Source organism: Zingiber officinale, chromosome 4B, assembly GCF_018446385.1.
Source record: "Zingiber officinale cultivar Zhangliang chromosome 4B, Zo_v1.1, whole genome shotgun sequence".
Lineage (NCBI taxonomy): Eukaryota > Viridiplantae > Streptophyta > Magnoliopsida > Zingiberales > Zingiberaceae > Zingiber > Zingiber officinale.
Window position 1 is genome coordinate 97,739,627 of NC_055993.1, and position 69,949 is coordinate 97,809,575.

General features: G+C 39.9%; 6 protein-coding genes across 13 annotated transcripts; 5 read left to right on the forward strand and 1 right to left on the reverse strand.

The window, feature by feature from the left end:
• Positions 1-2,850: 2,850 nt before the first annotated feature.
• LOC121978433 lies at positions 2,851-17,360 on the forward strand. The gene is made up of 14 exons (XM_042530780.1): positions 2,851-3,005; positions 3,920-4,117; positions 5,987-6,186; positions 6,310-6,446; positions 7,351-7,447; positions 7,550-8,059; positions 8,178-8,515; positions 8,604-8,795; positions 9,682-9,786; positions 10,031-10,579; positions 15,656-15,800; positions 15,903-16,412; positions 16,531-16,868; positions 16,957-17,360. Exons 3-14 carry the CDS (start codon positions 6,030-6,032, stop codon positions 17,149-17,151), a joined length of 3,273 nt encoding a protein of 1,090 aa, XP_042386714.1. The 5' UTR covers positions 2,851-3,005; positions 3,920-4,117; positions 5,987-6,029; the 3' UTR covers positions 17,152-17,360.
• Positions 9,618-11,013, forward strand: LOC121975653 (PLASMODESMATA CALLOSE-BINDING PROTEIN 3-like). 4 transcript variants are annotated; one of them, XM_042527431.1, is made up of 5 exons: positions 9,618-9,984; positions 10,056-10,472; positions 10,549-10,579; positions 10,659-10,864; positions 10,943-11,013. In XM_042527431.1, the coding sequence occupies exons 1-4, from the start codon at positions 9,927-9,929 to the stop codon at positions 10,834-10,836; spliced, it is 684 nt and encodes a 227-aa protein (XP_042383365.1). In that variant the 5' UTR covers positions 9,618-9,926; the 3' UTR covers positions 10,837-10,864; positions 10,943-11,013. The 4 variants fall into 4 exon arrangements, with proteins under 4 accessions (XP_042383365.1, XP_042383364.1, XP_042383366.1 ...); XM_042527430.1 differs by having other exon boundaries at positions 10,962-11,013; XM_042527432.1 differs by having other exon boundaries at positions 10,969-11,013.
• A 612-nt stretch (positions 17,361-17,972) lies between the features above and the next one.
• Positions 17,973-19,366, forward strand: LOC121975654 (PLASMODESMATA CALLOSE-BINDING PROTEIN 3-like). Of its 4 annotated transcripts, none has more exons than XM_042527435.1 (5): positions 17,973-18,337; positions 18,409-18,825; positions 18,902-18,932; positions 19,012-19,217; positions 19,296-19,366. In XM_042527435.1, the coding sequence occupies exons 1-4, from the start codon at positions 18,280-18,282 to the stop codon at positions 19,187-19,189; spliced, it is 684 nt and encodes a 227-aa protein (XP_042383369.1). In that variant the 5' UTR covers positions 17,973-18,279; the 3' UTR covers positions 19,190-19,217; positions 19,296-19,366. The 4 variants fall into 4 exon arrangements, with proteins under 4 accessions (XP_042383369.1, XP_042383368.1, XP_042383370.1 ...); XM_042527434.1 differs by having other exon boundaries at positions 19,315-19,366; XM_042527436.1 differs by having other exon boundaries at positions 19,322-19,366.
• Positions 19,367-19,725: 359 nt separating this feature from the next.
• On the reverse strand, positions 19,726-29,231 carry LOC121975652 (GBF-interacting protein 1-like). 2 transcript variants are annotated; one of them, XM_042527427.1, is made up of 10 exons: positions 28,936-29,231; positions 27,765-27,808; positions 26,767-26,872; positions 24,760-25,140; positions 23,025-23,293; positions 22,694-22,954; positions 21,084-21,241; positions 20,401-20,874; positions 20,075-20,330; positions 19,726-19,859 (listed from the first exon to the last, which is right to left on the reverse strand). In XM_042527427.1, exons 1-5 carry the CDS (start codon positions 29,120-29,122, stop codon positions 23,211-23,213), a joined length of 801 nt encoding a protein of 266 aa, XP_042383361.1. In that variant the 5' UTR covers positions 29,123-29,231; the 3' UTR covers positions 19,726-19,859; positions 20,075-20,330; positions 20,401-20,874; positions 21,084-21,241; positions 22,694-22,954; positions 23,025-23,210. The 2 variants fall into 2 exon arrangements, with proteins under 2 accessions (XP_042383361.1, XP_042383360.1); XM_042527426.1 differs by lacking the exon at positions 19,726-19,859 and having other exon boundaries at positions 19,980-20,330.
• A 2,187-nt stretch (positions 29,232-31,418) lies between these two features.
• Positions 31,419-36,739, forward strand: LOC121975655 (aspartic proteinase oryzasin-1-like). Its single transcript, XM_042527437.1, has 14 exons — positions 31,419-31,547; positions 31,660-32,025; positions 32,133-32,193; positions 32,705-32,799; positions 32,902-33,014; positions 33,300-33,468; positions 33,569-33,608; positions 33,684-33,748; positions 35,188-35,301; positions 35,391-35,455; positions 35,542-35,698; positions 35,776-35,895; positions 36,226-36,308; positions 36,382-36,739. The coding sequence occupies exons 2-14, from the start codon at positions 31,663-31,665 to the stop codon at positions 36,464-36,466; spliced, it is 1,530 nt and encodes a 509-aa protein (XP_042383371.1). The 5' UTR covers positions 31,419-31,547; positions 31,660-31,662; the 3' UTR covers positions 36,467-36,739.
• Positions 36,740-37,085: 346 nt separating this feature from the next.
• Positions 37,086-41,252, forward strand: LOC121978434. Its single transcript, XM_042530781.1, has 7 exons — positions 37,086-37,510; positions 37,589-37,675; positions 37,753-37,899; positions 38,018-38,281; positions 38,356-38,475; positions 38,571-39,215; positions 39,433-41,252. Exons 1-7 carry the CDS (start codon positions 37,268-37,270, stop codon positions 41,002-41,004), a joined length of 3,078 nt encoding a protein of 1,025 aa, XP_042386715.1. The 5' UTR covers positions 37,086-37,267; the 3' UTR covers positions 41,005-41,252.
• The last annotated feature ends 28,697 nt before the right edge of the window (positions 41,253-69,949 follow it).

Genomic DNA, 69,949 nt, shown 5'->3' on the forward strand with positions numbered 1-69,949 from the left:
ATGATCATATTTTGAATAATCTATTTTTATACAAATGTGTTTGATTGGATAATAAAATTGCATTATCAATAATATATTGGTGAAAAATAAGTGTTACTATTAATGGGTAAAAGTGTTAGGTGAAAATTTTAATAAAAAGTGATGCATTTAATGGAAAAAGTGTTGCATTATTGGGTTAAAAAATTGTTGCTATTAATAGTTAAAAGTGTTGCAATTTTTTAAGAGTAACAAAAGAATAAGTGTTGCTGGTGAAAGAAAAAAGTGTTGCATATAAAGAAGCGTTGTCTTTGCTATATATCGTGACAGTTCAAAAAAGTATTGCATAAAATGGCAAAAGCGTTGTGTTATATCTAACATAACAGGACCTGATAAGATAGAATGAAAAGCGTTACCTTAGGTATAATGCAACATTTATATGGCTAAAAACAACACTTTAGGGGTGATGTCTTAGCCTCAATTTGTAGTAGTGATGGTTGCATTCTATCGGACGATTGGATGTTTCATGGATAACGAATATGTACCACCAAGAGAGAGGCTATGTGTCATTATGAGAGTGTCCCTAAATCATTTGAAAGAGCAGCTAAGTAAAGTGTAACAACTTTATTAGCATTGATTGTTCGGAGAGCGACTATGTAAGGTATAATAATCTTCTTAGTGACAATCGCTGAATATGATTGTTGTCATATAAACTATTTTCCCTTAAGTATAGATTGGATGTTCTGCTTAGTCTTTGTGACTTGATTCTTATATAGTCTATACAACTTAATTATTTAGTCTTTATGACTAACTAGTCTTAGTTACTTGATTCTGACCTAGTCTTAATGACTTACCTTGGACGAGTGGGAGATGTAGAAAATGGGAACATGGGCATGCTCACGTCACATTACCTTGCGACAAAATATCTCTTTTACCCCTAAGATAATTCCCATTATAAAAGGAGCATCCAAGGGTGAGAAGAGAGGTTTAAAACGTGAGAGATATTCGATACGTGAGATTCATTTTCACTGTGGAAGGAGAAACATCCAAGCAACAGGGATTTAGTTTGTGGATCTTACGAGAAGGTTCCTGCTGGTAATCTTCTTATTGACAGTAAGAATACCTCTTATCTTTCTTTGCCGCAATGAGGTATGCTTAATTTGTTTTGTACAATTCTATTATAATTCCTACACCCTGGTTATGGTGCAATGACAAAAAGTTCAAGCAATTTCCCAATCACCCACAGTTCGAATCTTAGTTATGACGCACTGCACAACATTTTTCTTTAGTGGAAAGAAAATTCTAGGATGTTGGCTACTGGGCGAGAAGCCGCTCATGCTTCTAGACTTGCCTAGTGGTCATTCTGTGGAGTCGGACGGTCTACCTCAGAACTAGTTGGGTTGAAGACCCAAACTCTTGAATTATCCAAAAAAAAAAAAAAAAGAGTCAAGGTTAATAGTGTCTAAAGCCCTTGGGATATGATGTGAAGGTAATAAGCATGACATGCTCCCTAAACAACTAGAGTTCGAATCTTACAAAGGGCATATTATACCTAGGAAGTTCGAAATACTTATGATGTTGGGTCATCCATTAGGACTCATCTATGCTTCCAAAATTATCCTACTAGTTAGTGGGAAATTTTTATAGGGCTGGGACAATCACCTCTAAGATTAGTCGGATCGTAAGAGTTGGATACTTAGATTATCAAAATAAAAAGTGATAAAAAAAATTACCTCATACCATGGCAAAACGGTAAGGTGCACAAGTAGTTTTCTAAGCACTCACGATTCATATCTCATCTAGGACACACACTCACAATTTGAATCTCAACTACAATGCATTGCATACCCACAATTTGAATCCCAGGTACAAAGAATTATAAGACATCTTCTAGTAAAATGAAAAATATGGGATGTTAACCACTGAGCGAGGAGTGGCTCGTGCTTTTGAATTTATCTGGTGGTTGTTGGTTTGTGGGATCAGGTCATTCATCTCCGGACTGGTTAAACTGAAGGTCCGTATATTTAGATTAATAATAATAATAATAATAATAATAATAATAATAATAATAAATCGTAAAAAGAAAATATTGGGATGTCTAGCTATCAATTTAGTTCTATCTAATGCTCTTTTATCACGTAAAACTGGGAAGATGATTAATTTTAATATATTTTAGTTGAGTACTACGAATGCTAAACTTTCCTTCGGTCAAATAGAACTTTTGGGATGAAATTATATATTCCAAATTAATCTCCAATGTTTATTTGCTAAATCAATTTAGTTTATTCATTTGGGATAATAATATAGCTTTACTTATTCATTTTGATTTTATTTATTATGTTAATAAAAACTTTATTAATAAATATCGTTCACTAAATATTATTGATGAACAACTCCTAATTTATATTCATGAATATTAATAATTAATACAATATATTCAAAATTATCTATTTAATTTAATAAATTATTAAAATTTATTTATTTATTGAATTATCATAAATAAATTTTTACCGCGTCAAACAACAAATTCACTCGAGATTCATTTACAGATGGGCAGCGAGTAGCACCGCATGGGCCCTCTGCATCTTCGAATTGGCTTCGACATTCGACGCGTGTCTACCGGGAGCGCGATCCCCAGAAATGGCCACTTGTCGTCGCGTCATCAGGCACTGCGCCACGGAACACCCACCCCGGATCGCGTGCGCGCGGCGGCGAGGCCTGGTTAGTCGGATTTCCAGCTCGCGCGCTCGCACGTGCCGAGCGACACGCTGCTGAGTCGGACCGCAGCAGTCCACGCGTCGCCGACGTAGCGGCTGGGTTGAACGGGCCATGCCGCATCCTGTCCGTCCATTGCTGGTCCCCGGATCGTATCGCCGACGTTCCATTTAGCGGAGGAGAGACGATCGTCTCCAGCCCCGCTTCTTCTTTTCACTCGCCTCTCAATTTCTCCTCTCCTCTCTCTCTCTCTCCGATTCCGGCCTCCTCGAGGGGTAGAGAGAGTGAGGGCGGGCGACGAGCTGGGAACTTTGGTGAGTGTTATCTCTCCCTGCCTCTTCTAATCTTTCTTTCTCGTTCCCCTCTTCCGGTGGCTCTAATTCATCCGCGGTATGCTTGTTTTTGCTGCTCCCAGATCCACTTTTTCGGAAGTTTAAGTTTCTGTATGGATTTATCTGGCGATTTGTTCTTCTGTAACATATCTGGCGGAATTTGACTCCGACTTGTGTAATGCTATCCTGGGCACTGTGTTATTGCAAGTGCGACCGCGTCAAACTCTCTTGATGTCTTCAGTCTTGTTGTAGAGAAATTAGCTTGATTTGCTGTGACTAAATTTTATGTCTTTCTTATATCAGTCTCCTGGGGATGTTCTTTCCCCCACTCTGTCGACCGGTTTTGGTGTCCAAATTGGGCTTTGGTTCTGCTTCTTGATATTAACTCTAATTTTTAGGGTTTAACCTAACTTTTAGATTGTTTTTCCTTTATTTTGTATGGCAATTTGTTATATTTTGGTTTCCGTAGTCAGTGATTAATTTCGTTAAAAAGTAATTCAGAACTTTGTACTGCGGTAGTGAATCCTTGTTATCTGATTTAACTTGTTGGAAGTTGTATTTAATATCTTGTTGTGGAAGCTAAGAACTAAACCATATAATTCTGAATAGTGAGCGTGCTCCCTTGAGTTACTACACTGATTGGGACACCAATATCAGCATTGCTTGTGTGCTTTTGAGATGCTTTTATCTTGTAAGCATGAGTTTTACAAAGCATACTTGCATATAATGGCAACTTGGAAACTACAAGATAACTCTTTTGTGTTTCAAGATATACACAAGATCTTTTTTTGTTTGAAAAACACATAGCTTTCCTTTTTTGTTTTAGCTACATGCAGATGTCATTGGTTTTATATTGATTAGTCTTCTTAACTAACACATTGTAGCCATGATTCCAGGTAAATATCCAGACCAAAAGGAAAGGTTTATTGAGAGGAGAGCAGCATGACACAAGGCGATCATCACATCTTTCTTCTTGTCTAAAGACGGATAACTTCCGACTGGCATTGATTTTTGTTGTATGTACAATTAGAATAACTGGAGCTCCTTCCTTTGGCATTTTAGCTGCCATGCCATTGTTCTGGGGTTAAATCAAGGTAAGCTAATCTTGATTTATTGGAAACATAGTCCTAGATCTTCATTATGTATAATTTTTCTGATTTTAGTGGTTGGCTGAGGTCATCTCTACTATTTTCCATGCAAGTTCATGTACGAGGATAAGACTTTTAAGTGTTATATAAATTTACAAACTATATTTAACTTTTTATTTCTTTGTTGCAACAAAGTTAATGTTAGAATTTTTTATTTCCTCATGTTATTAATTGATAAAATGTGTTCGTGTTTTTGAAAATGAAGAAAAAGGATGAATAAATGGTTAGTTCAACTATATTAAGAAGGATCAATTTGTCACAGGAAAGAAATTGCAAAAAAAAAAAAATGCAAATAGTCAGGAGGTCTCTTTTTAATTTCCTGCAGTATCAACCCAGAACAGAGATCTCTATTCAACGTTTTCTGCAGAATATGGCAAAGATGGACTAGCAATCGCAGGTAGTCAATTCAATGAGGAGGTTTAACTCTAGGCATCCAGCAGTAGGTCTGATGCCAGAGATGTAGGAAATCAGTAGGCTGAGGAAGTTTTGCATGAAAAAGGATCTCATTTCTTGCTTTCCAGATAACGAATATCCTGCGGGCCGGGGTATAAAAGTACTAGAAATCCATCAGATTTTTTCAGAAAATGATTCTAACCTGTCACTCCAGACATCAGCCGAGATTGGAAATTTCTGTGCAAGTGAAAGCAGGCTAACAATTGTGCCCACCCGCTCTTGGCAGTGTTGCAATGTAAAAATGGATGTGTTGAGGTCTCTTCATGTGTGGCTGCAGCAAAGATGCTCTGCACACAGTTTGGGATGGCACCTGTTGTTTAGCTTTTTCTGAAGCACAAAGAAGTGAGAATGTGGACATTGCATATGAATGCCAATGATATTGTAGAGAAAACTGATCTGGAAAAACTGTGCCCATCAGAGTAGGCTGAAAAAAATAGAGAACCATTCTGTGCCTCTCCAAAGCACTGATATGGAAAAGGCTCATCAGGAATCTGTGGTGTGGGCACAAATCCTAAAGCCTAGAAAACTCCATCAGAAGTCTATAAGAAAATCCTGATAGGAAACTGCTAAATACACAAGTTAGAAAACAGGCTACAGAAGGTTTGTTCGGTATGTATGCCACTGACCATGACAAAAGAAAACTTGGTTGGAATTCACCACAGTTTCTGTGATGCTTAGGACACAAAAATGTGTGCTTCGAAAATACAAGTGATGTGCCATCAAACTCCATGATATCTGGACTCCAATGGCCTCCTTTAGATAATGCTATGAAAGTACTTGCACTCATGTTCCTTCCTCTCCCAAATTTGTATCCCTGTTTCATCTGTTATGTCCTGAGCTCTTGCATCTCAGAGACCACTAAACGACTATTTATGAGATGCACATTTACCAAATATCAGATTCTTAGAGTCTTCTCTGGATCTTTATCTGTGCCATCCTTGATGATGCCTAACTGACACAGTATATCACAGAACTCTTCTTGGACATTATCTTGGTTTGGGATGGTTCACTTGGATCTAGCAAAATTAGCATATCTTCAACTGAAATCATGCTGCATTGTCCACATATAGTTGCTTTATTGACTCTGATTGAAAATTCAAAGATGAAAGTGGTTGCTTTTTTTTAGATCGTGTATAAAATTTCCTAATTGCGTAGCTTTATTTTTTGTTTCTTATCTTGTATTATCTTGCGTATAAAAACCATGAAATATATATAAGACCAGTTGGGTACATCTTCCATTGCAAATGTAACTTATCAATGTTCTATCCTGATTTAATTGTCGGTTAGTCTTATTCACATATTGACGTGCTCATGCATATTGTTTATCATTTTCCCTAATAAATCATGCCTTTCTGCTTGTAGTTTATGTTCATCAAGTTGAACTCGGGTAGACACTGTAGCTCAAATGCCAGGATTGAGCATGAAGAGAAAATCAAATGAGGGATGCCTAAGATTGCACAGTGTTCATGCTCGTCAAAGATTAACCAGGAGATCAGAAAAATTCTCTTCTCAGATCAATACAGAGGTGGAAATTTCTGATCAATGTCACCAAATTGATGATGGTGAGTTTTGTTACAATTGGCTTGGGAAGTCTTTTCTTCTTCCTTTTGTGTCTCCCTACTTTTCTTCTTCTCCCTTTTGAGTCTCCCTGCTCACACTTTAATTTGATTTCTTTAATGCTACAGGACAGTATTCAAAAGAAATTATTACCAGTGCTGCTGAGTCAGGTTCTCTGTCAAGGACAACAGAATCAGATGGAGCATCCACTCTATTTCTGAACTGGTCCTCATTATCACCTGATGTTTTGTCCATTGAAACATTGGTATCTATTTTCTTTTCCAAAACTATAATATGTATTGAACCCTTACGATAATCAGCTACACTTTTTTTTTCTCTAGCTCAAGCAATGCTTTGCTCTATCTGATTTTTTAGCTAACTGTCAACTTTATCATGTGAATTGCCACCTGCATAACCTTTTTCACCAGCATATATATTGCTGGCAACTTCTCTTTAATTTTTTTTTAATAAAAAAAGAAATCATACACAACCATAAGGGTGTTAGGTTCTTAGTTTATACTCTTGAGAAGGGTGCATGTGTTGATTGAGGGAAATGGGTAGTCTAGTTTCCATGATATTCTTAGAGCATAAATTAGTTGCCGACAGAGAAAATATGTTGGAATTGTCTACAGCAATCAGATATGCACAGAAACTCTTGTTATAATAAGTTTGACCAGAAATATATTCAAGGTTTCCCAAATGATTATGTAGTTAGTCGGTTCCAGTTAACTTATATGAAAATCTGATTTCCTCTTTGGTTTATGAAGAGTTAGTGACTGAAAAACACAAATTAAACTGTTTTTCAATGAAAATATGCACCTCCATTACCATCTTTGGCTTCTCTAAAATTTGTATGCAAATCAGAATAAAAGAATGAAAAGAAAATTGTAGATCACAAGGGAACAGGCAGGCTTCTCATAATCTGTCATCCAATGAAAACAAAACAATCTACAGCCAATAAGTTCTAATTTTCTGGTACTTATTTTATTCAGATAAAAGTTCAATAGCTATGAGAATTTAGAAAAAAAAGAAAATAAATAAATATCTAGATGTTTTTCAGTTCATATGCTGGTTAAGATACTGCTATAATGCTATTGTTGCTTGTTTATATGCTACTTTGAATTAGCTTATTGTTATTTTGTCTTGTTATTATTTACATACACATGCAGGGTTCACTAACAACATTCTTGACGTCTGAAGAGGAAACAATTTTTTCACCCAATTTTGAGGATGGTGATTCTCAGCTAGCTAATCATGGTGATGGAGGTTATAGACTCTTCTTCGTTTTTGGCTACTCCAAATGACTCTAGTTTTATGGATATTCAATTTCTTTGAGTTAGAGGACTAAGTTTTTTTTATCAATTGCAGTTAAAGATGGAACTTCTGAATTGCCTAATTTGGTTACTGATGAAGGGGATAATGGAATCACTGGCCTGACTGATTATGAAGCTTGCAGTTTGTTGGATATCTGCTTCTCAGATAGTGTTCCTTCTTTACCATTTCATAGTTGTATGGGATTTCCTGATGTTTCTTTCCATCATTGTGAACTCACTAACTCTGACATACTTATTGATGTGGCGGAGAAGTATGTGCTGCTGCCATTCCCTGAGAAGATAATGGAAACCAGTGGCATTCACAGCAATGAATCAATCGAAGAAATCATGTTGAACTCAGATGATGCATGCTTTTACATAGCAACTCATCAAGAATTCGACATGAATTGTCAATCTGGTGATTTGCGAGAAACCGAATGCTTCAATCCCCAGTTAGATTTCAGATTCTCGCATCATATTCAAGCAATTCCATCTGGTTGTCCTTTACTCCCCGAGATTGAAACACAGGAAAGGAAACCCATAACTCTTGTGCTTGATTTAGATGGTAGGTACTAAATTTTTTCCATCCTTCCTCAGATATTGTTACTATCCTCTGAGAATATTATCAAATCATGTGTCTGGTTTTCTCTTCATAATGTCTAAGACTGATCTATTATTTGCAGAAACTTTGGTACATTCTTCGCTAGAGCACTGCGATGATGTAGATTTCACTTTTTCAGTTTTCTTTAACATGAAGAAGCAAACTGTATATGTAAAGAGACGGCCTTTCCTGCAGATGTTCCTCGAGAGAGTGGCACAAATGTTTGAAATTGTTATTTTCACAGCTAGCCTAAGCATCTATGCTGCACAATTACTCGACATACTGGATCCAGAGCAAAGAATAATTTCTAGGCGCATCTATCGTGAATCTTGTATATTTTCAGATGGTTGCTATACAAAAGACCTAACTATCTTGGGGGTTGACCTAGCCAAAGTTGTCATCATAGACAATACTCCACAGGTAGATTTCCTTCTCTCTATCACAAGGACCCAAAATATAGCCTTCAAACAACCTTGAGTCTGACAGTTGTTTTGCTTTAAAATTTCAGGTTTTCCATTTGCAAGTTAATAATGGCATTCCAATTAAAAGTTGGTTTGACGATCCATCTGACCTCGCTTTGGTTCAATTGCTTCCTTTTCTCGAGTCCCTGGTTGATGCTGATGATGTTCGTCCAATCATCGCAAAGAAGTTTGGTAATAAACTGCCGCCTGCTTTTTTCTTGGGGACGCCATTATCTCCTTGAATTCATCATATCATCTTACTGGCTCTCTTTCTATAGAATGCCAATTTATCCAGATCGTTTTCTTTGCTTTTTTAGATTTGATCCTATTCTCAGGCTCAACTACAAACAAAATTGTATCTAATTCATTCCCTTGAGCTGTATATTCCATTCGGACGCCGTTGTAGACTTAGCATTTTGTGAAAGGAAATAAAAAGTGTTTGTTTATACCATTCACTTGTTCCTGCCATAATCATTACTTGCATTGCCGAACTTGTTTAATGTATCATGAATGCCAATAACCAATATCTAATGATTGCTAACTAGATTCCCCATTCTCTACCTCTGAAAAGTCCATGTCCAAGTCTATTTATCAGACACGCAATTAGATTTAGGATAAATAGTTGTTTTCTGAAACTACTTCCTATCAGTGCTATCCTGTGCTTTGTCCTACGGGATGATGACACAGTTGGTTCAGATAAGAGTGTGTTGTCAAAGACCTAAGATTGATTCCTAATGAATGTGAAATACTTTGTTGGTTGCCTCAACCTCTCTTTATATATACAACTATTGTTGGGCAAAGTCCTCTTTGACTTGCTTCCCTTCCAGACAACGGCAAGCTGCCTTAGAGGGGCCGTGAGTTGACGGTTTATCTTTTTATTGTCTATTATAACTTGCGATTTTAAAAACACTTTTTAGACAACGGCAGGCCGTCTTAGAGGGGCCCGTGAGTTGGTGGTTTTATCTTTTTATTTTATTGTCTATTATAACTTGTGATTTTAAAAACACTCTTTGGAAGCACTACCACAGATAGTCTCAAACAGAGACCAACTGAGAGTCAGTGAGAATCCAGAAAGGGAGCATCCAAACACCAGCTTTCACAACATGATTTAGTCTCATGCAACAGCAAAAGGACCACCATAAAGTAGAGGTTCCACCACCACCATCACCTCCCCCCGCTTTCCTCATCATCACAGCCATCACTGCTGTTCCAACACAAGACTGCAACACAGTGAATTCTCCAACATTTCCTTCCATTCTTCTCCACCTCTCAAGTTTCCTCTTATTCTCCTCAGCCTCGCCAAGGAACCTCTGATTCCTTTTCCGGCAGCTTAAGTGCTGATTGCCTGAGCCAAGATAATTAACAGGGTGATGGGCGCGAGGCGCATCCAGTGTTTGATCTTCCTGCTGGGATTCCTCTGCTGCTCCGGTTAGTCTTTTAGTTCGAGCTCCTCATTTTGTCACTTCTTAACCAGCAGCAAGCTCTGCAATCCATGGCAGCACTTGAAGAACACGCGTCGCTGCAGTCCGCAAACGCCATGCCTGAAATGGACGTCATCACGCCAATCGCCACAGTTCCAGTGGTCAACCCCACCGCCACCACGACCACCACCCCTGTCTACAATCCCTTTCCGACGATGACTCCGTACTCGACTCCAGCTTCCTCCTCGTCGTCGGGGCAAAGCTGGTGCGTGGCGAGCCAAACTGCATCCCAGGCCTCGTTGCAGGTCGCCCTGGATTACGCCTGCGGATATGGTGGTGCCGATTGCTCTTCCATTCAAAAAGGTGGCGGATGCTTCGACCCTGATACCATGCGCGACCACGCTTCCTATGCATTCAACGATTACTACCAGAGGAAACCCAACCCGACGAGCTGCGATTTCGCAGGAACTGCCATCATCACCAGCGTCGATCCCAGTAAGTTGCCCAAATACTCGCAACAAACAAGTTCTTCATCTCGCCGATTCTTTAATTATCTTTCTCAATCTGACAGGTACTTCGACATGCCATTATCAATCAACGAGGTAAGTTCAAGTCCGCCGCTTCGTATGCAATGACAGTTTAAGAAAAAGGAGTTGACTTTGCCGCTGTTTGCATTTACAGCACAAGCTCTTCTGTTCTCAACACAAGATATCCTTATGGATCAAACGTTTATGGATCATCTGTTCCTCCAACTACAAGTAGCTCCATCTCGATCTCAAACGGCAGATCATTACTTCACATCTCCCTGATCTTTATCACACTGTCACTCAACTCTTTTGCTGAGCAAGGAATTCAATAGAGTCGACCATGCAGAGGAAGTTTCGTAGGTTATAATTTACTTTTTTATTATGTTAAAATAAATACACCATCCTTTTGTCAGTTTTCCCCCTTCTTTGAATGAGCAGTATTGTGAATCTTCTTCAGTAACCAGGAAGCTGTACAAAGTTACCGACTGATAAAGTTTTCAGGAAGGAAAGAATATAATCTAGATTGCAAAAGATATGAAAGGTAAAGTTAAAATGCATCACATGAGGTTGTAGCCTCCTAAAAGAGCTTTTGTGAGAGACAATCTACTGACTAGCGGGGAAAAAAAAGGAGACAGTCAACTTTTCTAGTCTGCAGTGTGTGGCAGATGTGGCAAAAGGAATTGATTGAGCAAAAAACAAGAAGAAAACATTAGGAATGATCAAGACTAACTGATTTACAATGAGGTGAAGTTGAGTTACAAAGTTGATGTCTACGAGTCACTGCACGAGCGCTCTAAGAATTCGAAGAAAAAGCTAACCTAATCTTAGTGAAAGATAATCTTTCGCCCCTCTAATGTTATTCTTTCGACTACCTCGGCAACCTGAACCTGGTCCACGCGCAGAGCATCTTAGTGCTGATGGATGCCTTTGCTGGGCTGAAGGTGAAGGAGATCAAGAAATGTTCTCCATGTTCAGTTTTTACGCCACCAACTTCGTCACCGACTGAGAACAATGTTAAGTTGAGATTGTAAACTGATGTAAATTACTGAAACATCTGCCATTCTACTATTTTCAACTTTGATGTTATCTTATCCCATGTTGTATTAGAGTGAATCGTATATTTTACCTAATACTTGTACTTCTACCTTCTCCTTAAATATATTTTGTTTCCCATCCTTTAACTTCCACCACTTAATTATAGGAATTGTATATATTCTCTTTCTATGGATACTATGTTTGAGGCGTATATCCAACACTACTACCCTATGTTGGGTAGTTAAGCTTTCTCCAGGGATGACTTTGCAATCTTTATAAATCTTTCTATCCTTCTTCCTAACCATAAGAAAGTCAATTTGCGATTTATTATTCCCACTTTTGAATGTGACTAAATGTTCTTCTCTTTTCTTAAAAAAATATATTAACTAATATAAGGTCATATGCTATCGCAAAATCTAATATAATTTTCCTTTCCTCATTGTTCGTTCCAAACCCATAACTCCCATGTACTCTCTCATATTCTTCATTTTTCACTCCGACATACCCATTTAGATCACCTCCTATTAAAATCATTTCACTTCGTGAAATATTTTGTAATATTTCATAACCAGAGAGAACAACTTTTGTTAAATAAGAGTTCAATGTTGCACAGAAAAGCCATCTAACACATCACTAACCATTAGAACACGCGCTCCAACTCTAAAGACGCACAGCCCTCAGCCTCTTAGGCATATGTCTGGGATCAACCTACTTGAGCCCTCTAAAAAACTTTGAAAACTTAGGAGACGGCTTAGTAGCCTTGTTGCCAGATTTGGCTTGCTGGTTGCGATTGTGTGGTGGTCTGAGAACCATTGAGATTCAGTTCGGTAGGATTCTGTAAATGTTCTCTTTGCAAGCCTCCTTGGGAGAGGTACATGTTTGAGTACCCGAAACTGCGGAGCTGTGATGGCTGATAGAACCTGACGAAAGCTACTTTGCTGATTCTGACCTTGATAATCACGGAGAGTGCTTGGGGGAAGGGGTGGCGTCGTTCTTGAACCAGCTCCATAGATCCACATGGAGGGATCCTCATTTTGCTGACAAGAATTACGAGTTCAGAGGCTATAGGTTCAAAATTTTATAATTATAAGAGGATAGCAAAGGCATTATTGTTACCTGCTGAAGGGATAAGAAATGACTCGCTTCTCTGTACTGCTGGCTCAGAGCTTCATTAATCCCAATCATCGTGTTAGAAGCAGTTGTGTGGGTGAGGTTCAAGCCTCCAGGAATGCTAGATGAGCTTCCGAACCCTCCATAATGAGATATGGCAGAAGCCTGGGGCAAACTTGGTGTGGGTAAGTTGCTTTCGTATTGAAGTTGCGAATACTTCATGCCGGCATTATGTAAGACAGCAGATGGATGGAATGGGCTGACCACATACAATGTTTGTTGTATCAGAGGCAAGTATGGGTAGCTCTGTGGTTGAATGGGATAGCTTAACAGATTAGCAAAATGCCCTAATGGAATAGCTGGCTGAGAGTAATGCGGAACAGGAAGGGCCTGAGGGAATGCAGAGCTTGTAAGCAGGGTGGTTGTAGGCAAGGATACAGGAGCCGATTGAGGATTCAGAAACATTGTGGGTTTCAAGACCTGAACAAAGCACAGGCCGCTTGTGTTACCCATCACGGAATTACAACATCAAAACTTAGATATCATATTTGAAACAAATTAACAAAGTTCTGCCTCCATAATATTAATTACGTACATATACACATACATGTATATATGTGTGTGTTTCGTGGATTCACAGTGAAGCAACAAAAAGATAATAGAAATTCCAAGTGAAATATACTACCTCGGGCATGGAAGAGGATGATCCACCGATAGATGACACTGTAGTGCCATACCTCGTCGATACATGCTGGTTTGCAAGCAGGGGAGACAACGGGTGATCAACGTCTTGAAGATGTGGAAAGCTTGTTGCTAACATGTTGTTTTGTAGAGAATTGGCTTGCTGCAAAAACACTTCATTAGACTACAAATATTTCTAGCAGGTAAACTAAGATTATTCAAATGACAATGCATTGACCAACGGTGCTTTGAATAATGTCAATGGAAAAGTATCTGATCTGAAAAACTTGAAGTAGTTGACATACAAGCCAATTTGAAGAGCCCTAGAAATCAGAGTCAGTGTATAATATAGCTTGAATAACCTTTTAATCGCCTTGTCATCAAACAAGACTCCCATATAGAATAATATTTTACCACTTGAAACATCTCTAGCTTGACAAGTTAAGCAATTGCACAAAAGTGGCAGTACAGCTCCTAAATCATATAGATTATGAAATTCATATCATTCAACTCTAATATAAGGTTATCCAAGTCCATCTCTAATTTCAAGGCATGTCATCTAAAAATAGCTTACACCAGGCAAAAACATTCCTCCTCCATGCTGAACAAGATATAAAGGTGGTTTGGAGCTAGTTCTCTTGGCAAACATCTCCTCTTACCCTAATTCCAGTAGTAGCCCCTCCCAGAAACTTCAAAATTATTCACAAAACTAGAAAAAAAAATATTTCTAATTTTCTTTTTCAAGAACCCTAGACAATCAGTAAGTTGCATATACTCAAGCCAAATAGCTGGTAAAAAATTGCACACTTCTCCCCATTTTAGCATTTCTTCGATGAAAATAAAACATCTGAGAACAAGCATAGATTTACATTTCATGTTGTACTAGTCAATACAAAAGAACCAGTAATATAATTATGCCAACAAGCCTAGAATGCACGCTTGTGCACTAGATATAGGTGATACAGAGTTCAATAAGAGCTATATATAGCATATAATGGATGATACAATACTACAACAACAACAACAAAGTATTATCCACTAGGTGGGGTCGGCTACAATGGATGATACAATATAATACAAAATTTGAATACCAGTAATATAATTATAACATCAAGCGTTGTGTACATATATGTGATAAGCATAAACAAGAATAAGAAATTGTCAAAGCCCAACACTATAATCTTAATACAAGATTATATAAACAAATAAGTATTTTTAAGAGTTGAGAGCATGACTGACTTAAGAATCAAGATATTATGTCTATAGGAACATATAAACTATAAATTCACACAAATATATATCTACATGATGAGATTGGTGCTGACTTGTTTGATATGAGTTAATGTTCACGTGGTACTGTTTCAGACTTGGACCAAGACAGGTATCCAAACTGAGATTTAAAACCTTGCTCTTAAGAAATGACCATTTCAAATATTTGTTCAATATATATTGTCCTTGCAAAAGATTCTTCAAAACAATGTTTTTTTTGGAGAGGTTTACAGACAGAAAATTCAACCCATCTATTTCAACTAAAAAACAATAACAACAACAACAACAACAACCAAGCCTTTTCCCACTAGGTGGGGTCGGCTGTATGAATCCTTTTACGCCATTGAGCTCTATCTTCTATTATATCATCATCTATATTTAAATAAATTTTATCTTGTTTTATTGTTATTAACCAAGTCTTTTTTGGTCTTTACTCTGGTCGTTACATCCTCATACATATCCTTAATTAGTTCAATATATGTTACGCTAACACCTCTCTTTTCTAAAATTCTCCATATAATTTCTCTTGGGACTCTATCATAAGATTTTTCTAAGTCAATGAATATCATGTGTAGATTTTGTTTTTGCTCCCGATATTTTTCAATTAATTGTCTAAGGAGATGTATACCTTCTATTTCAACTAAACATTTAGAAAATATAAGCATAGTAAATCATCTTCACAATAAAAAGTAACTTAAGTGTAAAGCAAAACAAGGAGTATTTGCCCACCATTAGACTTGAAAAAGGTGAAAGATTTTGTATTTGTGAATTCCCATGCAGATAGGTGTGAGCTGTAGCATTTGTCTGTGTGGAGCTTGGCAACCCATAACTGGAAAAACAGGCAGGCTTCTCATAATCTGTCATCCAATGAAAACAAAACAATCTACAGCCAATAAGTTCTAATTTTCTGGTACTTATTTTATTCAGATAAAAGTTCAATAGCTATGAGAATTTAGAAAAAAAAGAAAATAAATAAATATCTAGATGTTTTTCAGTTCATATGCTGGTTAAGATACTGCTATAATGCTATTGTTGCTTGTTTATATGCTACTTTGAATTAGCTTATTGTTATTTTGTCTTGTTATTATTTACATACACATGCAGGGTTCACTAACAACATTCTTGACGTCTGAAGAGGAAACAATTTTTTCACCCAATTTTGAGGATGGTGATTCTCAGCTAGCTAATCATGGTGATGGAGGTTATAGACTCTTCTTCGTTTTTGGCTACTCCAAATGACTCTAGTTTTATGGATATTCAATTTCTTTGAGTTAGAGGACTAAGTTTTTTTTATCAATTGCAGTTAAAGATGGAACTTCTGAATTGCCTAATTTGGTTACTGATGAAGGGGATAATGGAATCACTGGCCTGACTGATTATGAAGCTTGCAGTTTGTTGGATATCTGCTTCTCAGATAGTGTTCCTTCTTTACCATTTCATAGTTGTATGGGATTTCCTGATGTTTCTTTCCATCATTGTGAACTCACTAACTCTGACATACTTATTGATGTGGCGGAGAAGTATGTGCTGCTGCCATTCCCTGAGAAGATAATGGAAACCAGTGGCATTCACAGCAATGAATCAATCGAAGAAATCATGTTGAACTCAGATGATGCATGCTTTTACATAGCAACTCATCAAGAATTCGACATGAATTGTCAATCTGGTGATTTGCGAGAAACCGAATGCTTCAATCCCCAGTTAGATTTCAGATTCTCGCATCATATTCAAGCAATTCCATCTGGTTGTCCTTTACTCCCCGAGATTGAAACACAGGAAAGGAAACCCATAACTCTTGTGCTTGATTTAGATGGTAGGTACTAAATTTTTTCCATCCTTCCTCAGATATTGTTACTATCCTCTGAGAATATTATCAAATCATGTGTCTGGTTTTCTCTTCATAATGTCTAAGACTGATCTATTATTTGCAGAAACTTTGGTACATTCTTCGCTAGAGCACTGCGATGATGTAGATTTCACTTTTTCAGTTTTCTTTAACATGAAGAAGCAAACTGTATATGTAAAGAGACGGCCTTTCCTGCAGATGTTCCTCGAGAGAGTGGCACAAATGTTTGAAATTGTTATTTTCACAGCTAGCCTAAGCATCTATGCTGCACAATTACTCGACATACTGGATCCAGAGCAAAGAATAATTTCTAGGCGCATCTATCGTGAATCTTGTATATTTTCAGATGGTTGCTATACAAAAGACCTAACTATCTTGGGGGTTGACCTAGCCAAAGTTGTCATCATAGACAATACTCCACAGGTAGATTTCCTTCTCTCTATCACAAGGACCCAAAATATAGCCTTCAAACAACCTTGAGTCTGACAGTTGTTTTGCTTTAAAATTTCAGGTTTTCCATTTGCAAGTTAATAATGGCATTCCAATTAAAAGTTGGTTTGACGATCCATCTGACCTCGCTTTGGTTCAATTGCTTCCTTTTCTCGAGTCCCTGGTTGATGCTGATGATGTTCGTCCAATCATCGCAAAGAAGTTTGGTAATAAACTGCCGCCTGCTTTTTTCTTGGGGACGCCATTATCTCCTTGAATTCATCATATCATCTTACTGGCTCTCTTTCTATAGAATGCCAATTTATCCAGATCGTTTTCTTTGCTTTTTTAGATTTGATCCTATTCTCAGGCTCAACTACAAACAAAATTGTATCTAATTCATTCCCTTGAGCTGTATATTCCATTCGGACGCCGTTGTAGACTTAGCATTTTGTGAAAGGAAATAAAAAGTGTTTGTTTATACCATTCACTTGTTCCTGCCATAATCATTACTTGCATTGCCGAACTTGTTTAATGTATCATGAATGCCAATAACCAATATCTAATGATTGCTAACTAGATTCCCCATTCTCTACCTCTGAAAAGTCCATGTCCAAGTCTATTTATCAGACACGCAATTAGATTTAGGATAAATAGTTGTTTTCTGAAACTACTTCCTATCAGTGCTATCCTGTGCTTTGTCCTACGGGATGATGACACAGTTGGTTCAGATAAGAGTGTGTTGTCAAAGACCTAAGATTGATTCCTAATGAATGTGAAATACTTTGTTGGTTGCCTCAACCTCTCTTTATATATACAACTATTGTTGGGCAAAGTCCTCTTTGACTTGCTTCCCTTCCAGACAACGGCAAGCTGCCTTAGAGGGGCCGTGAGTTGACGGTTTATCTTTTTATTGTCTATTATAACTTGCGATTTTAAAAACACTTTTTAGACAACGGCAGGCCGTCTTAGAGGGGCCCGTGAGTTGGTGGTTTTATCTTTTTATTTTATTGTCTATTATAACTTGTGATTTTAAAAACACTCTTTGGAAGCACTACCACAGATAGTCTCAAACAGAGACCAACTGAGAGTCAGTGAGAATCCAGAAAGGGAGCATCCAAACACCAGCTTTCACAACATGATTTAGTCTCATGCAACAGCAAAAGGACCACCATAAAGTAGAGGTTCCACCACCACCATCACCTCCCCCCGCTTTCCTCATCATCACAGCCATCACTGCTGTTCCAACACAAGACTGCAACACAGTGAATTCTCCAACATTTCCTTCCATTCTTCTCCACCTCTCAAGTTTCCTCTTATTCTCCTCAGCCTCGCCAAGGAACCTCTGATTCCTTTTCCGGCAGCTTAAGTGCTGATTGCCTGAGCCAAGATAATTAACAGGGTGATGGGCGCGAGGCGCATCCAGTGTTTGATCTTCCTGCTGGGATTCCTCTGCTGCTCCGGTTAGTCTTTTAGTTCGAGCTCCTCATTTTGTCACTTCTTAACCAGCAGCAAGCTCTGCAATCCATGGCAGCACTTGAAGAACACGCGTCGCTGCAGTCCGCAAACGCCATGCCTGAAATGGACGTCATCACGCCAATCGCCACAGTTCCAGTGGTCAACCCCACCGCCACCACGACCACCACCCCTGTCTACAATCCCTTTCCGACGATGACTCCGTACTCGACTCCAGCTTCCTCCTCGTCGTCGGGGCAAAGCTGGTGCGTGGCGAGCCAAACTGCATCCCAGGCCTCGTTGCAGGTCGCCCTGGATTACGCCTGCGGATATGGTGGTGCCGATTGCTCTTCCATTCAAAAAGGTGGCGGATGCTTCGACCCTGATACCATGCGCGACCACGCTTCCTATGCATTCAACGATTACTACCAGAGGAAACCCAACCCGACGAGCTGCGATTTCGCAGGAACTGCCATCATCACCAGCGTCGATCCCAGTAAGTTGCCCAAATACTCGCAACAAACAAGTTCTTCATCTCGCCGATTCTTTAATTATCTTTCTCAATCTGACAGGTACTTCGACATGCCATTATCAATCAACGAGGTAAGTTCAAGTCCGCCGCTTCGTATGCAATGACAGTTTAAGAAAAAGGAGTTGACTTTGCCGCTGTTTGCATTTACAGCACAAGCTCTTCTGTTCTCAACACAAGATATCCTTATGGATCAAACGTTTATGGATCATCTGTTCCTCCAACTACAAGTAGCTCCATCTCGATCTCAAACGGCAGATCATTACTTCACATCTCCCTGATCTTTATCACACTGTCACTCAACTCTTTTGCTGAGCAAGGAATTCAATAGAGTCGACCATGCAGAGGAAGTTTCGTAGGTTATAATTTACTTTTTTATTATGTTAAAATAAATACACCATCCTTTTGTCAGTTTTCCCCCTTCTTTGAATGAGCAGTATTGTGAATCTTCTTCAGTAACCAGGAAGCTGTACAAAGTTACCGACTGATAAAGTTTTCAGGAAGGAAAGAATATAATCTAGATTGCAAAAGATATGAAAGGTAAAGTTAAAATGCATCACATGAGGTTGTAGCCTCCTAAAAGAGCTTTTGTGAGAGACAATCTACTGACTAGCGGGGAAAAAAAAGGAGACAGTCAACTTTTCTAGTCTGCAGTGTGTGGCAGATGTGGCAAAAGGAATTGATTGAGCAAAAAACAAGAAGAAAACATTAGGAATGATCAAGACTAACTGATTTACAATGAGGTGAAGTTGAGTTACAAAGTTGATGTCTACGAGTCACTGCACGAGCGCTCTAAGAATTCGAAGAAAAAGCTAACCTAATCTTAGTGAAAGATAATCTTTCGCCCCTCTAATGTTATTCTTTCGACTACCTCGGCAACCTGAACCTGGTCCACGCGCAGAGCATCTTAGTGCTGATGGATGCCTTTGCTGGGCTGAAGGTGAAGGAGATCAAGAAATGTTCTCCATGTTCAGTTTTTACGCCACCAACTTCGTCACCGACTGAGAACAATGTTAAGTTGAGATTGTAAACTGATGTAAATTACTGAAACATCTGCCATTCTGTACAGTTTGCAGGGTTATGCAACTTTTGTTTATTTAATTTATTTTTAAATATTGAATGAACATAAAAAAAAAAAAACTTTATCAAAAGAGAACAGCTTTTGTTAAATAAGAGTTCAATGTTGCACAGAAAAGTCATCTAATACATCACTAACCATTAGAACACGCGCTCGAACTCTGAAAACGCACAGCCCTCGTCGGATACAAGAAGCGCCTCTTAGTCCTGAACGCTCAAACTGGCATATGTCTGGGATCAACCTACTTGAGCACTCTAAAGAACTTTGAAAACTTAGGAGACGGCTTAGTAGCCTTGTTGCCAGATTTGGCTTGCTGGTTGCGATTGTATGGTGGTCTGAGAACCATTGAGATTCAGTTCGGTAGGATTCTGTAAATGTTCTCTTTGCAAGCCTCCTTGGGAGAGCAAAGGCTATAGGTTAAAAATTTTATAATTATAAGAGGATAGCAAAGGCATTATTGTTACCTGCTGAAGGGATAAGAAATGACTCGCTTCTCTGTACTGCTGGCTCAGAGCTTCATTAATCCCAACCATCGTGTTAGAAGCAGTTGTGTGGGTGAGGTTCAAGCCTCCAGGAATGCTAGATGAGCTTCCGAACCCTCCATAATGAGATATGGCAGAAGCCTGGGGCAAGCTTGGTGTGGGTAAGTTGCTTTCGTATTGAAGTTGCGAATACTTCATGCCGGCATTATGTAAGACAGCAGATGGATGGAATGGGCTGACCACAGACAATGTTTGTGGCATCGGAGGCAAGTATGGGTAGCTCTGTGGTTGAATGGGATAGCTTAACAGATTAGCAAAATGCCCTAATGGAATAGCTGGCTGAGAGTAATGCGGAACAGGAAGGGCCTGAGGGAATGCAGAGCTTGTTAGCAGGGTGGTTGTAGGCAAGGATACAGGAGCCGATTGAGGATTCAGAAACATTGTGGGTTTCAAGACCTGCACAAAGCACAGGCCGCTTGTGTTACCCATCATGGAATTACAACATCAAAACTTAGATATCATATTTGAAACAAATTAACAAAGTTCTGCCTCCATACATATATTAACTACGTACATATACAAATACATGCATATGTGTGTGTGTTTCGTGGATTCACAGTGAAGCAACAAAAAAGATAATAGAAATTCCAAGTGAAATATACTACCTCGGGCATGGAAGAGGATGGTCCACCGATAGATGACACTGTAGTGCCATACCTCTCGATACATGCTAGTTTGCAAGCAGGGGAGACAAAGGGTGATCAACGTCTCGAAGATGTGGAAAGCTTGTTGCTAACATGTTGTTTTGTAGAGAATTGGCTTGCTGCAAAACCGCTTCATTAGACTACAAATATTTCTAGCAGGTAAACTAAGATTATTCAAATGACAATGCATTGACCAACGGTGCTTTGAATAATGTCAATGGAAAAGTATGTGATCTGAAAAACTTGAAATAGTTGACATACAAGCCAATTTGAAGAGCCCTAGAAATCAGAGTCAGTGTATAATATAGCTTGAATAACCTTTTAATCGCCTTGTCATCAAACAAGACTCCCATATAGAATAATATTTTACCACTTGAAACATCTCTAGCTTGACAAGTTAAGCAATTGCACAAAAGTGGCAGTACAGCTCCTAAATCATATAGATTATGAAATTCATATCATTCAACTCTAATAGAAGGTTATCCAAGTCCATCTCTAATTTCAAGGCATGTCATCTAAAAATAGATTACACCAGGCAAAAACATTCCTCCTCCATGCTGAACAAGATATAAAGGTGGTTTGGAGTTAGTTCTCTTGGCAAACATCTCCTCTTACCCTAATTCCAGTAGTAGCCCCTCCCAGAAACTTCAAAATTATTCACAAAACTAGAAAAAAAAAATATTTCTAATTTTCTTTTTCAAGAAGCCTAGACAATCAGTAAGTTGCTTGTACTCAAGCCAAATAGCTGGTAAAAAATTGCACACTTCTCCCCATTTTAGCATTTCTTCGATGAAAATAAAACATCTGAGAACAAGCATAGATTTACGTTTCATGTTGTACTAGTCAATACAAAAGAACCAGTAATATAATTATGCCATCAAGCCTAGAATGCACGCTTGTGCACTAGATATAGGTGATACAGAGTTCAATAAGAGCTATATATAGCATATAATGGATGATACAATACTACAACAACAACAACAAAGTATTATCCCACTAGTCGGCTATAATGGATGATACAATATAATACAAAATTTGAATACCAGTAATATAATTATAACATCAAGCGTTGTGTATATATATGTGATAAGCATAAACAAGAATAAGAAATTGTCAAAGCCCAACACTATAATCTTAATACAAAATTATATAAACAAATAAGTATTTTTAAGAGTTGAGAGCATGACTGACTTAAGAATCAAGATATTATGTCTATAGGAACATATAAACTATAAATTCACACAAATGTATATCTACATGATGAGATCTGTGCTGACTTGTTTGATATGAGTTAATGTTCATGTGGTACTGTTTCAGACTGGGACCGAGACAGGTATCCAAACTGAGATTTAAAACCTTGCTCTTAAGAAATGACCATTTCAAATATTTGTTCAATATGTATTGTCCTTGCAAAAGATTCTTCAAAACAATGATTTTTATTGGAGAGGTTTACAGACAGAAAATTCAACCCATCTATTTCAACTAAACATTTAGAAAATATAAGCATAGTAAATCATCTTCACAATAAAAAGTAACTTAAGTGTAAAGCAAAACAAGGAGTATTTGCCCACCATTAGACTTGAAAAAGGTGAAAGATTTTGTATTTGTGAATTCCCATGCAGATAGGTGTGAGCTGTAGCATTTGTCTGTGTGGAGCTTGGCAACCCATAACTGGAAACTGCAGAAAGTCATACTCATTTGTAGCATCCAATGAACCTTCACGTTGTGAAATTGAAGGCACGTCAACATTTTCTGAAGCAGTGCAAGTTACGGACGCTACATTCTCAGTGAGAGTAGGCTTGAACTACTCATTGTTGTGGTACTCATGATTTCTATCCAAAGACATGGTCACAAATTAAAATTAAAATAGGAAGAGTAATGGGACAAAAATATGAGTAGTACCTCGAATCTGACTCATCAATTTGATAATCATCATTTACAGCTGGGGCCACTTTCAAGTTGCTTTCTGGTGGCTTTGACGAAAAGGATCTGAAAAATGCACCAGCCCCAAAACTACCAAAACTTAGTTGGGAACAATCTGCATTTGTAACCCTGAGATGGTCAGGAATTATTAATGCAGGCCCAGCCTTAGTTTTTGTGTTCCCCTCCCCCATGTACACTTAATTGCCTTAGTGTTGCGGCAGTTGAAGAAATCTCCAAACCATCCTCAGCTGTAAAAGAAGTTTGACATGAAAAAGAATATGTAAAAGAGGTAAACAATTTTGCGCTAACTGCTGAAGAAATTCATAGCAACAGTAGAGATTCTCATAAAAACAGAAAGAAAACTAGATGATAGTGTTAAACATACAAGTGCATGTATCATGCATCAAGTCTGTTCTGCCTATCAGAAACAAAATTGCTTAAGAGATCTTCAATAAAATGAGTATTATTCTGTAAACTATATGTTTTCCCTAAACCCTGAATGATCATGTTAAACATACAAGTGCATGTATCATGCATCAAGTCTGTTCTGCCTATCAGAAACAAAATTGCTTAAGAGATCTTCAATAGAATGAGTATTATTCTGTAAACTATATGTTTTCTATTAGAATTAAATACAACTTCAGAATTTTGATGCACAGTGTCTAGATAAATAAATAAATAAAATCAGGAAATATCATAATAAAGATAGTAAAGAGATGAACATTTTTGATTGGATACCGAATCTAAAGACCATATGAAATGATTATATAGAAGCATGTGTAAAATGACTAGAGCAGATACAGAATTCAAAATTTCTACCACAGTAAAGTTTGTAGCTGCAGACCAATTTTTTGGTCCCAATGAATTGAGTTCTTCATCTTTCACCGCCATTATACTCCGCCTAACATTATAACATTACTCAATCAAAAGGTAATTTAAATACCTTTCACTGTCACTTTCCCTACTACTTTAATCATCTTGTGCAATATAGATCTATAAGTCCATTAGAAGTGCATGCCATGTTAACTATGTTTGTCTGGGTAAGCATTAATTGAAGTTGCAATAATTGTTCACAAGTTGTAAACTTTTTTGGTCCTTGTAACTCAAACACGTGTACATCAGTTCAAAGGAATTAATAAAATAGTCTCCTAGATCCATCTTGAATTGTTCTAGTTCTCTAAATCTTGTTATATGACTTAATTAACTATCTGCTCAAATTTAGGTCAATATCTATTCCTTCAAAGCAGAAGCAAGGTGGATTGTTAGCCTCTCGAAATTCATGACAGATCATCTACATTTCCAACCCCAATGAAATTTTTGTTTTATTAGATTTAGACTGGCACATTTGCCTTTTACTACATCCATGATGTGTTTTCTTTCTAGTAATATAGACATCAATGTATTTGGCCTCAAATAGTTGGCATTGCCAATGGATACCTGCACATCCTGTCTTTTGATTTCAAAACTTATTTGAATGGAAAGAAGTAGAAAAAACCTACTAATGAATGAAGAAGGTAGGATTCAAACCCAAGTTATAAACAGCCATTTTGAAAGTCCCAACCAAACTAAGTTAGTTTGCACCTTCAGCTACAATTTCTATAGTAATCACAATTTCTATCTGTAAAAGCAATAATAAATCTCATTCTCTTAACAAACATAAAACAGAAAAGATATATGACAGGAAAGAGAAGGATCCTAAGTGATTAACTTTTACCTTTATGGCAATTAAATTCAAGATCTACAGATTGGTAGGAATCCATACTCAATAATCTGTCATCGAAATAGGAAGCATCTTCAGACGTTTCAACATCTAACTGCCTTTCCGATGCAGATATGGGTCTGGATTCTATTGGCTGAGGTTTAACACTTGCTCTTCCATCATGGTCTTGGATATCTTCTGAACAAGGATCTATTTGCAAGTCCAAACAAACAACCATCAAATTAGGTGCTGCCAGTTCTGATGGGTTAGTATAAGCTGGTGAAGTTATCTCCATAGTGGTTAACACACTTTCTGCAGGTTGCTCTTGGACTAGGGACCACCCATAATAATTGGAAATGCGATGATGTTCAGCAGTTCCAATGCCATGGTTTTTATCTGAAAAATGATTAAATTCTTCAAAGGAGTGTCTACCTTTTCTTCTGATTCTGATGTTAGAGATGTAGCAAAGGATTGTTTTGCATCGTGGTTTGACATGTTTGTTATTACCGGATTGTGTGACCTGTAGGAATTTACACTTGCAACAGCAGGCACAGTAGGATGTTTCCCTTCAGGTCTGCCCCTCTTGACAATATCAGCCATGGAAACATGTCCTGGATTCCCCAACTAACTATTTTGAAAACTAGATGAAAATGCAAAGGTGTAGAAATTGCATCAGCAATTTTTGTTTTATGCATTGTATCTTTAATGGGAGCAAAACTGCTGCAAGAAAATAAAGTGGCCAATAAGATCACTGAAGACCCACAAAGCCAAATCTTTGCTTCAGTAACATTAGGGCAAGAATAAGATCCAGGAAATCAGATTCTCCAGTGTACACTTCTACAGTAAAATCACTTGGCTATCATTAACAGACTATACCTAATTGCTATTGTGGGACTCTGATAAATAGATTGGATGCAATAAATTACCCACTCAAACTGTCCAAAATCCACATATAGATGAAAAGCTAGCAGTCCAGTAAGTCCTGAGAAGCTGAGACATATTTGCCGCCAGGTGGAACTGAAGCCATCATCAAGAAGAAATCCAACGTATTTCAAAAGTTATGATTGGTTTAAAATTTCCAGCTCAAGAAAGATGAGCATGCCTCACAATTTATTTGCAAAGTTGGTCTAAATTAGGAACATATTAGATAATACAAATCAGCTAAACTGAACCACTTTGAAAAATCATGTTTTTTCAGGTTCATGTATTTAGAAATCGGGTTCCACTGGGTGGGTTTGAAGTTTTTATATAAAACCACCAAAAATTCCACACCCGATCTGAATTTATTGTGTATATCATATAATATGATAATATTGATATAATTTTAGACCAAAATATTAGTTAACAAATCTGTATGGTAACAAATATATGACACTAAATTTAACAGAATTGTGGCAGGTTAGCTTAGTAAAATTATGCTCACTTGTGTGTCAGCAGAGAAAATATAATAAAACAACAGAACAAGAATTTGGCACCAATGTCATTACAGTTCTTCCAAAAAAATGCTGTGTAACCAGAAAAAAAAATGATGGATTAAAAGATGTGAGAAAAACAAATCAGGGAAGAGAATCATCTTTAACAGCAACCAAGCTAAGCAAGTGTCTTCCAATTTTTTTTTTAAAGGAAAAAATAACAACATACTCTAGAAATAATAGGATCAATTTACTCCAATGTCATCAAAAAAGGAAAACTAGAATATTTTTTGAATAATAATAAAAAAAGAGATTCAGACCCTTATCTTGGTTAAATGAGTGGAAGTTTTTGCCTTGTTATGAAACGTGCTAATTTTATTCCTGAATATTAAGGAAGAAATCACCTCTCGACTGTTGGTCTTTTTGTAGGATTTATTATTGTTACCGATTCCACAACTGATGAGACAGGAGCAACAGTAATACCATTTTGTTTCTTGTGCATATGTTTACTTTTATCGACTTCATATTCTATAGAAACATGTGAAAGAGAAAAGGATAAATGCAAGAAAAAATAACATCATAAAAAAAGGGCAAAACTGTTAAATCATACCAGTCAAACTGGACTGATGACGGCCCCTATGATCACTACTACCCTTAGATCCATGACCTGAATTGGTGTTGACTGTTTGAGATCTAGATTTCGGAAACTCTCTGACCTAAAGAGTGAAATAGAATAACAAAAAAGAACAAATTAAGAATGAAGTTTTAGCTTCGGAGATCAAATGATAGTTTAGAAATAAGTTAGGAACAAGCACAAATCATAAAGTTACCATAGTAAACTGATAGCCTATCAAGAAGTAATTCTAAAAGCAATTGTGAATACTTTGCAAAGGAGCCAAGCACAATGCATAAGTATAGTCAACAGTCAATGGGACAATTAGCCAGTGAAACATGGACAAAGTGTGATCACCATCATCATTATCATCAAGCTATTTTTGCCCCAACTACTTGAGTTGGCTACATGATTTGATCTCTCCATTGAACTATATAGAAAGCCATATCATAAATAATATTCATTTTTCATACCATCTTAATAATATAATTTCTCTTTTTCTTTATCAGCTATTAGAGTTACGTCTAATTGCTCTTAGATAGTAGTATTGTTAATTTGATTTTCGTCTAATAATTTCATGCATCATCTTAGCATCCTCATTTCTATTACATTAACCTTTTGCACATATCATTTCCTCACTGTGCAATATTAGCCTAAATGGTACGCAATGAACATTCAGGATTTCAGAAGGCATTCACCATTTCAACCACTCACGTTTTATCCTGCTGATAATATGTAACCAATATATCATTATTTAATAAAATCTCTAAGATATTTAAAAAATTACAAAAAATATCATGTCCATCCAAGATATCTAAAACACAAAGAAAGAGTACTGGAATAAAATAATGACGGCAATATATCTAAAATCAGTTTGAAAACCTACAAGAAACATTAATTATTTAACGATGCTTGAAATAGAATGATCAATAGCAGGTCCAGACTAATACAACATGACATGTGATAATTAATTTTCAAACAAAATATAAGCCAACCTCCTTTTTCTTGTCACGCTTGCTTTTGACCTCCTGAAAAGTATCTGCAACACATATCAACACATATGGAAGCATATTTATGCAAAAGCTAAAATCAACAATAATTGAGCACATATGCATAAACATTTCATCAGACATGTATTGCTGAGCTAGCCATTGTCATTAGCAATACCAACCAACCAAAAACCAAGTCTTATCTCACTGGGTGGGACAAATAGAAAAAAAAATGCATGAGATTTTAGTCAAGAAGTGAAAGGTAACCTGTTGTGCTTACTCAATATGGTAACTCTCTGGCATATCTTTTTCAAATAATACTTTTCCCTGAAACCCAGTACTTCAATACTACGTATAACTCTTATGGAAGATACTGTTTAGTATAATTCTTATCACTGATACAGTTTAGTTTCTCTTATGGAAGATACTGTTTAGCAAGGAACCTTAACATGATGCAAAGTATTGTCACCATATAGCTGTGAAATAACTGAAAGCCAACTAAAATAATACAAGGTGATAAAATATAATCCAATGAGTTCAAAAGAATAGCTGAAACGCAGATGGAAGCACCTGTTGAGGAACTAGTTGAGGACCAAGTTAAGACAGTTGTAACAGCTTCATTACCAGAAAAACAAGGACCACAAAGGTCTGTAAGGAATCAAAGAAAATTAGATCTCAAGTGGAGTTTTGCAAATTTCCTTCCAGTACATAGCTTCCATGCGCAAGTTACTCTTTTCAATATTCTAAGCAAGGAGATAATATATTCCTAAGATAGAAAAATAGTTAACTTTTTTTTTTCTTTTTGAAAGCGGTAGGTCAAACGTATGTAGATAGCGCAACAGTTAGGGGAAGCATCACAACCGAACAGAAATTTCAGCCTGACTATTCCTAGTTCCAAGTAACGTCTTTCCTTTTCTTAAACTCTTGCCTTGACTAACAAGTACTAGTATAGCAAGTATAACAAAAAGCAGAAAAACAACCCATGTTACGCATTTTAATCATAATTAGCCGCAAGACTTGATTTTTTAGATCAAAGATGAAAAAACTACAAAAGTTGAGGACCATATCCGCGACCCTTTCATCCCAAAAACAACCACGCAGAATCCCCAATAAAATCACAGAATTAGTGAGAATCCATTCGCAATTAGAAGAATAAAGTGACAGCAAGCAAGGGCACCTTGGGATAGGAGGCATTGGACGGCCTCATTAGGGTCCATATTGCACTCACGCAACATGGCATAGATCTCCGGTTCGGAGCAGTTGACGATTTCCTTAAGACTCTGCACCAATTTCCTCGACCCCGACGGGATCGTCGCCGCCTGCCCGTTCACCCTACCCCCGGTTCCGTCTCCGGCAGCAGTCATCCTTTGTCCCCTTTGTCGGTGCGCTCTTCCTGGAGAAGAGGGAAAGCGAAAGTTCGAGGGGCGCGGCCGTGGACGTGAGTCTCTTATATCATCTCCTCTCCACCCACTTCCACAGCCAAAACCCTCCGTGTTAAATAAATAATTAATTTAATATATATTTTTCCCTTGCAAACTAAAATAAGATAATGCAGATTTGAGATATATCATTTTTCCAAATATTATTTACTAATGGACGTTTGGTATGAGCATGGAAATGTAAATCATTATATTGTGGAATGAGAATGAGTATGAGTATAGATATCACTCTTAAAAGTAATATTTGGTTAGTTGCATATTTTCTATCGAAATAAATCAATATTTTCTTTTTTACCCTTAAAGGAAAATAAGAGAAAAAAATTAAATGTAAAAGAAAGATGAATGTGAGAGAAAAATATGATGAAAGAGAATGATAAGAGAGAAAGTATGATCAAAGAGAAAGTGTGACGAAAAAAAATGAAGAGAGAGAAAGTATGATGAGAGAGAACGTGTGATGAAAAAGAATGAAGAGAGAGAAAGTGTGATAAGAGAAAATGAGAAAAAAGAGTGTAATAGAAGAGAGCATGATGAGAGAAGATGTGAGGTAAAATATGATGTGAGAGAAATTACAATGGGAGAGGATGAAGAGAGAGAAAATGTAATGAGGAAAAATTAGGAGAGAGAGTCTGCGATGAGAGCGATTGAGGAGAGAGAAAGTATGATGAGAAAGAAAGTGTGATGAGAAAAAAAGATAACAGTGAGTGTGATGGAAGATATTGAGAAGAGAGAAAGTATGATGAGAAAGAAAGTCTGTTGAGGAAAAAAAATGAGGGAGTGTGATAAGAGAGATCGAGGAGAGAGAAAGTATGATGAGAGAGAAAGTATGATTAAAAAAAAGGAAGAGAGTGTGATGGAAGAGATTGAGGAGAGAGAAAGTATGATGAGAAAGAAAGTGTAATGAGAAAAAAGAGGAAAGATAGTGTGATAGGAAGGATAAAGTGTGTGATAAAATGATGAGAGAGAAAATATGATGAGAGAGAACAAGGAGAGAGAAGTGATATGAAAGAAAAAATAAATAAATAAATTTTGATATTTGATATTAAGGGAGAAAATTTTAGTTTTAGGTCAAGGGTATTTTTTGAATAAGGGAATATTTTGATTGATGGAAATAGGGTAATGGTTCTTTGAAGGGGAGGTACATGGGAATGAGTTATTATCCAATTTCAAGGATTCATTTCCTTATTTGTATTCCTATTCCTATAATCCAAACATTAACAATGGTAATCAATGCTTTTCATTTTCATTCCCCACTCCTATTCCCCTAAACCAAACGCCCCCTAAATATATAGTTTGTATATATTTTATTTTCAATAATAAATTTCAAATGTGTATCACATGGAGGTAGAGGTTAAAACATTTCGATAATGTATATTTGAGATAATTTTTTAACTAATGAATTTATTAACAATTACAATAGTAATCACTGTCAAACTCATCTCCCAAAACTCAAAGCTCTTTAGTCTCTTTGCTACATTCATTGCCTTAAATTTCCACTAGTTAGTTTTAGTATTACACAATACACATCACGTTTAATAAAAACTAGTTTGATTATTAAAATTGTCATTGTCCATAGTGACAAAGATTTATCATCTTAGTCTTTATTTCATTAAATGGGATCAGCTATCAAAGCCTATGCATTAATTAGATGGCAAGGAAAATAAATAATTCACATGTAAAACTCACAAGGAATTGAATTAACATTTAATTAAAAATTATCAATTGGATGCAGATTTCCTACACGCTACAATCGATTCCTAAATCGGAAGAGCGATAAGTTGACCGATCCTACCATGCGTCCCAGGATTGCGTGCAAGCCAGCAACCATCAACGAGATGTCACAACCAATCAGCGCGCCGGTTCTAGTCGCATTTGCCACGTGTAATTTTAACCTTTTTTTTATCCCTAGCTTGTGATCGTACGTTAGCACCTTGCCCAGCGGTCTTTGATTAATTATGGGCCCACACAACTTCAATGCGTTAGCACCTTTCCCTTGCGGATCCGCTACCGCCCAGTCTGCTACCCAATCGCACCTGTTAGGCGTGCCGCGTGCCGTTCCAGGTCGCAAGATCCACCGTTGCCTTCGTGGCACGTCTTGCTGCTCCCCGTCCAATGGTTGATATTTATCCGATTGAAATATCGGGCGGTAGATAGAGCATTATCCATCGAAGATATCTTATCTAACGGTTCTGATTGCTTCAACGGAAAGATCCGGCGGCGGATAGTCGATATTGGTCTATATAATAATAGCACGCCCGACGACCAACGCAAAGAGCAAGCTCGCTTCTGCCCTTCATCCCACATTCCCACTCCGCTCTTACCCTTTTCCCCAAAATCTTGATTCCTCAAATCGGTTAGTTTAATCTTTTCGCATGATCTTTCTTGCTTGAAATTTGCGACTGGAACCATCTGTAAGTAGAGAAATTTTGGATTTCATCGATTGTAATTTTCGGTTCGATCGTTAGGCGATGGGCATGGGGCGTAGACTTGCAGCAATTCTTCTTCTGCTCCAGAACCTTCTTCTTCTGTCGGTTCTTCCTGCGTCTTCCGATGGTTTGGTCAGGATCGGGTTGAAGAAGAACCCCTTGGATCAGAACGACAGGCTGGCGGCGCGGCTAGTCGGGGAAGTGCGACGATCGAGGGGCCAGAAGCACGGTTTGGGACTCGGGAACGGGGGAGATGCTGATTCTGACATCATTTCCCTCAAGAACTACATGAACGCGCAGTACTTTGGGGAGATCGGTATCGGCTCCCCCGCTCAGAAGTTCACCGTGATCTTTGATACCGGAAGCTCGAATCTGTGGGTTCCCTCTTCCAAGTGCTACTTCTCGGTGAGTCAAATTTTGTAGTTCTTATTAGAATTAGTAGACGGTTTCGACGGTTATTGGTTTTGACATGGTTTTACTGTATTATTTTTTCCCTTAATTTGTTTGTGCAGATTGCTTGCCTTTTCCACTCGAAGTACAAGTCATCCCGGTCCAGCACCTATCAAAAGAATGGTCATTTTCTGACTCATGTTGCTTGATTTGAAAATTTTTACTTGTTTTAGATAATTTATGCTTTCTTTCTAAATTCTTCCTCCTATATTGCTTTTACATCGGTTGATCAGTAGATATAAGTGCGATGTTAATTAGGAAAAAAAAATTCTTCCACACGTCTTGTCCAACTGAACAAAGGTTCGCCATGGTTCTAGTTGTCTAAACTGGTCAGTAGGTTGCTGAAGCCGTTAAAATTATAAACCTAAAATACATGGGTGAACCGTTTGCAAAAAGAGATACAACCCTAATGCCAGAGCTGAGCTGGTTGACATTCAACATTTATTAACTAATCATTTTTGACAGCTTTTCAAGTTTATCTTAATTATATTGGAATCTCTCGTTAGAGAACTGTGGCTTCACTATAACACATATATTAAATATAGTCAATGATATTTCATGATTCACAAAAGTCAATTGTATTGTTTGTTTCACATTAGAAAAAAAAATGCTAACTTTTTTTTTCACCAAGCAGGGAAATCTGCAGCTATTCATTATGGATCTGGGTCAATTTCTGGGTTTTTTAGTGAAGACCATGTAACAGTTGGTGATCTGGTTGTGAAATCTCAGGTCTTGATTTCAAACACCTATTCAATTTGTAACATCTGTTTTAATTGAAAATTGTAACAGATTGGTGTTCTTCCATTAATTTAAAGTATACAAATATTTCAGGATTTTATTGAAGCTACTAGGGAACCTAGTGTTACATTCGTGGTGGCAAAATTTGATGGCATTCTTGGACTTGGGTTTAAGGAAATATCAGTTGGGAATGCTGTCCCTGTGTGGTATTTATTTTTCCAAATATAATATTTGTTTATTTACTTCATATTTTATACAACTGTTTTTCTCTTTGTATCTTTTCTGCAGATGTTCTTTTTTTGCCGTTATAAACATTGTGAGCCTGGCATTGTTTATCTTATTTTGTTAATGCAATAATGGTGCATATGAAGGATTATTTTGATAAAATTGAATCTAAAGAGGATCCATATTTCTTTTACTTTGACAAAAATTGCTTATGAAGTGAAAGCAAGGTTCATTATTTAATGTTGCCTCTATAACTCTTTCTACAGGTATAACATGGTTGAGCAAGGTCTTGTTAAGGAGCCTGTTTTCTCTTTCTGGTTTAACCGAAATGCTAATGATGGAGAGGGCGGAGAACTTGTATTTGGAGGGGTGGATCCAAACCACTATAATGGCAACCACACCTATGTTCCTGTGACAAAGAAGGGTTATTGGCAGGTATAGTAGTCAGCCCTTTTTGCCTTTTCTAATCTACCTCGTGCTTGATTTTGCATACACCTGATGTCCGAATTTTTTCCAAATATTTTCCTCCTGACAGTTTGAGATGGGTGATGTTCTTGTTGATGGAGAATCAACTGGTATGACTTGGTCCAATTCTTTTCATTTCCAAGATCTTATTCTGTTTCCTTATTCGTGGATTGTGTATATTTTAGGGTTCTGTGCTGGTGGGTGTGCTGCCATTGCAGATTCAGGAACATCTCTAATTACAGGCCCAACAGTATGTATAACCTGTGCTTATTTGACTAAAAATTCCATCTTTCAACTATTTGTTTCTGAAAAGTATTCTCCATGACTGCATCTACTACATGATTCTTTTTAATGATATGTTTATAAATAATTTGATCTTAAGTTGTGATGTTCCTCATTCCATGGTATTGTTTTTTGGCTTAGATCTCATCTTCTTTAATTGGGAGGATATTGTTGTTTAGTAATTTGTTTGTTGGATTGAAGAGTGCAATATTTATCCTTATCCTGTCATTCAGCATTTGAAGTCTATTAGCTGTTTAGGGCTATGCCTTGGTAGGAATTCACTGTTAGTGAGCAATTTATGTCTATGTTTGTCATGGATTTTTTGCATAGTTTATATTTTTTCACAAAGAAGGCATATTAGTGATACACTGATGACCCAGTTCCATAGTTTGAAATTTCCTAAATGTTGCCTATTTAATTTGTGATTGATCAAAATTTTAAACCTTCGATCTTATGAATTTTCTGCATTTCATTTCCTTTTCCTCACTTTCATGTTACTATACTATTTTTTATGAAAACTTTTTTAGGCTGTTGCGTCTTGCTATCAATGTAATTGAAGATGCAACAACAACCTCCAAGCCTTTACTCCACTAAGTGGGGTCAGCAATGTAATTGAAGATAATGATGGCAATAATTAGTTGAGTTCAAAAGCTAGTAAGATATATCTTTCATGAAGAAAGCTCACAAGAAAGGCAATTTATAATTTGAGGTGGTTTGTTTAGGACCCTTTAATGCCTCATTGCATACATTTAAACAAGCCTAGACCTTGTAGTCAATAAACTATAATGTATAATCAGATAAGTTGCATCTCAAGAGTCATATTCAAATAACCAGTATAGGTCTTCTGTTGCATGGTATATATGTCGCTCTGGGTAATCTGCCCGTCTCATGCAGCTCATGCAATGTTAATAGCCATAATTTGTGAAAATCGAAATTTTTTTTTCTTTTTATCCTTCTATGTGCTCTACAGTTCGGCCCATGGTATCTAAGTCGCTCTGGGTAATCTGCCCATCTCATGCAGCTCATGCAATGTTAACAGCCTTAATTTGTGAAAATCGAAATATGATTTTTCTTTTATCCTTCTATGTGCTCTACAATTCGGCCCATGTTGCGGTTATATGAAATTAATGGTGAATTAACATATTTGTCGCATTGGAGTTTTGGATGATGAATGCTGGAAGCTACTAGCTACTTGCCCATCTTTGTCTAAGTTTCCAATGTAATGCTCAAGAGGAAATGCTATTCTTATTCATTTTAATGCTTATGTTTCATGTTACTATTAGATTGTTTGCATATGGCTCTATCCATACGAACTGTGTGCTGTTTATTAATTTAGGATTAAAATGCTCTTTTCTTTTTTTTTCTAGAACAGCAATCAATTATAATATATCCTGAAAAATTATGCAGACTGTCATCGCAGAAATTAACCATAAAATTGGAGCTTCTGGTGTTATTAGTCAAGAGTGCAAAGCAGTAGTAGCTGAATACGGCCAACAGATTTTGGATATGCTGATTGCACAGGTTTGCAGCATAGGTTTCAAAAGCTCAATGTGTTCCTTGCTGACTAATCTGATGAATTAAACCATCTGTTTGGCCTGATCATTTTGCAGACTGAACCGGCTCAAATTTGCTCTCGTATTGGTCTGTGCACATTCGACGGAACTCGCGGTGTTGGGTTAGCATTAAATAATTGTTTTATGTTCTGAGTGCATCTTATTTGCTTTTTACAGTGATTCCTGAGCTTTTGCATTTTGTTTGCAGTGCTGGAATTGAGAGCGTGGTGAATGACAATGCTGATGTATCAGCTGGTCTGCAAAGTGATGCCATGTGCACTGCTTGCGAGATGGCGGTTGTATGGATGCAAAACCAGCTGAGACAGAATGCTACTGAAGAACGTGTTCTGAACTACATCAATCAGGTATGGTCATGGTGGATCATGAACGTATGCATAGAACTATTTGTGTTATTCAATTGATGGATTGATTTTTATTTCAGCTATGCGAACGACTGCCTAGCCCTATGGGAGAATCTTCTGTAGATTGTGGGACGATCTCATCCCTGCCTAGTGTGTCTTTCACAATTGGAAATAAGACATTTGATCTCACAGCTGATCAGGTAAACTTGGTTCTGACCTTTCCTAATCATACCAGAAATCAATATAATGATTTGCAATCACTCGCACATCCGTATTACTATCAGATAGTGATTTTGGGCTCTCCATCCCACAGGCTTAGTAATTTGATATGGAATTATACTCGTACATTTCGAATAATAAATATTTATCTAGATTTGTCCATTTATGCATAAAAATTTGACGACCTTTATGGTGCTTGCCATCGTAATTATTGGGAGCAATTGCTGACGATGAGTTCCTGATTCCATTAAGACTTTCATCTAATTTGCTCCTTCTACCACTTTTTCTCGACTTGTTTGCTGGGAGTGCAGTACGTTCTCCAGGTTGGTGAGGGTGCTGCAGCACAGTGCATCAGCGGGTTCACAGCTCTGGACGTGCCACGCGGCCCACTTTGGTTTGTTGATGCTGCATAGCATATTTGCTAAGATCACACATCCTTCATGGTTTTCTAACGTTTCAAATTTCAGGATCCTGGGAGATGTCTTCATGGGAGTTTATCACACTGTCTTCGACTATGGCAACTTGAGAGTTGGATTCGCGGAAGCAGCTTAATAGTTCTGGCTGTACAAGGCAAAGACAAATCCACGCATGTATATAAAAAGGGATTAATAGTTCCTTAGCTGCGAACAAACTCTTACTCTTTAGACATTTACTTGTCGTTTGCTGTTCGTACATGTTTCCTAGATCAGCAGCATAGTCATGCTCCTTCTGTTCACGATGTGATGGCCTGCTATAAACAATGGCCAATGCTGTGCTTGTTACCCTGTTTCTGCAGTCTTGTAACTTGACTTTTGTTTGCATAAAAATATATCTATATTATAACTAGCCCAGTAATAGGATTGGATATAATATGCACATAACGATATAATATGGAAAATTAGTTGCATTATGGTTTCTAGCAGCCCAAACATGCGGTGAATTAATTTCGTTGACGATTGGTGTGCTTCCAGTATGGAAAATTAGTTGCATTATTGTCTCTCTTCCAAGCGAAGATCTTTTTCCCAGAACAGATGCAGAAATAAGTTGGGCCGGTCCATCAAGTCAACGTTGACATGTTCTTCCCGGAGCTGCGATTGAACCGGCGCGGCGTAAGGGGCGCGGTGGACTTACCGCTCATTGAAGCGGTCAGAATCTGATCGCCATTCCCTCCTCGCTTTCTCGTCGTCCCACGACTCCTTTGACTCGCGCTATGGCTCCACGCTTCTCCTCACCTTCGTCTCCCACCTCGCCACGGGTCCCGCCCGCTACGACTTCACTACGTCTCCCGAGTCCTTCTCTTCGACATCAATAAAACCCGAATCCTCCCCCAAATTCCATATCGAAGACTTCTCCTTCTCCCTAGTCTTCTCCTCGATGGAGATCAGCGAATCGTCCGGAAAGCGATCGTCGTCGACGGACTCCCTGGCTTCTTTCGGCGACGTTGCCAATCCTGATTTCTCCTCTGATGACGTCGAACTTTTCCCCGCTGCAGCGGTGCAGCGCGCGGCGGTGGATTTCTTCGCCAGAGAGGAAAAGAGTAGTCACCCATCCAGATCGGTCATGACAGATCAGGATATGCCCGATCTAAATCTGAAGAAAGAAGATCTCGCCATCAATGTGAGTTCGTTAATTTATCGGATACCCTTTCTTTTATCGAATCAACTTATTGTTTGTTGATCTTTTCATCTGAAATAGATTGGTTTCCGAGAATTATTTGCTCCGAATCATCTGGTACTGGGTCGAGCGGCCGCGCACATTGAGAACGAGAATGTTAAGAACGAGGTTAATTGGGATCGATGTTTTCACTAATTCATGTGTGAGTGATATTTGTGATATTTTTTTCCTTCTTATGGGGCCAGTTGGAATTGGTTCGAGCAAAGCTTGCGCGTTCGATAGAGGAGAACCAGCGGCTGAGGGACTTGCTCACCGACAAAACCCACAAGTACGAATCCATGCACGATTACTTCGTCAAGCTGTTGCAGGATCGCGACGCGAAATCTCATCAGGTGGGATTTTATTTTTATTTTTAATTTTATAATATCATCTGCAATCGCCAATCAAAATCGCAAATTGCTGGAATTCGATCGTTTCGTTGTTCAATTCGAGTACCTCCTCTTTGACCAGGTCGACAATGAAATAGTAGACGTGCGAAGAGAGGAGGAGCAAGAGCGAGCCGGCGGTGCCACCGCTGTGCCGCAGCAGTTCATCGAGCTCCGATCGACTTCTCGGACGCTGCCTAAGGAAGAGTCACACGACGCTAATCTCGGTAATCTCGACGCCGAGGAGGTGCCGAGTGCCAAAGAAATGGTGAAGCAACAACAACCGGACCACGAAGCAATCATCAAGAAGGCTCGGGTCTCTGTTCGAGCTCGATCCGAAGCAACCATGGTACTTGCACTAATCCTTATACCACCAAATCGGTAAAATTGTTCAACTAGATCGTAAGCATTTGATTCAATTAGATAAACGACGGCTGCCACTGGAGAAAGTACGGCCAAAAGATAGCAAAAGGAAATCCCTGTCCTCGTGCTTATTATCGCTGCACCATGGCGAGCGCATGCCCATGCCCTGTTCGAAAACAGGTAAACTTGGGATGAATTGTAATTTTCCGCGCCCATTTTTCGTTCGATTGGAGCTTGTTCTTTGAAATTTCGACTTGTCTGTGGTGTGTGTACAGGTTCAACGGTGCGCGGAGGACAGGACGGTGTTGATAACGACCTACGAGGGAGCTCACAACCACCCGCTCCCTCCGGCCGCCACCGCCATGGCGAGGACCACCTCGGCAGCCGTTTCCATGTTGTTGTCCGGCTCCACGTCATCTGCTGCCGAACAAGCATTGATCAAGTCTGGAAACGGCAGTCTGCTCGCTCAAGCAATCCTGCCTAACTCCTCGTCATCGACTTCGAGCGTCGCGATGATTTCTGCCTCCTCCCCTTTCCCGACCCTCACGCTCGACCTCACCGGCACTCCCTGCTCGCTTCGCCAGCAGAAGCCGCTGGCGATGCCCCCGTTTCAACTTCAGTTTCCCAACTGCGGCAGCGCCACCGCCTCTGTTTCCTCGCCGCAGGTTATCGGCGGCCACCACTACTCGTCCCATTTTGCCGGGTCGCAGATGTCAACAGGCGGCAGTGCCGGCGCGGAGAGTCTGAAGCCGAGGTCTCTAGCTGAGACAGTAAGCACCGCGACCGCTGCGGCGATCACCAACGATCCCAACTTCGCCGCCGCGATCGCCGCCGCCATCTCCTCCTACATGCACCGTAAAGGCGATCACGTCGGCGACGGTCAACAACAGGCGACAGGGAGTGAATCAAATAACAACTATTGAAGATTAGCGATTTCATTGATTCGTTCAATAATCATCGCTGATTCTTGTTCTTTAATCTAACTATCTAGGAACAAAGACAGGATATAGTTAGTTGGATCATTTTTCTTCCTCAAGTCAGTCCATTATATTCTTAATGTATCGACTCATTGTGGATAGTTCGTTATGTGAACCCATAAACCTTATCCACATTAAACCGCTCCTGCCACTAGAATAGCAGCCCATGGCGGGTCTGCTGCTTCCCCCTTCCATTGTCGCCGTCGCTTCACCGGAAGGCCTCAAGCCAATACGAGCCGACACGATCAAGATCGGCCTTGTCCACGACGCCGCCTCCACCGCCCGCCCGCTCGACGGCCTCGGCCTTACCTCAAACGCCGGCAGCCTCGCCCACTCGCCTCTCGTCTTCGAACGCATTCCCCACCGCGACGCATTCGCCTGGAATGCCATGATCCGAGCTCTCTCTCACAGCCGCAACCCCGAAAAAGCCCTCCTTTTGTACTGCCAAATGCCGTTCGAACCGCGGATGATCAATTCATACACCTTCCCGTTCTTGCTCAAGGCCTGCGTGGCTTCGCCGTCTGCGGACACCCGGCAAGTCCATTGCCATGTCGTCAAGCACGGATTCGCCGCGGAGGTGCACACGGAGAATGCGCTCCTCCACGCCTATGCGAGGTCGGGGCGCGTCGACTTCGCTCGCAGGGTTTTCGATAGAGCCGTGTTCCGAGACGCCGTCACCTGGAACTCCATGATCGATGGATACGCGAGGAGTGGCAGGCTGAACAGTGCTCGGCAACTGTTCGACTTAATGCCGAACAGGAATGTCGTATCCTGGACGACGATGATCGCCACGTACGTCGAGAGATGCCTCTATAAGGAAGCCTTGGAGCTCTTCCGGGCAATGCAACTGTCGGAAATCAAACCGGACGTCAAGGTGCTCACTTGCGTGCTTACTGCGTCTGCCCACCTTGGTGCGTTGGATCAAGGGAGATGGATTCACAATTACGTGAGAACAAAGCGCTTGCGATTGGATGCTGCTCTGGGATGTGTTCTGGTGCACATGTATGCAAAATGTGGCGAACTCGAAGAAGCAATTAGTGTGTTTACCAAAATTACTGAGAGAAATGTTGCTGTGTGGACTGCAATGATCGCAGGGTTTGCTGTTCATGGATTTGGAAGGAAGGCTCTTGATCTCTTTGTTGAAATGGAAGCTGCCGGAGTTAAACCGAATCACATTACCTTCACCAGTGTGTTGACAGCATGCAGTCACGAAGGATTGGTGGAGGAGGGAATAGCCATCTTCACAAAGATCACAAGAGGTTACAATATGAGCCCATCGATGGAGCACTACGGATGTATGGTTGATCTCCTCAGCAGAGCAGGAATGTTCAAGGAAGCAGAGGACTTGATCTATAAAATGCCTTTCAGACCAAATGTTGTGGTCTGGGGAGCACTGGCCAATGGCTGTCGGATTTACAAAAACGTTGAACTCGGGAAGCGTGTGGGGAAGATATTAATTGAACTGGAACCTGAACAGAGTGGTCGATATATGCAGTTGGCTGGCATTTTTGCAGCGGAAGGTAGGTGGAATGAATCCATGGCAATGAGGAAGCTGATGAAAGAAAAGGGAGTTCCCAAGCTTCCCGGGCGCAGTTCAATCAGCGTGAAGGGAAGCATTCATGAGTTCATTGTTGGAGACCGATCACATCCTCAGACAAAAAGAGATTTATGCGGAGTTGGAGAGAATTTTGACAAGGTTGAAGGAGGAAGGATATGTTCCATGTATAGATAATTTGTTGCTGGATTTGGAGGGGAAAGAGAATGAGACTGCAACTGGATGGCACAGTGAGACATTGCCACTGCATTTGGATTCATTAGCACTGAACCAGGAACATCAATTCGGATAGTGAAAAATCTAAGAGTGTGTTCCAATTGTCATACTGTGAGCAAGGTCATTAGCAAGGTTAATGCAAGAGAGGGTGAGGTTCCATGTATTTGTAAATGGCACTTGTTAATGTAAAGATTATTGGTGAGTTTTGCCAAAGTAACACCACCTCCATGACCAGCTCTAACCTCTAAACAAAGCTTCTCAGCACCCATCTTGTAAGGATCTCATTTTTCTCAATTATCTTCTTCATCTGATAGTGATACGGTACATCATGGTGGGGTCCGATAAAGTCAGGCAGTCAAAAATCAAGAGGACATGACAGTCAGAAGTCAAGGGGACATGACAGTCAGAAGATAAAGGGACGGGGTAGTCGTCGGTTAGGGAAAGGAGAAGTAGGACCTTGGGATTACATCAACAACATGGTTCCCGGTTGGGTCCTCGCAGATCAAGACTCTAGATCATACACCCTGGTCTAAAACATCGGGGGTAGTTGGAGTAATATCTGACCTGGACCCGACTGGTCGGATTCTCACGGCTCGGTTATATCCAGGCCTAATTCTCTCAATGAGCTAAATCCCGGTCAGTCAACCCCCGGTCGGCTCCTGAACAATCTCACCACAGCTCCCAACCCCCCAAGGTTTGGGGCAAGTGTTATACCCAACATAACAGCCTGAGCTGCCCCATCCATTCCCTGTCAAGCCATAAGGTCGGGGCAGAAGGCGCTACACGACAACAAGGTCAGAGAATCGTAACTGTCTGTCAGGGAATAATTGCGAAATATCAGGGAATATTCCAACGGTCTGCGGTCACCTGCGAATGGAACCTTCCTTCAGTCTACAAGTGGATGCCACGGGTCTTCCATCACCCGACAGGTCCTGACACCCGACATTCTCTGACATCAGTCAAGCTCCAGAAGGTACGCACTGTCATATAAAAAGGGAGGTCCTTTCTCTTGCGCAAGTACACTCTCTCGCACATTCACACTTGCCTTCTATTTTTCTTTATCCTTCGTACACTGTTTTATGGGGAAAAAGTACTTGACTTGAGCGTCGGAGGGCCTGCTCCGAAGACTTTTTCCCTGGTTTCTAGCATCTAACATCTGTGTGCTTGTCTGAGTGTGCGCAGAGCTCAAGTACTACCAACTCAGTTATCGTCGTTCGTCAACACCACCTGGGGGTCCATTCTTGTAGGTGCATATGAGAATGGTGTCCCAATCACCCCTCCGTCAACACTAGCAACAGCTCATCTGGTCTTCATCCGACTCAGATTTCGGACAGGATCAATTTGGTGTCTTCTATGGGAACTTTCTTCACTTGTTCTGGAACGTGAAGATAGAGGGCATCGGACGGATCAACATGACCATGACGACAGGAGCATACGAGTTGTTCAAGGAGGCCAAGAGGTGAGCGGCTTTCGAAAAATAAACCACCGCTTCGCGACCGTATAAAATGCCTGCAGTTTCCAAAGACCCTACTCATATTTCTGATTGAGGGTCTAAGAGGAAACAGTCCGAGGAGTTCCCCCCAGCTTTCTATCGGGAACCTGGCCTAGACTATTATCACAAGGGTCCAGACTGTTATAATAAGAAAGAGCAACCCCCGCCCACGGACTTAAAGAAGGGGAAAGCTATAATCTTTAGGGAGGAGTCCCGAGGGGAGCCAGATGAGCAAGTGCCCTTCTCTCTAAGGGTACTAGAGGAGAAGCTACAGAAGGAGTACAAGCCCCCAGCCATTGGAGAGTACGACGGTAGCAAGGATCCGGAGGATCATCTTCGGAAGTTTCAGAACGCTGCGCTGTTGCACCAATACAGCGACGTCATTAAGTACTGAGTGTTCTTGAACACTCTATCTGGCTCGACCCAGAAATGGTTCGATGGATTGCGGAACGGGTCCATCACTTGCTTCCATGATTTCAAGACTGTCTTCCTGCGCCACTTCGCCAACAGCAGGAAATACTAGAAGACAGATCACTGTCTCTTTGTCCTCAAGCAAGGGTTGGTCGAGCCCTTGAGAAGCTATATTAAACGCTTCAACCAGGTGGCCCAGGATGTCCTGTCCGCCACCTCTGAAATACTGATGAGCGCCTTCTCTCATGGACTAGTAGAAGAGGAGTTCTTCCGAGATCTCATCCGAGACCCCGTGAAGAACTTCGATGAGATGTTGGGGAAGGCCGCTAGCTACATCAATGTAGAAGAAGCTCAGGCGGCTCAGAGGAAAGCAGACAAGTCGCCTACTCCCGCCAACAAGCCAGAGAAGAGGCCACCCCAACCACCAGCTCAGCCTCGTCCGTGCGCCCGGGATGCCCGACTGCCCTTCCCTCCCGGTTAGGATCCCAGGCCGGCCCCACGTGTGGCAGCTGTCCAAGCCCCAAGGCCCAAGCAATGGGGGCCATGTTATTTCACTTACCATAGGTCCCACACTCATGTCACAAGTGATTGCTTCAAGTTCGCCCAAGACTCTCGGTGCGCAGCTGAGCTAGGCTTGCCTCCACTTGAGATCGCGCCCAGGATTCAGCAGAGGATACTGGCCAGCCAACAGCCCGTGGTAGGTCAGTCTGGTAGACCCCTGCCTGACAACGCGGGACAAGGGAATCAGTAGCTTGATCGCAACCAGGAGCTAGGAGAAGCCCAGGAGGAGGAGAACCGGGGAAACGCGGCCATCCGCGAGATTGGTATGATCTCCGGAGGGCCCACGGATGGAGACTCCAGTAGGGCTTGGAAGTCTCACGAGCAGCCCTAGAGATACATGCTGTAGGATGCAGCCGGGAGCAAGCTGCAGGGCCCATCATCAACTTTGGGTCACAAGACCTAGAGGGGTTGGAGCTTCCTCACGACGATGCCCTAATAATCAAGGTCGTCATCGCCAACAGTCGTGTAGCCAGAGTTTTCGTTGATACCAGAAGTTCTGTCAACGTGATGTTCAAGAGTGCATTCAAGGGCATGCAAATCGACGCCAGTGAACTCCAGCCCATGCCTACTTTATTGTATGGTTTCACCGGCAATGAAGTACGCCCCATGGGCCAAATCAAGTTAGTCATATCTTTGGGTAGTGAGCCCTTGGTGAGGACGTGGAGGAACACCTTCATAGTGGTGGATTCGTCATCCTCATACAACATTATCTTAGGAAGACCGACATTGCACAAGTTCCGAGCAATAGTATCCACTTTTCATCAGAAGATCAAATTTCCTGTGGGAGACCAGGTCGAGGAAGTTAGAGGTGAGTAATTAATCTCTCGCAAGTGTTACATTGACATGGTGAAGGTGGAGGCTCGCAAGGCTCAGTGAACCCAGGATCGCAGGATCCACATCATTCAAGAGGAGCCTTATAGCAGAGGAGCCCATCCCTTGGGAGGAGGCCCATCTATATCCTAAATGCCTGGAGAGCCTCACCCGCATATCAAGCGACCTTCTTATCAAAGTCAAGACGGACCTGGTCTAATGCTTGACTAGCAATAGGGGCGTCTTCTCTTGGTCCCCCGAAGAGCTACCTAGGGTCAAGCCCGAGGTGGCTGAGCACAGATTACACCTTCTACCTGATTCCCAGCCAGTCAAGCAGAAAAAGATGAACTTCTCAGCCAAACAAAATAAGATTATCCGAGCTGAGGTGGATCATCTCAAGAAAGAAGTCCACATTAGAGAGGTACAATTCCCGTCCTGGCTCTCTAATGTGGTCCTGGTAGCTAAAGCCAACAATAAGTGAAGAGTCTGCATCGACTTCTGAGATCTCAACCACGCCAGCCCCAAGGACTGCTACCCGCTACCCAGGATTGATCAGATGGTGGACTCGACCTCAGGCTGTGAAAGGATTTGTATGCTCGATGCTTACCAAGGATACCACCAAATCCATCTGGCATAGGAAGATCAGGAGAAAGTCAGCTTCATCATGGCAGATGGTACCTTCTATTATACCGTCATGTCTTTTAGATCGAGGAATGTCGGAGCTACCTATCAAAGGATGATGGATAAGATCTTCCGGGAGCAAATAGGGCGGAATGTGGAGGTCTATGTGGATGACATCCTCATCAAATCCACTTTGGCTATAAATTTGATTGCCAACATAAAAGAAACCTGCAGTACACTACGACAGTACGGGCTAAAGTTAAATCGGGGGGAGTTCTTGGGATATCTCGTTATTGAGCGAGGGATTGAAGCTAATTCGGAGAAGGTCCGAGCACTTCGAGATATGAATGCGCCTTAGAATATGAAGGAAGCTCAGAAGTTGGTGGGTAGAATAACTGCACTGTCCCGGTTCATATCCCGGTTTGCGGATAAAGCCCTACCCTTCTTCAAAGTACTCGGGAGAGCAGCCAAGTTTCAATGGGATGACGAATGCAACCAGGCCTTCGAGGACTTAAAGAAGCACCTGGAGAACTTACCCTCGTTGTTCAAGCCTATTGTTAGAGAGTTGCTCTAGGTTTATCTGTCAACCACCCTTGAGGCCGTGGGGCGGTGTTGGTAAAAGAGCAGGACAATGTACAGCGGTCAGTGTACTTCTTCAGCCACTTATTGAAAGGGGTTGAGTCCCGATACACTACCCTGGAAAAATTGGTCTATGGATTGATACTCATACCTTGCCACTTAAGACCCTATTTCCTGGTACACCGCATCACAGTCCTGACTAATAGCACCATGGGTAAGGCTCTCACTAATGTAGAAGTAACGGGTCACCTCATCAAATGGCCTAATGAGTTAGGAGAATATGACATATAGTATCAGCCCCGAATGAAAATTAAAGCGCAGACTCTAGAAGATTTCCTGATGGAGGTTCATCAACCTAACTTCGAAGAAACTTCGAAGGTCTATGTAGACGGGTCATCTACCCAGTAGATAAGCGGGGTGGGGATACTCCTGATATCCCCTCAGGAAGATGTTCTTCAGCTGGCCGTCAGGCTAAATTTCAGAACCACAAATAATGAGGTGGAATATGAAGCACTATCGACAAGGCTACAAACAGCTAGACATGTCGGAGTTGTCCGGGTGGTTGTTTATTCAGACTCTCAGCTTGTAGCTCAACAAGTAGCAGGCAACTTCGAAGTTAACAGTGACAAGCTACAGGTATACCGGGAAGCATATGAGAAGATTAAAGAGGATTTTAAGGAGGTCACGGTGACTAAGATTCCCCGAGCAGATAACCACAGGGCTGACGAACTAACTAAAATAGCCAACTCTTTGACAACTTGGGTGCTGGACAGGTCAATAGCTCAGACCTTCCTAATAGCTCAGATAGACCTGCAGAATAATCTTGAGGAGTCGATCGATTGGAGGGCCCCTATGATCATTTATCTTCAGTAGGGCGTCCTGCCTGCTGATCCGGAGGAAGCCAGGTTGATCAGGAAGCGAGCTCATGTATATACCCTGATCGGAGACCAGTTGTACAAACGAGCATTCTCCAGGTCGTTGCTCACATGCTTAGGAATAGAGGAGGCACAGTATGTGTAGGATCGAAAGCGCTAATAGGGGGAGGGGGTGAATAGCGTTCGTGGCTTTCACGTTCGTTTCGAAAAACTTCAAGTAAATATGCAGCGGAATAATTAAAACACAAACACAAACGGCAAGGGTTTTTCTTGGTTCGGAGCCTGTGGCGAATCCTACTTCAAGGCCCACATTCGTTGAGCGTTTACTTTGGGCAATCACTATCAGTTCAGAAAATTACAGTTTTGAATTACAATATTAAAGTAATAAAGAAAATTATACCGACGACTTAGAACAGTAAACTTGAAGCTTCCAGTCGTCGGGGTTGAGTTACAGCTTTGTCGGATTGATCTTTGAGCAGCACACGGAAGAATGATTGTCAGATTTTGTTGTTGTTGTCCTTTACTACTGCTCGAGACAGACTTATATAGCCCATTGAGGGCACACTCAACAACATGGAGGGCGCCTCCAACCCCATCAGATCTGCAGCGTGGATAAGCTCCGCTTCGCCAGTAGCCTATCCGCCCGAGGGTGCCTCCAAGCCCATGGAGGGCGCCTTCCATCCAGCGTCCAGGGTGCCCTCAAGCTCCATGGAAGGCGCCCTCGGCCTGCTTCCTACGCTGCTTCAGCCAAGACATTCGAGCTTTTAGTACTTATTCATTCCTTGTAAGATACGTTAGAACAAAACATATCCTGCAAAATAGATTTAGAACAAATAAAACCAGATTAATATAAGAATTTGATAGCGACCGGACTGTTTGGTTCTGACTTTGGATTTCCATCCGAAAATCCTAGGTCGAACCGACGCCTACTGTTCCCTCACCGGGGAACGCGTCCTCACCTACTCCACTCAGGAGAGTTTACCTATTGCCAGTCCGGTCCTCCAGACCGACTGGACTTTTGCTCAGCACTCAAGGTTCCGGTCTTCATGCTGGGCGTCCGCTCCACGACCTGCCCAGACTTCCACCCGGTTCGCGACACCAAGATTTTAACCTAGAGTCCCTGAATCTAGGATTTTTGCCCGAAGCACTTGACCTACCAAGACTTTCCGCCTAGGGTTACCACCCCCTAGGACCTAAGATTACCACCTCCTAGGGGTTTCCCTTTACCTAACCGTAGCTAGGACTTTTACTCACCTAGGGTTACCACCCCCTAGGACCTAGGGTTACCACCCCCTAGGGTTTTCCACCTACCTAACCGCAGCTAGGACTTTTGCCTAAGTACACTTAGGACTTTCCTGCAAACTCATTCAAATACGTTAGACCACAAGACAACTTAACTTTGAGCTCTTTGACATAATCAAAACTCAGGTTCGATCATCTGGTGCTCTTGTACCAATAGTATACTTTACAAGAAGTACATTAGAGATGTTGCGGTAACCACGCAGAGGGAAGGACACTGGCTCAAAAAGTATTGCTGGCCAAATATTTCTAGCATACTTTGTAGAAAGATGCTTAACGATTGGTGAATACTTGCTTATCTTGTCAAAAGTATCAGAACATGACTTATCGGTCGACCGACACAATGAAAACTTCAATAGTCTCATGCCCCTTCGACTAATGAGACATGGATATTGTGGGACCATTCCCGATGGCGCTAGATTAAAAATGGTTTTTGCTCATAGCAGTGAATTACTTTTCTAAATGGGTAGAAGCAGAAGCCTTGGCCAGGATTACGAAGGGAGCAGTTATTCAATTCTATGGAAAAACATCCTCTGCCGATTTGGAATACCGCACAAGTTGGTTTCAGATAATGGAAGACAGTTCCAGGGCCGCAAGATCCAGGCCTGGTGTCAAGGGTTTGGCATAACTCAAGCATTCACGTTCGTAGCTTACCCTCAGAGCAATGGGCATACCGAGGTTACTAATAGGGAGATAGTTCGGGGTTGAAAGTCAAATTGGATCATGTTGGAGGTGATTGGGTGGAGGAGCTGCCCAGCATTCTCTGGGCCTACTGCACGACTCCACGAGAAAGCACAGGACTCACCCCATTTCACCTGGTCTACGACAGTGAGACTATGGTGCCTATAGAGGTTGGGGTGCCCTCAGTCAGAAGAATGCTATATAACGAAGGAAATGTCGAGCGACGACTTTCAGAGCTGGATCTAATAAGTAAAATTCGCCAACGAACAGCTGCCCGCTTAATGGTATATCGACAGAGGATGTGTTAGAACTACGATAAAAGGGTGATTCCCCGGTTCTTCGGAGAAGGGGACTTAGTGTGGAAGAGGAAGAAGTCCGTAGGGGAGGTAACCAAATTGCCATCTCAGTGGGGCAGTCCGTATAAAGTTGTTAAAATGTTAACGTTGGGTGTCTGCTATCTGTAAGACGCTCAGGGCAGGAAGCTAGACCATCCTTGGAGTGCTAACTACCTCCAGCCCTATCGTACTTAAGTTAGTACTTTGTAAAACTTTAGATCGGGAAGATATCATCGGTCGGGCATGAAATACCAGGTCGGGATACCTTGGTTTAGAACACTCACGAATCATTTTTAAAGACCCAATCATACCCTCGTATTCGGGTTAAACAGCTCAGGCTCCACTAAGTCAAGACTAAGGGGAAGACAAAATCTAAAAGGAAAAGTAGTATTCACAACAGTGAACATTAATAGAGTATAATAAAATGTTCATACACAAATTTGAATTCTGCGAATACATCGTCAAGCATCTGTCTGAGGATGCGACGATGATCTAAAAAATCTTCAGGAGGGACAGAGGATAGATACCCTTTCTTCTTAAGTTGTTGAAGTGCCCCCACCGCATCATAGGCCACGAACTTGACAAAGTGATCCCCCACTTGTGAGCCAAACTCTGGAGAGTGTAAATATTTTTCTCGACTCGCTTGCAGGCGATCGCTCTCCCCAGTCTTGATAGGTCTCCAAGGTAATAACGGAGCTCGATAAGGCAGACTGAGCCTGAGATATTTCTGTCTGCAAAGAACCCAGCTCTGTTGCCTGAGACTCTAGATCTCGTCTCTGATCCATAATGAGTATGTCCTTAGAATTCAGCTCCTGGGTCATACGATCCATCTCTTGCTTATGTACAAGCTTAACATCCTCCAGAGCTGCATATCGTTGAGTTAGCTCTGATTGAGCCTCTTGACACTTAGTCTCAGATGTCTGCAAGAGAACTCCAAGCTTGCTCTTGTCATCTCGGAGACTACTGATCTCTAACTGGGCCTCTTCCAGAGTCTGTTCCTGGGAGGCGTTCACTTTCTTCAAGGTCACCACCTCCATCCTAAGTCCAGATACAACTGCATCAGGGTCAGAGATTTGAGACTCCAGGTCTGCAACTCGATCCTTTAAGATTTTATTAAACCGATATATGTGCAGGATTATCTGATTTAAGCGGAGCGACTGGGTAAGCATCTGTTCATAATCACGGAGGTGTGAGAACAGAAAGACAGAGAGGAAGGAGCACAACCGCAAAAGAGAGCGATAGCTTACCATAGTGGCAGTTTTAGAGGCCAAGTCCACTAGGCCAGGCAAGGCACAGGTATCCATCGCCTGCATGGTGTGCTCCCATTGAGATGCTAATCAACCCTGCAATAGGATATTGCGAGCAGGAGCGGCGAGAGAGCGACACAATCCCCACTCTGTGGGGGCAGAGTGGCACGGAAGCGGAGATACCGAGGTCGGGAAGAGTCTGGAGCAGTCCTGCTCAGGCATGGCTGGGTGGAAGCAGATCCTGGTTGAGGAGATGGACCAGGCGAGGTTGAAGCAAACCCTAGTTGAACAGAAGGGCCAGACGAAGAAGGGGCAGGCCCAGGAGGAACGGAAGGGATAGGTTGAGAGGAAGCAATCGGTTGAGGAGAAGGTCTAGCTAAGGCGCTGGATTTATGTTGCCGCCTCGGGTCAATTTCTTCTTTAACAGCCAGAGCCTTCTCTCATTCAGCTTCAACCATGTTTTGAGGCAGCCTAATAGGATCACTCATGGGATGGGGATCCGGAATGGAAGAAGAAGTTGGTCGGGATGATGGAGTGGCAATCGGGGCCTCAGACGCCAGGTCGGGTCCCACGGGTTGGCGTCTGGTCCGTAAGCGGCTGCTCATCTAAATTAGACTCCTTTGATGAAGTTCGGGGCCGGCGAATAGGAGGCATGGGAGGAGTGCGCCTTGAGGGCTCAGGAGCGAAGCGAACGTGCGGGGTTGCTCGAGCGGCAGACTGAGGAGCAGTTGAGGCAGTCACCCCTATGGGAAGGGGAGAAAGATGCGAGAAATCCCTCCTATCCAGTATTATACGTCCCTGGCGGTTTATTTCCAAATCGCTCAGTGGAAGAGGCCTGATCGAGGATGCTCGGGGCAAAGTGTCGACTGCAAGAAGAGCATCAAAAGCAGAGTAGGGAAACGAAGGTCAATCGGGGTGGGGTAAGTCGTGCCTAAGGAATGTGGTAACTCTGAAGAGATGTGGCTCATCCTGAATAGAAACAGTACGTCCTTTGTTAGCAGTCTAAGCTGGTCCAAGCGCCAACATATCAGTTGTGCGAAGGCCTCTGTAAAGTCAGGGTCTGCCTGAAAATCCCCTAGATGTGGTGCCGGAGGAAGAGCTGAGCGTCACTGAGTAGGCCATTCCACGGCTAGGGGGAAAACTCACGAAGAAATATTTTTCTTTCCACTCCGAGTCTGAGGATGAGAGGGGAACAAAAAAGATAGTTCGAGTGCAGGCCTGGAGACGGAAGAGGCCCTCACTGTGACAGCGAGGGGTAAAGAAGCAATGGAATAAACGAGGAGTCCAGGATATGTTGCACACTTCGTAGAGGAGGACAAATCTAGACAAAATCCTCATGGAATTAGGGGTAAGTTGGCAAAGGGAGATGCGGAAATAACGACTAACTTTGGAAAAGAAAGGATGAATGGGAAGACGGTGGCCGACAACAAACTGTTCTTTGAAGAAGGTCACATATGTTGGTGTGGTTAGCACTAACGGTCTAACTCAAGTTTTGATGAATGACAAAATAGGTTAAGTTAGTTTTGTTATTATCTAACACTCTGACCGAGTGTGTAGGAGAAGCCTAGATAGGTCGATAGGTTGACCTTATGTCTGGCACGAAGCCCAGCTAGGTCGACGAGCCGACCGGATAGCTGGCACGAAGTCTAGCTAGGTCAACGGGTTGATCGGATAGCTGGCATGAAGCCCAGACGGGTCGAAGGGCTGACCAGACGTCTGGCAGGTAAGTGAAGGTAAGTCACTGGAGGGGAGTGATTGTGAGGACGTGTTCCCGGGAAGGGAACATTAGGCGTCGATCCGACTTAGACCCATTTAGGATATCTAAGTCTAGATCGTGACTAGATTCCGGTCTCGAGGAGACGGAATCTAGCTACTACTCTGATTATTAACTTTAAACTGTGCTAACACCTTGTTTTTACAGGATATATATATATATATATATATCATATATTTGCCTCCGGACTAACGTTTTCTTGCAGGAAGGAAGTTGCTGGAAAACCAGGGTCCGAGCGCCCGGGAGGGATCCGAGCGCCGGGAGGTGAACTTTTATCCACAACGTCATTTTGCCACGTGGAACACCCTAGTTGGCTCGGCTACGTCATATTCAGGGAGTCCTAGATGTTCCAGGCACCCCAAACCTCCTATATAAGGAGGGTAAAGGCTGAAGCTCGAACAACAACTCACGATTAGCTCTTTGGTGCTCCTACGATGCTGCGAAGACAGCCTGACAACGGTTTGCTCTTTTCATTCTTCTTTTTCTTGTCAGAATTATTTTTTCATTAGCTTTCGTGTACTTTAAGTTGTATACAATTATTTCGAATTGCTAGTGAATTGCATATCGAAAGCACCCTTGCGTGCGGGCCTTGGAGTAGGAGTCGACACAGGCTCCAAACCAAGTAAAAAATTACTCGTGTCATTCTTTTCGCATCGCTTATTCCGCTGCTTACTCGAGATTTTTTTTAATCGATATTCACCCTCCCTTTATCGAATTTACGATCCAACAAGTAGTATCAGAGCAGGTACTATTCTGATTTGGTGCAACCACCAATCAAATAGGAGGTGAAACTAGTTTCTTTTTTTTTTTTTTAAGTTTTCAGATTTTTGAAAATTTCCAAACTTATACTATTACCTTTTTGGAAACTTTTCTTTCGTCACAATCAATCTGAATTGGTGTAACACCAATTCAGTTCTTAAATTATTTCTATCTTATCCCGCACTACTAATCCAAGACCTAGTCTTGGGATTTTTTTTGTCTATTTCTTTACTTGTGTGCAAAATGTCTCAAATTGAAGGCTTCAGCACAGTACGTCCTCCCCTGTTCAACGGGGATGACTTTCCGAACTGGAAGAAGCGGATGGAGGTCTACCTGAAGACGGACTTCGACCAATGGTTCAACGTCACAAGATGCTACAAAGCACCAGTCGACAACTCTGGAATTCCACTGGACCCGGAATAGTGGACTCCAGATATGAAGAAGAAAACGTCAACGGATTTCAAAGCACTCAACACGCTTCAATGCGGACTGACGAATGAAGAATTGAACCGGGTAGGACTGCACCAGAATGCAAAGGAATTGTGGGATAAGCTGATCGAACTACACGAAGGAACAAGCGATGCCAAGGTAACGAAATGCGACCTACTTTTAAATAGATTATTTAATATTAAGATGCAGGAAGGAGAAACAGCGAGTCAGCTTCACGCGAGGATCAAGGACATCCTCAGCGGACTCCATGCAATAGGACATCAAATGGACAACCGGGATTTGATAAAGTATGCTTTAAATGCTTTTCCGCGCAATAATTTGTGGGCATCTATCGTGGATGCCTAAAAAATTTCTAAAAACTTATCTAAATTAAAATTAGACGAACTATTTTGTGAGTTAGAATTGCACGAGCAAACTAACGCCAGGGCCGAGAAAGGTGTAGCCTTGTTTACAGGTTCATCCAAGGAAAGAACAAAGACCAAGCTTGAGGTTGAGGATGAGTCTGACCAGGACTCTGAAGATGAAGAATACCTGGTGAACCTGGTAAGGAAAATGTTCACCAGGAGAAAGAAAAGCTTCAGCAAGAAGGTCCTACAAAAGATCAACTTCCCAAATGAACCAAGGAACGTGACTTGCTTCGGATGCAACAAGAAGGGCCACTACAAGAACGAGTGCCCGAAACTGAAGAGCGACAAGACAAAAACATCCAAGAAGAAGGCTCTCAAAGCGACTTGGGATGACTCTTCCTCGGACGAATCGGAAGCCGAAGATCAGAAGCACCAGAGCCACCTCGCGCTGATGGTCCTCGAAGAAGAATCGGACGAAGAATCGGAAGACGGGTCCGAACCCGAATTGAGTCATGAGTCCGTACTCGTTTCTGAAGGTCCCGACGAGGTAAATTTTAATGTAAATAGAATTTTTTTTAAAATTATTGCATGTCTGAATAGTAAATTAGTTAAATTAGAAAAATAAAATAAATTGCTCCTTGAGGAAAATCAAAACCTCAAGGAATAAATCAAAAATTCAAATCTAACTCAAGACCAACACTTGAGAAGGAAAATTTAAAAATAAAAGTTAATAAATTAAAAGATCTTTTAGAAAAATTTACAATAAGATCTAAAAATTTAGATCTAATTTTAAATAATCAAAAGGCAATCTACAACAAAATCGGGCTTGGCTACCAGTCAAGTTCGAATAAAACATTTAAATCGTTAATAACCCAACACAAACAATCAAGTAAAGCTTGGGTTCCGAAAGCGTGCTTAACCACGCAAGTAGGACTTAACCAATACTACATACCCAAAGAAAAAATATATTATGTAAAAGCAAATAAATCAACTCAACAACCAAAATACAAACCCAGATAAACAAATTCAAAATCTAAATATTTTAAACCCCACCAAGACTTAGAATATCACCAAGTCAATTATAACTATAAAAAGAACAGACATAAACCAAGAATTAAAAATAAAAAATAAAGGCCAATAATTCAGGGGGAGACTCCAGAATAGCTGACACCTCCAAAACTAACATACCCGACAGGGTAACCCAAACTAACCTACCCGACAGGGTAATTAAGACTAATTAAAAAGGGACCAAGTTTAACTTGACCTATGGTACTGGTGAAGTTTTGGATGATAGTATGTTAGGGAAGCTTAGTCTATGCATATCTAAGAAGATATGACTTCGACCTGGTGCATTTGGCTAAGTGGAACTAACCGAAGCTACCCTTTATGGATCCTAACCAGTTAGACCAAGGTTTTGTATTAAGTTCAGTGGATAGGACTATTTGGAAAACCTCGAAGGCATGGTTATGCTAATGATGTCCAAGTGACTCACCATAGCCTAGAAGTTTATCCAGATAATGCCTATTTGTTGGACCCAAAGCTAAACCTGAATCTAACATAAAGTTAAACCAAATCCTAAAACTGAACCTAATTCATCTCACAAAATTATAGGATTCCCTGATTGAAAACGTAGATAGAGTGAGATGACTAAGGACTCAATTAAATAAAGTTAAAATTAAATTAAAATTAAAATTGAAATAAATTAAATTAAATTTAAATTAAATTTATTTTTTAAACCTTAAAAAAATATTTTAAAAATAATTTAAAAACTTTAAGAATTATTTTAAAAATTCTTTTAAAAACTTTAAAAATTATTTTAAAAATTCCTTTAAAAACTTTAAAAATTATTTTATTTTTTTTAAAAAACTTTAGAAATTATTTTAAAAATCCTTTTAAAAAACTTTAGAAATTATTTTAAAACTTGTTTTAAAAAAAATTAGAAATTATTTTAAAAATTCTTTTAAAAACTTTAAAAATTATTTTAAAATCTTTTAAAAATTCTTTTAAAATATTTTAAAAATTATTTTAAAAACTTTAAAAATCATTTTAAAAACTTTAAAAATCATTTTAAAAATTCTTTTAAATCTTTAAAAATTATTATAAAAACTTTAAAAATTCTTTTAAATCTTTAAAAATTATTTTAAAAACTTTAGAAAATTATTTTAAGAATTCTTTTAAAAATTTTAAAAATTATTTAAAAAAAACTCTTTAAAAATTATTTTAAAAAATATTTTAAAAACTCTAAAAATTCTTTTAAAAACTTTAAAAATAATTTTAAAAACTCTTTTAAAAAAACTTTAAAAAAATATTTTAAAAATTCTTTTAAAAACTTTAAAAATCATTTTAAAAACTTAAAAAAATATTATTTTAAGAATTCTTTTAGAAACTTTAAAAATTATTTTAAAAATTCTTTTAAAACTAAAAAAAATAATAGTAATTATAATCATAATGATAATTATTTTATAAGTAGTTTTACCTAAACAAAATGAGAATCAAAACTTAAGCTAACCTTCAACCCTACTTATTGTAGGAAATAAAGTGGATCTTGGACAGTGGTTGCTCCAAACACATGACTGGGGATTACACCAAGTTCACATGACTTACCTACAAAAGTTTAGGAACAGTTGTCTTTGGAAACAATGACAAACTCAAGGTAATTGGTATAGATAATATTGAGCTTAAAATTGACTTTATTATTACAAATGCTCTACTTGTTGAAAATTTCAAGTATAATCTCCTAAGTATCAGTCAATTGTGCGACACTAGGTATAATGTTAGGTTCTTATCCTCAGAATGCTTAATCAAATACCTAGATAATCCTAAGATAAGTCTAAAAGGGTTTAGAAAAGATAACATCTGTGTAATTAACTTAATCACTTCTTCAATTAAGCGTTATTTAACACAAAAGGAAGAAACTTGGTTATGACATAGAAGAATGTCACACACTAATTTCAGAAATATAACTAAATTAAATGGATTAGTTAGAGGTTTACCAAAATTACCTAACTTAGACTCAACAATATGTAATGCTTGTCAACAAGGTAAACAAACAAAGTCTACTCACAAACCAATTAATCAAACTCAAACCAACTCAATACTAGAACTTCTACACTTAGACTTATTTGACTCTCATGGAGTCAAATCAATAAATGGCAGTTTATATTGCCTAGTAATAATAGACGACTATTCTAGGTTCACTTGGGTAAAATTCTTAAAAAATAAGGATGAAATTTTTACAAACTTTTGCAAACAAGTTGAAAATGAAAAGGACCTTAAAATTAAAAGAATTAGAAGTGATAATGGGGGAGAATTAAAAAATCATAAGTTTGATAAATTTTGTCTTGAAAATGGATATCATCACAAATTTTCGTGTCCTAAAACCCCCCAACAAAATGGAATAGTAGAATAAAAAAATAGAACTTTACTTAAAGCTTCTAGAACTATGCTGAACGAATATAATATACCTAAGTATTTTTGGGCAGAAGCTGTCATTACAACCTGCTATGTCCAAAATAGAACAACACTAAATAAAATACATAATAAAACATTTTTCAAAATTTATTATAATAAACAACCAAATATGAAATACTTTAAAGTATTTGGGTGTCCAACCTTCATCTTAAACACAAGAGAGCACTTAAGAAAATTCACCTCTAAAACAGAAGATGGAATTTTTGTAGGATACTCCCTAAACAGTAGAGGGTATAGAATATATAATACGGTTACATTAAGAATTGAAGAAACTACTAATGTAAAATTTGAGGAATCCAAACAACAAACCCAACCTCAACCAATTGAATTTATCCAAGAAAATAGCAATCAAGAAGGAACCAATGATTATGAAGAAGAAGAAGAAACTTTAGAAAATCAACCGTCTAGAACTATAAGAGTTAACCCAAATCATCCAATTGACCAAATAATTGGTGATCCGGAGTTAAGGGTTCAGACTAGGTCATCTTTTAGGAACCTAAGTCAAATTTCTTTGATTTCAAAAATTGAACCTAAAATCGTAGCTGAATCATTACTTGACCCAGACTAGGTCATAGCTATGCAAGAAGAACTAACTCAATTTGAACGTAATGAAGTGTGGGACTTAGTACCACCACCCCAAAATAAGAAAATAATAGAAACAAAATGGGTGTTTAGAAACAAACTAAGCGAAACTAGGGAAATTACCAGGAATAAGGCTAGGCTAGTCACTAAGGGGTTTAGTTAAGTTGAAGGACTTGACTATGATGAAACTTATGCCCCAGTAGTCAGACTAGAGTCCATTAGAATGTTACTATGCAGCCCATAAAGGGTTCCGACTGTATTAAATGGACGTTAAATCTGCCTTTCTAAATGGGTTGATCAAAGAGGAGGTCTATGTAAGCCAACCACCTGGGTTTGAATGTCTAGAGCACCCTGACTATGTATTTAAATTAAAGAAAGTCTTATACAGACTTAAGCAAGCACCCAGGGCCTAGTATGAAAGGTTAACCTCTTACCTTATATCCAAAGGGTTTAACCAGGGTCAAATTGACCCAACCCTATTCGTTAAAATAATAAAAGAGGACATATTTATAGCCCAAATTTATATAGATGATATAATTTTTGGCTCAACTAACTCAGAATTTTTAGAAAAATTCACAAACTTAATGGAACAAGAATTTGAAATGAGTTTAGTAGGAAAATTAACTTATTTTTTAGGATTACAAATCAAACAAATAAATGAAGAAAATTATATTTATCAACAAAAATATACCAAAGAATTACTTAAAACATTCGGGATGGAAAATACTAAAGAAATAAAAACACCTATGACCGCTAATACTATTCTAGACGATGCCCCAAATGGAAAACCAGTTGACTTAAAACACTATAGGAGTGTCATAGGTAGCCTACTGTAGTTAACTGCAAATCGACCCTATATTTTATTTGTAGTGAGTATGTGTGCTAGATATCAAACCTGTGCTAAAGAATCTCATTTGACTCAAGTCAAAAGAATCTTTAAATACCTTAAAGGAACAACAAATGTAGGAATTTGGTATCCTAGGACTAATAATTTTGAATTAATAGGGTATTCTGACTCAGATTATGCTGGATGCAAATTAGACCGCAAGAGCACAAGTGGTGAATGTCAACTACTAGGTCCATCACTTGTCAGTTGGTTTAGTAGAAAGCAACATTGTGTTGCTCTGTCTACAACTGAGTCAGAATACATAGCCATAGGTGAATGCGTTGCCCAACTACTATGGATGATGCACACTTTAAAAGACTTTAACTTAAACATTACAAATGTAGAAGTATTAATTGATAATATTAGCTCAATTAATTTAACAAAAAATCCTATGCATCATTCCAGAACCAAACACATTGAAATTATGCACCACTTTATCAGGGATCATGTCACTAAAGGAGACATTGAACTCAAGTACATTGAGCCCAAATCTAACTTCGCTGACATATTTACCAAACCCCTCCCTGAAAGTGAGTTTAGTAATCAACACAGAAAACTAGGAATGTGTTTAATAGACTAGGATTACAAAAACTATTTTCAAAAATACTATTTTCAAAATTCTAGGATAAAATCTTTATTTCTTTAAAATCTTCCATTTCTAGAATTTTAAATTCGTTTTAGCCTTAGATTAGAACAATCCCTTAGAAAGCATGTACCCCTAGGGCTAGTACTTGAGCATCTCACCAACACCCTAGGATTCCCTTGTTTGTGATTGCCAAACATAGAAAGGGGTGAGATGCATAGGCAAATTGTCTTGACTAAAGATACTTATTTCAGTGCATCGACATAAGTCTGAGCGTTAAATACCAAACAGATATTAATCAAGCTAAGTCATTCAGTTTAGTCAAACACTACCTGATGCTTAGACTTAACTTGACTAACCAAGTGAAAGCTGCTACCTTCTAATAGTTAGTGAGTAGCTAACTGGTTAAACAGATTTTGTAATGTCAGGTTTAGGGGGAGGTTAATTATTTTTAAACTTATTTTAAAATTAATTTTTGAAAAATACCTCTTTTTAAATCAAAACTAAGTGTTTTAAAATTTTGTTGGATTTTTCAAAATTAGTTTTGAAAGTTAAAATCATTTATGAAAGTTAGCTTTATTTTCAAATTCTAAACTTTTCAAATTTAATTTTGAAAATGACAAATTCTAAACTTAGTTTTTGATTTAAACCCTCCAAACTTAGGTAAAGAGTTGGTGTTGAAAATTGGATTCTTCATTTTGAAAATTATGGTATTTTTAGAAATTGGATTCTACTTGGATTTCAAAACGTATTTTTGGAAATTTATCTGAAAGGATACAAAGTCATATTTTAAAATAAGTTTAACTTCGTTAAGTCTTACAAACTCAAAGTTGATTTTACTTAGTTTTAAAACTTGACTTGTAAATTGAACTTACCCTAATATTTTTTACTATCTTTACAAATTATGTTTCCAAATTGCAAAACTCTTTTTCGAAAGAATAAGTTATAGTAAAAAATGCTACTTTTTGAAAAAGATATAAGTTGAAAGCTTAAATTATTTTTCTATGGTTTTAGCTTAAACTCCCCCAAGATAATCTGACTTACATTTCTAGATTATTTTTACTTTGCATTTTTCAATTACAAGTTGTTCTATGTTAATCTTTTGATGAATGCCAAAGGGGGGAGGGTTAGGTGGTTAAGTTAGTTAAACAAACAGCAAAATAACAAAATTTAAAAAGCTAACTTAACAACTTTATGCTTGTTTTACTTGCATATTCTTCACTAACTTAACCAGGTTGTCATTGCATCAAAAAAGGGGAGATTATTGGTGCGGTTAGCACTAACGGTCTAACTCAAGTTTTGATGAATGACAAAATATGTTAAGTTAGTTTTGTTGTTATCTAATACTCTGACCGAGTGTGCAGGAGAAGCCCAGACAAGTCGACGGGCTGACTTGATATCTGGCACAAAGCCCAGGTAGGTCGACGGGCCGACCGAATAGCTGGCACGAAGTCCAGCTAGGTCAACGGGCTGACCGGATAGCTGACACGAAGTCCAGATGGGTCGAAGGGCTGACCAGACGTCTGGCAGGTAAGTGAAGGTAAGTCACTGGAGGGGAGTGACTGTGAGGACGCTTTCCCGGGAAGGGAACATTAGGTGTCGACCCAACTTAGACCCATTCCGGATATCTAAGTCAAGATCGTGACTAGATTCCGATCTCGAGGAGACGGAATCTAGCTACTACTTTGATTATTAACTTTAAACTGTGCTAATACTTTATTTTTGCAGGATATATATATCATATGTTTGCCTCCGGACTAATGTTTTCTTGTAGGAAGGAAGTTGCTGGAAAACCAGGGTCCGGGCGCCCGGGAGGGGTCCGGGCGCCCGGAGGTGAACTTTTATCCGCAACATCATTTCGCCACGTGGAACGCCCTGGTTGGCTCGGCTACGTCATATTCAGGGTGCCTTGGAGGTTCCAGGCACCCCGAACCTCCTATATAAGGAGGGTAAAAGCTGAAGCTCCAACAACAACTCATGATTCACTCTCTGGTGCTCCTGTGAAGCTGCGAAGACAGTCTGACAACACTCTGCTCTTTTCATTCTTCTTTTTCTTGTCAGTATTGTTTTTTTATTAGCTTTCATGTACTTTAAGTTGTATATAATTATTTCGAATTGCTAGTGAATTGCCCATCAAAAGCACCCTTGCGTGCGGGCCTTGGAGTAGGAGTCGACACAGGCTCCAAACCAAGTAAAAAATTACTTGCATTATTCTTTTTGCATCACTTATTCCGCTGCTTACTAGAGATTTTTTTAATCGATATTCACCCCCCCCCTCCCTCTATCAAATTTACGATCGAACAACATACCCCGCCGGAGGGGAAGAGACCCTGTGGATCTCAGAAGGTGTAACACCCCTAGAAAGCCTAGATAAAGTAAGGGCAATGAGAGTACGAATGTAATGAAAAGAACGTGTAGATAGTCTACGTTGAATGTTACGATGGGAAGAATTTAGATGATTAAAAACATATGTTACAATTGATATTCATGCTTCTATGAAATGATATGTGAATAAGAAATATGCATGATATGTTTGAATAGAATGATATGTTATGTTATGATTAGTTGAGACTATGATATGTTGATCCATTCTTGATATACGATGATTCTCGGTTTTAGTGAGTAGGAAAGGAACTTACTGAGCCATGAGTGCTCATAGCTTACTTTCCTTGTACCGCAGATAAAAGAGAAAGCTGGATGAACAACGGAGCAGCAGGAGGAGCAGATAGTGATGTGTGTGGTGGTGGCTCGGCTAGGACGATTCGGACAAATTAATATTTTTAGTTATAAGTTCAATATATGCACATTTGAACAAATCAGAATATGTGATATTATGCTTAATAAATTAAATTCTTTAAAGTTTTTATTCTTCCGCTGTTATAGTAAAACATGTACGTAAGTAGTATAAGAACGTAGCGCTGCCCTTAGGTAAGAAGGGTGGGCGCTACAGGTGGTATCAGAGCCAGGTTAGCCAGCTCACTACACACACATCAAGCTCCTTCCTGCCGCTCCAAGTAAGTACAGTTGCATAATTTATTTGTATGCAAAATAGTATGATACTCTAAGATACATGAATGGTAGCCTAGGAAGGATACCTTAAGCTATACCCTAGAGAATGGTGCATGATGATAAGTAGGATGCATGAATGGTAGCCTAGATACAAGAACCTTAGGCTATAACATAAGAGGAATAATGAATCTTTAAAATCTAGTAGAAATGGACTATATCCCATTCGAATACGATCCCGAGGATGTAGAATATTTTGGCGAATACCTCGAGTTCGCGGATGAACCCGATATGCTGGAATACTTCGACAACTATGTGAGCGACTCGGAATCTCCGGAACACGGCGAGTTCGGAGAGGAAGATCTCGAGGAAATCGAGGAAGGGAATTCGGACGATAATGAAGATGAAGATTCAGAAATTGTTATTCTAAGTTCGGGGACGAACTTTCAATAAGTAGGGGAGTTTGTAACACCCCTAGAAAGCATAGATAAAGTAAGGGCAATGAGAGTACGAATGTAATGAAAAGAACGTGTAGATAGTCTACGTTGAATGTTACGATGGGAAGAATTTAGATGATTAAAAACTTTATGAAAGAAAATAAAGTTGAGAATATAAAGTTCTATACATGATTTATAATGCAAGGAATTAATGTAAACAAAAGAAATATGAGATATTATATATGCATGTATGAAATATTTATGCATAATGCATATACATGAATTATTTTGTACAAAAATATGTTAGGAGAAGGATTTGATCCTTGGTTCTCTTGTGGATGCATGCATGTGTTAACCAAGTGTGATAGGAGTGAATATTGTAAGAGGAGAGATGGGAATTATAATTAAAGGAAAGAAAGGAGAGAAATTAAGAGAAAGAAAAGAGAGAAACTCAAGAAGCATTTCTCTAGCATATTCTTTCTCATTAAGAGGAGAAGTAAATGAGGAGGATGAATCAAGTCAAGTTTTCCTCCCTCACTTTAGTATAAATAGGCATGGAGGGGCTTCATCCTCAACTCACTCTCCTCCTCTCCTCCATTTGTGTCGAGCACTCTCCTCCCTCTTTCCTCTTGTTGCCGAGAGCAACAACTCTCCCCTTCTTTCTTTCTTTTGCCGAGCAACACAAGAGGAAGAAGCCTCCTCTTCCTCCTCCTCTCCACCAAAAGACCTAGCCACTTCTTCCTCCATTGGTGCCGAGCAAAGCAAGCAAGGAAGAAAGGTCCACAAGCAAGTTCTCAACTCTAGGAAACTTAAGCAAAGAAGGTAAGCTTCCTCTCACGGTACAAGGCTTTCATGTGATTTTCGGATTCTTTTCTATGCCTTGAAAGAAAGTTTTCCCCTATGTTTTTATACATATATGATGCATGATCAGAGGTGTATGTAACCCTAGAATTTCAATCAAAAATATTGTAAATAGGTTAGGAAAATTATTGTCTAACCAAACTAGTGCAAGGTTCCTCTATGAAATGCTAAGGACCTTCCTATGGTTTTCTTGCTTGGAAGTTGATTGGAACCAAAAGAACCCCACTCTCATGTTTCGGCCAAGAAAGAATTTAGGGTTAGGAGGACCTTGAATTTAAAATAACTATGCTTATATGACATGATATAAAGTTCTTAAGAGTTGTATACTTGTATGTTGAAAGAAACTCATGAACCTTACTCTTAATATTTCGGCCATGGTAAGGTGATGGTTTAGAGAAGCTTAAACAAAATTCTAATATGCTCAATGACCTCTGTGATATTATGAAAGATGATTAATGCTCTCATGTTTAATTGGAATGTAGAAAATTAGTTACATGATTTATGACATGTAAGATCACAAGAGTCCTAGCTTGTTTATGATCCAACTTTGTGTATGATGTTCTTAGTAAATCTTGCTATGAAATTTACTTAGGTTTCCCATGCTTTAGGCCACTTAAAGGAAGTTTATATTCTATGAATTTCGGCCAAGTAAGGTTTAAAGGACCTAGAGGCCTTGGAAATGAAACCTAAGGGGTTAAAAGTACTTCTTATGAAAACTTGATAATGTGTGAATGTGATACATGTTTGTATGACCTAAATGAATCATTATGTGTTCGGCTATGAAGGGATAGATGCCCTAGAAACCCTAGAACAAAAATTAAATATGTCTATGCCATGCTGTATGAAAATGATATGATAATAAGTTAGAATGCATGATTGCTTTAGTTATGAAATGATATGCATAATGAAGTTATATTATGAAATTATGTTATGATATGTGATAGCATAGAAAATGCTATACATAATGAAAAGAAATGAAGTTATGTTATGATATGTGATAGCATAGAAAATGCTATACATAATGAAAAGAAATGAAGTTATGTTATGATATGTGATAGTATAGAAAATGCTATACATAATGAAAAGAAATGAAGTTATGTTATGATATGTGATAGCATAGAAAATGCTATACATAATGAAAAGAAATGAAAAGAATAAATGCATGAAAGATTGTTAAGGACATGATATGATAGTTATGCATGATAAGTTATTTTTATGATTTGTACCAAGGGTGGGCTCCGTAAACGCCCCGGGGTCGATGGAGTAAGACTCGGGCCTCGTCAGTAATGGGCCTTTGAGTGCCCTAGGTCGATGGAGTAAGACTCGGGCCTAGTATGTATGCATGGTAGGGCTCAAGACTTGCTACCTTGGACCTACGCATTAAGTATGTGGTACAAACCGGGATCCCAAATGATGATGATATTAATTTCAAGTACTTATAAGTATAAGTTTTCAAATTCATGATGCATTGCCTACATATATGCTTGAATTATCTGATGATTAGATATAATGTCATGTGATATTATGATATGAATATGAATATGATACCCTTGTATGTCGTATGCTTATGATACCTCGCATGATATTGATATGCATTGATATGAATTCGGTCTTAGTGAGTAGGAAAGGAACTTACTGAGCCATGAGTGCTCATAGCTTACTTTCCTTGTACCGCAGATAAAAGAGAAAGCTGGATGAACAACGGAGCAGCAGGAGGAGCAGATAGTGATGTGTGTGGTGGTGGCTCGGCTAGGACGATTCGGACAAATTAATATTTTTAGTTATAAGTTCAATATATGCACATTTGAACAAATCAGAATATGTGATATTATGCTTAATAAATTAAATTCTTTAAAGTTTTTATTCTTCTGCTGTTATAGTAAAACATGTACGTAAGTAGTATAAGAACGTAGCGCTGCCCTTAGGTAAGAAGGGTGGGCGTTACAGAAAGTATGATGATATGCATGGCCCTGGGGATTTCATAGGAGAAGCGAAGATTGTCCAGATCTACGCCAGTGAAAGTCGAAACTCCGGAAGCGTAGGTAGGCACGGGGGGATCCATGGGATGATGTAAACGTAAAACACAAGGGACAGAGCATAACCGACACTAGAAACAAGAGGAAGGCTTATGCTTGAGATAAAAAGTTCAGCAAAGCGGAAGGCAAAGGATATTTATAGCAGTCACGGGGGCATAAAGGGCCTCGTCATCAGTGCACATCAAATGGTTCATATTTAAAGTAGCTGGCGTCAGTCATAAACTTAAAAGCAACGATAGCCGTAGAATCTTTCTAGAAAATCGCGTCAATGAGGAGTGTCAGAAAAGGCGGAGGTGAGAGACATGAGGGGAATAGGGGTTTGTTGTGGCTTGGGAATAGGCGATGCTACAGCGGCTCCCTCTTAAGACTCTCAAGTAACGTGGCTCTCAACCAGGCGAGTAGCTCGATCGCGTGAAACTCGGACGAGCACCTTAAAGTAGATTGGTCAGACAAAGCCACTAATCGGGTAGCCTAAACACCAAACCCGGTCGGGACATTAAACGGACTGGTCGGGTTAGATGCCCGGTCGAGTAACAAAAACTCGACCGGTTGAGTGCCTTGACGCCTACACGGAGGCTAAGTTAGCAAAACCTCTGCAAGAGGGATAAGCACTTAGCAAACTACACAGACATATCCAGTAAGAAATAGCATGGACCATAGGAGAACGTACTAAATGAACTATACAATGATACATTACAAAGATAGTCTGCCCAAGCACATGTCCTTCACAATGCTCAAATCAAAGTCAGAAGAAAGGAAGCGCAAACTAGTCGTCAAAAGAAGGAAATACATCATCAGGAAGCTCCTGGAGAAGGCGACCCCTGTCCAGGAAATTGTCAGGAGGGGCTGATCGGAGGTAGCCTTTCTCATAAAGCTGCATGTCCCCTACACTACCGTAGCAGACCATCCAGTCGATGCGACTACCTATCTTCGCTCTAAATTCTTTGGAAGTAAGGTAGGTGGCCTTGTAAGCTTCCAGACGGGCAACCTCACTAGTCTGATAATCCTTCAGCTCGTTCTGGACCTTGCCTGCATCGGCTCGGACTAGGGCCAGTTCTTGATGTGTGGTGGCGGCCTTGTCCTTGGCCTTAGAAAGGTCCTCCTGCAAAGACTTGAGGGTAGCCTTGGCTACCTCCCATTGCTTCTGAAGGGCAGCTTCCCGGTCGATGCTAGCGGACAAGTCTGACTTTTTTGCCTCTAGATCTCTCGCTAGAGCAGTGTGCGCTTCTTGCATTTCCCTCAGTCGTGAAGAGAGGGTAGCCACCTTAGCTTCCTTCTCTTCCAGATCGGCCATGATCTGGGCATGACGCAATCCCTCAGACTTAAGCTTGGATTCGCTTGTCTTCAGAGCGGTTTGCAGGGTATGCACTTTCTCTGACTCTGCCTGAGCCAAGTCTTTGGTAGTTTGGGATTTTCCCTGACGGTTTGAAGATAGGTCTGCATCGGGTTATCAAAGGTGGTCAAGTAAAAAACATGGCTGGTGGTCGTAGGAGATTCCAACTTTCGAAGGCGAGCCCTCAGGGATTCGTTCTCTTGCTGCAGGCTAGCCACATACTGTGATATACTCGGATCCATACCACAGCCTATCAGGAGTAGGGAAAGATTAGCCTTATCTCAAAGATCTGAAAAGAGGCAGAGAAAATCACAGATACCAGCTATTGCGAGAATAGGTCAACCAACTCCAGGGGTGGTTGACACTGAGCAGAATATAGATTATTCTTGGGTGTAAAGTTACAGAGGGATTAAAAAGAAACAAGAGGGAAATAACGAAATAAGAAGTAGCTCAAGATAGGTTTTAAAAAAGAACCTTCTTGAGAAAATAAGAGCGAGAAATAAAAAACAAAAGAGATGTAGCCGTAACGTGGCTTAAGCAAAACCAATTGATTCAATATCAAAATAACTTGTCCCCAAACATCATCTAAACATAGGTTTATATAACTCTCAAACCCCTCAAAAAAAATCTAAATAGAAAAATAACCAACTAGACTTATTCCCTAAGATTTAGGATAAATTAACTATCAAGATTCGGTTCCTAAGATTTAGGAAAAAATTAAATATAAAAAATTAAACTAAACTTAATTAATGGATAACTACTTTAAAAACCTCCAATTTTGAATTCTCTCCTGCATCAGTCGTCTGGAGTTGAAGAGAACTCATCCTCGAGTTTAGGGTGAGTGTATCAGGCTCCAAAGCACAATGACTTAGGTGTTTTACATTAAAAATATCAGAAGTTTTTAAATGGTTAGGAAGTCACAACCTGTAGGCATTGTCATTAATCTTTTCTATTATCTCATAAAGTCCAATCTTTCGATCTTTGAGCTTGTTGTATTCACCAATAGGGAAATGGTCACGAGTTAATATAGCCCAAACTATATCACCAATGTCAAAAAGAACCTGACGTCGATGCCGATCTGCCTTGATCTTGTATTCAGTGCTGCTTTCTTGAATAACTTGCTTAACCTGCTCATAAATAACTCAAAGATGCTCGAGCATCTCTTCAGCCTTGGGGTTAGTTTGTCCGAGATGCGAAATAGGGACTAAATCTAGTACCCCAGATGAGTTTCGTCCATAAACAACTTCGAAATGACTCAAACCAATGGTCATGTTCTTTGATTTGTTGTATGTGAATTCTACTTGTGGTAAAACCAGATCTCATTGCTTCGGTTTGGTTCCTGTAAGACATCTCAGAAGATTTCTTAAGCTCTAATTTGTTGGATCGAGACGCGCTAGAGGGGGGGTGAATAGTACTCGTGGCTATTTCGTTCGATTATCGGAAAACTATCGGAGTTAAAACGCAGCGGAATAAAACACACACACAAATACAGAGGAATTTACTTCGTTCGGAGCCTAAGGCGACTCCTACTCGAAGGCCCGTGATCCTTGATCGCTTTCCGTGGGCAACAACTATAAGCTCGAAGAATATTACAAATTTAGAACAATTTGCTAACTAAAGAAATACAATACCGACGACAGAATCTAAGGAAATCGAAGTGTTGGGTCGTCGAGTCGAGTTGAAGCTTTCTCGGGATGTCGCGTTTAGCAGCCAATTGAAGCACGATCACTTGTAATCAGATATCTTGAGGTGCTGCTTGAAACCCCCTTATAAAGGGTGTTCAAGGCGCCTTGGAAGCCTCCGAAGGCGCCTCCATAGCTCCGAGTCCACCGTGCAGATGAGCGCTGACCGTTCTGCGCTTATCACCTTGAAGGCGCCTTCATAGATCTTCAAGGCGCCTTCCAAGGCGCCTCCATAGCCAACCAAGGCACCTTCAGCCCTGCTTCGCGGCCAGGTCAGCTTTTGCACCCGAGGCACCTCCAAGCCCCATAGAGGTACCTCAGACACTGTTCATCCGAGGTTAATTTTTGCACTTTGGTCCCTGCAAGATACATTAATCCCAAATATACCCTGCAGCACAAAGTTAGCACATAAAGCATAATAGAAGTGATAATGATAGTCTCCGGACTATCCGAGCCTGACTTCGGGTTTCCGTCCGGAAACCCTAGGTCGACCCGACGCCTACTGTTCCCTCTACGGGGAACGCGTCCTCACCTACTCCACTCAGGAGATTTACCTGTTGCCAGTGCTATCCTCCAGATCGACTGGACTTTTGCTCATCACTCGACGCTTCCGGACTTTCTGCTGGACATCCGCTTCCCGGCTAGTCCAGTCTTTCACCTGGTTCGCGACACCAGGACTTTCCACCTAGGGTTACCACCCCCTAGGACTTTTGCCTGAAGCCATCGACCTGCCAAGACTTTCCGCATAGGGTTACCACCCCCTATGACCTAGGGTTACCACCCCCTAGGGTTTTCCCTTTGCCTAACCGCAGCTAGGACTTTCCTCCACCTAGGGTTACCGCCCCCTAGGACCTAGGGTTACCACCCCCTAGAGTTTTCACCTGCCTAACCGCAGTTAGAAATTTCCTGAAACACTCATTCAACATGTTAGATAACAACAAGACTTAACTTTGAACCCTTTGCCATTATCAAAACTTGGGTTCGATCGTCGGATGCTTCCCGCACCAACATAATTCACTACCTCGGTCTGACCTTCTGTCTGAGGGTGATAGGCGTTGTTAAAGTTTTGCTTCATCCCTAGATTTTCCCATAAAGTCTTTCAAAATTGATTGACAAATTTAGTATCATGATCTGAAGTAATAATTCAAGAAATACTATGTAAACGCATAATCTCTTTAAAGAAGAGAGTGACAATCTGAATAATATCTATGGTTTTTTCTGCACACCACAAAGTGAGTCATCTTGGAGAATCAGCCCACCACAACTAGAATAGAATCAGCATTGGTGAGGGTTCCCTTAGATTGCTGACAAACAAAGCAACGATCCACGAAATGAGCTACATCACTGGTTATCTTGGTCCAATAAAAATCGAAAGAGATGAGGGCTAATGTCTTATCTCGGTCAAAGTGTCATTCATTATGCAATTCACTGATAATGTGTTGTATCTAAGAAAGATCCAAAGCCGACATCCTTAATGCTCATGGTAGTAAGCAGGGAAGAATGACAGCTTAGAGCATCTGTAACACAATTAAGACTCCTGGATTGATGCTTCAATGTGAATGTGAACTCTGGAAGTGCTAGAACGGGTGCTTCGGTTATCTTTTCCTTCACTAGTTGAAAATTAGTTGTAGCCGCTTCAGTCAACTTAAACCCGTGCCCCTTGAGATATTCAGTGATAAGAGCAATTAAGGTGCTGAAATTCTGGATGAATCGACGATAGAAAGAGGTTAATCCATGAAAATTTTGGATGTCGTGAATGGTTTTTGACTGTGGCCACTCTAAACTGCA

Coding starts and splice junctions, on each gene's coding strand:
- LOC121978433 (XM_042530780.1), top strand. CDS start 6,030: ATGCCAGGATTGAGCATGAAGAGAAAATCAAATGAGGGATGCCTAAGA. Junction 6,187..6,309: donor ATGTCACCAAATTGATGATG/GTGAGTTTTGTT, acceptor TTAATGCTACAG/GACAGTATTCAAAAGAAATT. Junction 16,869..16,956: donor TCATAGACAATACTCCACAG/GTAGATTTCCTT, acceptor TTAAAATTTCAG/GTTTTCCATTTGCAAGTTAA.
- LOC121975653 (XM_042527429.1), top strand. CDS start 9,927: ATGGGCGCGAGGCGCATCCAGTGTTTGATCTTCCTGCTGGGATTCCTC. Junction 10,473..10,548: donor CATCACCAGCGTCGATCCCA/GTAAGTTGCCCA, acceptor TCAATCTGACAG/GTACTTCGACATGCCATTAT. Junction 10,580..10,658: donor TGCCATTATCAATCAACGAG/GTAAGTTCAAGT, acceptor TTGCATTTACAG/CACAAGCTCTTCTGTTCTCA.
- LOC121975654 (XM_042527433.1), top strand. CDS start 18,280: ATGGGCGCGAGGCGCATCCAGTGTTTGATCTTCCTGCTGGGATTCCTC. Junction 18,338..18,408: donor GGGATTCCTCTGCTGCTCCG/GTTAGTCTTTTA, acceptor AATCCATGGCAG/CACTTGAAGAACACGCGTCG. Junction 18,933..19,011: donor TGCCATTATCAATCAACGAG/GTAAGTTCAAGT, acceptor TTGCATTTACAG/CACAAGCTCTTCTGTTCTCA.
- LOC121975652 (XM_042527427.1), bottom strand. CDS start 29,122: ATGACTGCTGCCGGAGACGGAACCGGGGGTAGGGTGAACGGGCAGGCG. Junction 25,141..26,766: donor TCATCAGTCCAGTTTGACTG/GTATGATTTAAC, acceptor ATCATTTTTCAG/ATAAAAACCATGGCATTGGA. Junction 23,294..24,759: donor TGAATTTAATTGCCATAAAG/GTAAAAGTTAAT, acceptor CTTCTTTTACAG/CTGAGGATGGTTTGGAGATT.
- LOC121975655 (XM_042527437.1), top strand. CDS start 31,663: ATGGGCATGGGGCGTAGACTTGCAGCAATTCTTCTTCTGCTCCAGAAC. Junction 32,194..32,704: donor CAGCACCTATCAAAAGAATG/GTCATTTTCTGA, acceptor TTCACCAAGCAG/GGAAATCTGCAGCTATTCAT. Junction 35,302..35,390: donor TGGATATGCTGATTGCACAG/GTTTGCAGCATA, acceptor ATCATTTTGCAG/ACTGAACCGGCTCAAATTTG.
- LOC121978434 (XM_042530781.1), top strand. CDS start 37,268: ATGGAGATCAGCGAATCGTCCGGAAAGCGATCGTCGTCGACGGACTCC. Junction 37,676..37,752: donor ACGAGAATGTTAAGAACGAG/GTTAATTGGGAT, acceptor TTATGGGGCCAG/TTGGAATTGGTTCGAGCAAA. Junction 38,282..38,355: donor CTCGATCCGAAGCAACCATG/GTACTTGCACTA, acceptor TGATTCAATTAG/ATAAACGACGGCTGCCACTG.